We start from the raw sequence: 66,787 nt of genomic DNA on the forward strand, positions 1-66,787 counted from the left end.
CAGAGTGGAAGAATCCAGGGCTCAAGTTTAAAGCCTTTTCTAGCTGATCCTGTTGTTTGCTTCCCTTGCAGCCTGCACACCTGTGCCAGTCTCTTAAATACTCCCCCACCTGGGCACACATAGGGTCAAGTTCAGTGTGGACTTACTGTCCATCAGGGATTATTTAATTTTATGTTTTCACTTTTGTTAATAGTTTTCTTCATTCCTTCCATAAGATTTCCGTGGTTACTTCTGTGTACAAAAACAGCAGACCGTGTCTCATTGTGGTCTCAGCTACTCTGAATGTGGTACTAAATCTGTAAAGGAGTTACAGAAAATTGACAGTCTTACAATATTTGTTCTTCATGAATATACATAACATACTATTCTGTTCAAGCCTTCTTTTTCCTAAGACTCTCAGGAAATTCTTCTCGTTGCCTCCATGAAGACTGTATACATTTTTCTAAAGTTTCTTTGTAAGTAAATGTTTTCTATGGTTGCTTTTGTTTATGGTGTATTTTCTGTTACTTGGTGTAAATAACCGTTGATTCTTCCAGACCAACTGGATGATTTTGCTGCCGTGATCTTTTTTTTTATTCCAGATTTTTGAAGTCTCTTACATGTTTGAACATTTCCTGTCCTATTTTCTAAGATTTTTAATTCGAGAATCAAATTGTTATTGTGATCTTTTGCTTTTCATTACTTCTGACTTTTATTCATTTGGCATTGTTGTATATAACTCTAGTGGCTATATGTACTTCTCCAGATTTTTTTTCTAGTTTTTAAATTCATAGATTTTTAACAATTATCTTTAATTAGAAGATAATTAAATGGTGTGTCAGGTTCTCTTGTATGAAACAGCTGTAAGTATACATATATCTCCTCCCTCATGAACCTCCCTCCCATCCCCGACCTCACCCCTCTAGGTCGTCACTGAGCTGATTCCTTGTGTTACCCAGCAGCTTCCCCCTCATGCCTGTTGTCCACATGGTAGTGAATATTTGTCCACGCCACTCTCTCAATTCGTCTCACTGTCAGCTTCCCCCGATGTGTCCACATGCCCATTCTCTACATCTGTGTCTCCATTCTTGCCCTGCAAATAGATTTATAACTACCCTTTCCTGGCTTTTCTTTCTCATTCTCTTATTAGTATGTTTTGCAGATAGAAGTTTTTAATATTAACAAGGTTCGGCTTATTATTTTCTTTCATGGACTGTGCTTTTGGTGTTGTGCCTAAAATCTCATTACCAAACTCAAGTTTTGCCCCCGTGTTATCTTCTAGATTTTCTTGCCTATTCCATATAGCATGTGGAATCCTAGTCCCTGACCAGTGATCAAACCTCTTCCCCCAGCAGTGGAAGTGTTGATTCTTAAACACTGGACTGCCAGGGATGTCCCTGCGATTTTTTTTAAATTGTGCATTTTTCCTTTAGGTCTGTGATTCCCTTTGAGTTAATTATTTTGAAAGATTTAGAGTTTGTATGTGGATTCATTTTTCTTAGATATGGATGTCTAGTTATCCCAGGACTATAAGTTTAAAAGACTGTCCTTTTCCATTGACTTGCCTTTGTGCCTTGGTTAAAGGTCAGTTGAGTGTTTGGGGTGTCCGTTTCTAGATTTTCTGTTCTATGCCATTGATCTGTCTATTATTCTGTTAATAGCATACAGTCTTGGAGAAGGCAATGGCAGACCACTCCCGTACTCTTGTCTGGAAAATCCCATGGATGGAGGAGCCTGGTAGGCTGCAGTCCATGGGGTCACTATGAGTTGGACACGTCTGAGCGACTTCACTTTCACTTTTCACTTTCATGCGTTGGAGAAGGAAATGGCAACCAACTCCAGTGTTCTTGCCTGGAGAATCCCAGGGATTGGGGAGCCTGGTGGGCTGCCGTCTATGGGGTCACACAGAGTCGGACCCGACTGAAGCAACTTAGCAGCAGCAGCAGCAGCAGCATACAGTCTTGAGTATTGTAGCTTTAAAGTAAGTTTTGAAATCCAGTAATATCAATTCTCTGACTTTGATCTTTAATATTCACTTCATTGGGTATTATGGATCATTTCACTTTTGACATAAAATTTAAGTTGTTGGCTGCTATCTACAAGCTAACTTGCTGAAATTTTAAACAGAATTGCATTAAGTACCTAGGTTAAGTTGGCAATAAGTGACGTCTCAACAATATAGCATCTCCCTATCTATGAACATTGAGTGTCTATTTATTTAGATCTTCTTTAATTTTTTTCAGTGCAGTTTATGAGTTTTTATCATGTAAATCTTATACATATTTTTAAAGAATTTTTTCTAATATATTTTGGTGCTAATGTAAATGGTGTTAAGTTTTTAATTGCAAGTTCCATCTCTTTATTGGAAAAGAATTGACTATTATGTATTAACCTTATTAATATATTAATTATATAGTAGTTATATATTGATAATATATTAACCTTATTAACATAGTCTCCTGGCTTATTAATGCCAGGAGTTTTTTTGTTGTTGATGATTATAATTCCATTTTTCCCTTCCAAATATCTGTATCTTTTGCTTCCTTCCCTTATCTCATTGCATTGGCTACAACTTTCAGTACAGTGTTGAATATGCATGGTGAGAAGGGATATCCTCGCCTTGTTCCTCACCTTAATGTGACAACATCTGTCTTCTCACTACAAAGTTTGATGTTTTACCTGTATTTCCAGATGTTGTATATGAAGCTGAGGAAATGCCTGTCTGTATCTAGTTTGCTGAGAATTTTTATCATGAATGGGTGTTGAATTTTATCAGATGATTTTTTCCTTTCATCTGTTGATCTCATCTTGTGATTATCTTCCTTAGACTATTGTTATTAGGATTTATGATTACTGATTTTCAAATGTTGCACATCTGAAATGCATCCTACTTAGATATAGTATGTAATTCCTTCTATGGATTGTTAGGTTTCTTTTCTTATATTTTGTTGGGGATTTTGCTTCTGTGTTCATGAGAGGTATTTGTGTTCAATTTTTTTCTCTTAATTTCTTCATCTGATTTTGATATTCGAGTGTAATACTCACCTCCCAGAAAAGGAATTAGGAGGTGTTCCTTTTGCTTCTATTTTCTGGGAGAGATTGTAGAGAATTGTTATTGTTTCTTCCTTAAATTTTTGTTAGAATTCATCAGTGGAAACATCTCGATCTGTTACTGTCTTTATTGGAAGCTTATTACTTACAGATAAATTTCTTTAATAGATACAGACCTATTCAGAGTATCTATTTTTCTTTGTGAAAGTGGTGCTAAGTTATACCTTCAAGCAGTTTCTCAATGGAACCTTTCCTTTTTGTAGGCACAGAGTTGTTTATAATATTCACTCATTATCCTTTTAATGTCCATGGAATCAGTAGTAATGGCCCCTCCTTCATTTCTACTATTAGTAATTTAATTTGTGTTTTCTCTCTTTGTTCTTGTTTAGCTTGGGGAGAATTTTATGTTCTTTTTATTTTGTATCTTTAAAGAAACTTCTTTGGGTTTTGTTTTTTTCTGCATTACCTTCCTTTTTTTCAGTGTCATTGGTTTCTGCTTTGATTTATTCTTCCTCTGCTTTTTCTTTTCTTTCACAAGTTTACTAATATAGAAGCTTAAGTTATTAATTGTAGGTTTTTTTTGTTATAGGCACTCATTGCTTGTATACCTCTTTACTGATTTTGCTGTTATCACACACCTTCTGATAAGTTGTAATTTTGTTTTCATTTTGTAAAAATATTTTAAAATTTCTCATTAGAATTTCTCTTTGGCCCATGTGTTATTTAGATGTTTATTGTTTAGTCTGCAAATAATCTTTAGTTTTCCTGCTGTCTTTTGTTATCAATTTCTATTTTATTTCCATCACACTCTGAGAGATTTCTCTGTATTATTTGTATGTTTTAAATTTGATGATGTACATATTATGGCTTAGACTATGATCTGTCTTGATGTATGTTCATGTGAACTTGAAAATAATGTGTTTCCTGCTGTCATTCAATATTCTATAAATGTCATTTAGATCTCTTTAATGGTTGTTACTTTTCAGTTCCACTGCACCTTACTGATTTTCTGCCTATCTCCTGTGAGAGTATATTTGCCACATCATTGTTTGCTCTGGGTATTTTAACAAAGCTTCTTTAGGTCCATACACCTTAAAGTTTGCTATGATTTCTTTGAGTGTTGACCACTTAATCTTTAAATAATGCCCATTTTTATTCCTGATTTTCTTGTTCTGAATACTGCTTTAACATAAATAGATTCAGTGAGTACAGTATTTTTTTTTACCACTCATATTAGCATCACATAGTTTTCTCTATCCCTTTATTTTTAATCTATTTATGTCTTTGAATTTAGAGTGGGTTTCTTATAGATCCCATGTGCTTAGTCACTCAGTCATGTCCGACTCTTTATGAGCCCATGGACCGTAGCCTGCCAGACTCCCCAGTCCATGGGGATTCTACAGGCAAAAGTACTGGAGTGGGCTGGCATGCCCTACTCCAGGGACTCTTCCCAACCCAGGTATCGACCCTTGGTGTCCTGCAAGGCATGTGGATTCTGTACCATCTGAGCCTCCAGGGAAGCCCAAAATAAAGATGGACAGCATAGGGTTTGGTATATTTTTGTTGTTTCAATTTCTTTTCATCAATCTCTACCTTTTAAATACCATTCACATTACAAGTGATTATGCAGAGTTTAATTAACATTGACCATATTCATATCTGTTTTCCATTCATTGAATTTATTCTTTGTTGTTGTTTTTGTTTTAATATTCTGCTGTTTTTCTGCCTTGTCTACTTTTGAATAAAGATTTAACATTATTTCATTTTCTCTCCTCTTGGGAGATCAGTTATATGTTTAAAATTTTTTTTTTTACTGTTTTTTGTAGAGTTTGCATGATCCATGTACAACTCATTCAAATCCTCTTTTAAATAACACCATCCTGCTTCACGGTTGGTGCAAGTATCTTGTTTCCCAGTTCCTCCTCTCCTGGCCTTTCAACCATTTCTGCCATTTTTCTTTTATCCATAAGGTATAATCACTAGATGCATTTTTGGTTTATTATTATTTTCAATAAATAGTTATCTTTTTGATCAATTGAGGGTAATACAAGGGTTTATTTTAACTTCATTTATTCTTTCTCTAACTCTGTTCCTTTCTTTACATAGGCCAGTGTTCCTGACCTATATCATTTTCCTTTTCCCAGAAGAATTTCTTTTAGCATTTCTTGCAGAGTAGTTCTGCTAGGTACAAATTTCCATAAGTTTTTGTTTGTTATATAAAGTCTTTGTTTTTCATTATTGTTGAAGGATTTTCCCCCTTGCTACTAAATTCTGGGTTGGTAGTAGTGTTTTGTTTATTCTTTCAATGATTGAAACTTTAGTTCTAGTCTTTTCTTGATAGCATTGTTCACGAAGAGAAATCTTAGGTAATTGTTACTCTTGTTCTTCTATAGCAAGTTATTTTTTTTTTCCTCTAGTGTTCCTCAAGAATTATGTTTTCTTTTGGTTTTCTGAAGTTTGAGTGTGATATGACAAAGTTTAGATTTTTTTTTTCTGTTTATCCTGCTTGATATTCTCTGAGCTTCCTAGATGTCATCCAACCATTTCATCCTCTGTCATCCCCTTCTCTTCATGCCCTCAGTCTTTGTCAGCCTCAGGGTCTTTTCAACAGAGTCAGTTCTTCGCCTCAGGTAGCCAAAGTATTGGAGTTTCAGCTTCAACATCAGTACTTCCAATGAATATTAAGGACTGATTTCCTTTAGGATGGACTGGTTGGACCTCCTTGCAGTCCAAGGGACTCTCAAGAGTCTTCTCCAACGCCACAGTTCAAAAGCATCAATTCTTCGGTGCTCAGCTTTCTTTATAGACCAACTCTCACATCCACACATGACTAGTGGAAAAAGCATAGCCTTGACTAGATGGAAATTTGTTGGCACAGTAACGTCTCTGCTTTTTAATATGCTGTCTAGGTTGATCATACCTTTTCTTCCAAGGAGTAAGCTTCTTTTAATTTCATGGCTGCAGTCACCATCTGCAGTGATTTTGGAGCCCAAAAAAATAAAGTCCATCACTTTTTCCACTGTTTCCCTATCGATTTGCCCAAGTGATGGGACACGATGCCGTGATCTTAGTTTTCTGAATGTTGAGTTTTTAGCCAACTTATTCAGTCTTCTCTTTCACTTTCATCAAGAGGCTCTTTAGTTCTTCTTCACTTTCTGCCATAAGGGTGGTGTCATCTGCATATGTGAAGTTAATGATATTTCTCCCGGCAATCTTGATTCCAGCTTGTGCTTCCTCCAACCCAGCATTCCTCATGATGTACTTTGCATAGAAGTTAAATAAGCAGGGTGACAATATAGAGACTTGATTTTCTCCTTTTCCTATTTGGAGTCAGTCTGTTGTTCCATGTCCGGTTTTAACTGCTGCTTTCTGACCTGCTTACAGATTTCTCAAGAGGCAGGTCAGGTAGTCTGATATTCCCATCTCTTTTAGAATTTTCCACAGTTTATTGTGATCCACACAGTCAAAGGCTTTGGCATAGTCAAAAAAATGGAAATAGATGTTTTTCTGGAACTTTCTTGCTTTTTTGGTGATCCAGCAGATGTTGGCAATTTGATCTCTGGTTCCTCTGCCCTTTTTAAAACCAACTTGAACATCTGGAAGTTCATGTATTGTTGAAGCCTGGCTTGGAATTTTCTCCTCATTCCTAGACCTAGGACATTCTGCTGCTGCTGAGCTGTGATTCCCTGTATTTGCCTAGATCTTCAGTTTGGGGTGACTGTGGTTTTCCCTGTAATTTCAGTTTTCTGGTAAATCCTAGGAAGAGTTTTTGATTTTCTGTTTGTTCAGGTTTTTTCTCATTGTGAGGATGGGAGTGATGGTTTCTGAGATATTCACATGGGAAAGCAGGAAAATTTTTGTCGAATAGCAGAGATGGTACCACGTATCTATGTGTTGTTTCTTCCTTTATTGGGAATTCTTCCTACATTCCATGGGGGCTTCCCCAGTGGCTCAACCATAAAGAATCCACATGCCAATGCAGGAGATACAGGTTTGATCCCTGGGTCTGGAAGTTCCTCTGGAAGAGGAAATGGCAACCTAACTCATTATTCTTGCCTGAGAAGTCCCATGGACAAAGGAGCCTAGTGGAGGACAGTCCATGTGTTCACAAATGAGTCAGACAGGAGATAGTTGAGTTGTTGCAAGTAAACAGCAACAACAAATGACTTAATTAATTATGGCTATGGAAGAAACCTCCAAATGAATCCTAATAAGACGATTTGGAGAGCTTCCAGTTTGCTGAACACATGTAGGAGATGTGAGGGTGGTGGAGCTTGACTGGGTCTGAGAGCTTTGCACCCCTTTCCCACACCTCACTCCAAGCATCTTGTCCATTTGGCTGTTGGGGAGTCAGATGTTTTATGATAAACCAATCATCTAATAAGTCAGCTGTTTTCTTGAGTACTTTGAGCTGATTCAAAAAATTATTCAACCCCAGGAAGGGTTTGTGGTAACCCCCATTTAAAGCCAGTCAGTCAGAATTACAAGAGACCTGGATTTGACTAAGTGTAAGGCACTCTTGTGGGAATGAGCCCTTAACTTGTGAGATAAGTAACTCCAGGTAGATACTGTCAGAAACAAATTGAATCATGGTAGATACTCAGCCGGTGTTAGAGAATTGGTTTTTGTGTGAAAAACAAAGAAAAACTCATACATTTGGTGTCAACAGTATTGAAAATACAACAAAAAAACTGTTCTTTCCCTTTACAAATGCCATTTTTCCTTTTTCTGTAAATGCAGTGGTTTCCAGTTGTCAATTTTTTTCTAATATGATATCTGTGTGTTCCTTGTTGCAGTTTCTGCTCTTTAGGTGCTAGTCGTGTTCCTTAGACACAGCCTATTTCTTCATTTAATCACATGGCTGTGTGAGAGTGATCTTTGCTCAAGTATTCCTTTATTGGGACATTCTTACCTGGACTTTGTGTCAAGGACGGCGACCCTGTTAAAATGGTTGATCCATTTTCTGTCTTTTTGTATGATTTAGAAGAATTCAAGGAAGATGATGATTAGTTTCTCCCTGACCATTTGGTGTAATGGGCCACCAAATCTGGCTTGTCATGGACATTTTGATGGTACTGTGGGTTTGGACTACATTTTCAATTTAGTGATGTATAGGTTTCTAAAAGCTGTCCCATTTTACTGCAGTTTTAAAATTTAAAGTCATGATACTTATAGTAAAAGCAAGCATAAACAACACTTTGGAGAATAAAACAATGAACTTAGTAGACTTGAAACTCAGCATCAATAATCCTCAATAATTACAGGAAACAGCTTGTTAAATTTAAAGTTTATTTATGTATTCATTTGTTTATTGGCTAATCACTCCTGAGACAAAGTTGTGTGCTTCCATTGGAGATATGTAGTGTTTGTTTTCTACTTTGTGGTGGTACTGACACTTGGTGACGATCTTCATTTCACCCTTATCCATTACTTCATTAGGGTCAGTAGAATGCTAATTTTCTAGTTATTCCCTGGTGGCTCAGAGGTGAAGAATCTACCTGCAGTTCAGGAGATTTGCAGGAGATGCAGGTTCCCTCCCTGGGTTGGGAAGATCCCCTGGAGTCAGAAATAGCAACCCACTCCAGTATTCTGGCATGAGAAACCACACGGACAGAGGAGCCTGGTAGGCTATGGTCCAAGGGTTCACAAAGAGTTGGACATGACTGAGCGACTAAACAACAACAGTACACACACCACACACACACACACACAGTGGAATCAATCATTTGATTATATTATGCATTATACAGAATATTATATATTAAAAATATAATTCATATGTATATATATTCAGATACCATTTTAAAGCAAATAATATTGTGCCATTAGTTCATTCACAGTGTTGTACAGTCACCACTTCTGTCTTATTTCAACATATCCTTCATTCCACGAAGTAACTTCTACCAACCGGACAACTATGTTCACCTCTTGGTGAGTGTTGAGCCAAATGACACAGCCCAGTCAAAGAGCAGGAGAAGGAAGGATTTATTTCTTGCAGCAAGTAAGGAGAACAGCGGGGATTGTCCCCAAGGCAGTGTTTCCCTGGACAGCAAAATTGGGAAAATTTTAAGCTAAGGGTACATACATATTCATGAAGGGGCTTGAGCAGCAGAGAGTTCAGCACAGAGTTGACACAAAGGTCAATGGAGTCCAAGCTTTACAGGTGATTGAAGTCACGAAGATCAGAAAAGATAAAATCACCATTCCTTTGGTTCCAGTTGATCTTGAGGTTGTTCACTTGAGGGGGGCTTGAATTCTGCAAAACAGCCAAAGGATGTGCTTCTGGCTAATGTTTACCCTTGAAAGGACTAGGCCTCTTTACAACTGATTTATTACCTTTGCTACTGATACTACTCTTGCCTGATAACAGTCCCTCATTGCTGCATTCTTTTGTTTCCTTAAGTTCATTATTACTGATGGCTGTTCAAGGGCAAACATTGTCCAGAGGCTTTGATCACAAAATGACTTAGGCCAAAAATGGCATCTCTTATGTCAGGAAAGCCATGCCAAGTTCTCTTTCTCCAGGAATACCTACCCTATCTGCTTACTTTACCTCTTAGCCTTCAAAAAATTGCTTCTCATTTACACTACTCCCTAGTCCCTGGGAAGCATCCGTGTGCACTCTGTCACTTTGAATTTGCTTATCCTGGATAATTCATATAAATGGTCTCATATAGTATGTGACCTTTTCATTTAACATAATGTTTCCAAGGCTCATCCATGGTCTCTTAGTTATTAGTACTTCATTCCTCTTTATGACTGAATCCTATTCCATTTTAAGAATATACAACATTTTGTTTATTTGTTGATAGAAATTTTGGATTATTTGCTGTTTGGGGCTTTTATGAAGAATGCATCTTTAAATATTTGTGTACAAATATTTGTTTGATTACAAGTTCTAAATTGTGTAAATTATATACCTGGGAATAGAACTGCTGGGTCCTATGGTAATTTTTTTTCTTTAAATTTGAGGAACTCCCAAACTCTTTTTCCAGAGAGGCTGAACCATTTTGCATTCTTACCAGCCACACAGGAGGGATCCAATGGTATCCCACTGTGTTCTTATATACATTTTCCTAATGATCCTGAGCATCTTTTCATATACTTTTTGGTGACTGGTTTATCTTTTTTGTAGAAATATCTCTTCAAGCCCTTTACTTAATTTTCAAAATTGAACTGTTGGTCTTTCTGTTGTTTGACTTCACATTTCCCACAGAAACTGAAGACAAAGGCTCTACCCTTCCTTCCTGTAAAGACACTCCTAGGTTGTAGGAGATACATACAACTCAAAGGCATAGAAGAAGGATTTGTAATTGTGAGGGTTTTTTTTTTTTTCTTTCTTTTAAATAGACACTCTCAGTAAAGGAAGATGAGGGGCTTATGTCAGATGTTGGCTGGAAATGATTCCTTTGGTAGCCTTGAAATTTTCTAAACAGGAACTCAGGGGTAGACGAGTTGTCCTAGAATGTGGCCTTAGGTTGCTGCTAGAAACCATGCTAGAGGTCAGTCAAGGTTCTTAATGTAGATGTTTGGACAGAGTTGTTCATGCCAATAGTTTTTGCAGTTCTCTGTTCCTAACCTTAGCTTGCAGTTCCATGACACATTGCCCTTTTTATAGGTAGTTCCTAACTTGACAGGTTTCTTATTCAAGGTAGGTAGGGAAGTAAGAACATATCCTCTAGCAAAATAAGGTCTCCTAAAATAATGTCTGTGATCAAAGGAATGCCATCAGGTACTGTAATGTAACCATAGGAGGGGCACCCATTACCTTGCCATATCTATTGTTTAGAAGTAACAGAGCTGAATAGATATTTCTCCAAAGAAGACATACAAAAAGCCAACAGTTCCATGTAAATGTGTTCACCATCACTCAGTTCAGTTCAGTCTCTCAGTCGTGTCCAACTCTTTGCGACCCCATGGACTGTAGCATGCCAGGCTTCTCTGTCCATCACCAACTCCTGGAGCTTACTCAAACTGATGTCCATTGAGTCCATGATGCCATCCAACAAATCTCATCCTCTGTCGTACCCTTCTCCTCCCGCCTTCAATCTTTCCCATAATTGTTTTTACAATTTATGGATCTATTATTTCAAAATAAAGGGATTGAAATGAACAGGGAGGCTGCAACTCATGTCTCAGTTGCTAGTGTCCAGCTTTTCTCTCCTTATAAGACAGCCTTCCTAAGCCCATTGCAGTTGACTGAGTCACCTGATTAGAATATGCTTCTGATAGAGGCAGTGATTTAAAATACAATGCAGGGCTATAGAAAGACAATAGGATATGAGGAAATGCTTATGTAAACACAGAGAGGCAAGAGATAATCTCTGAGTTACAAGAAGTGGAAAAGACTAAAAAAGATAGAGACCATATCTCCTAAAAGGGGAGCATACTAACTTCAGCAACGAAAGGAATACAGGGGATAATTGAAACTGCTGGCAATCTTTGTGGTTAAGTCATCTTACCCTGTTGGCATTTGCCAGCAATGGATGCAACATTCTTAGTATCACAGACATCTTTTCATTCAACAGTAGCATCTCAGACAGTGAAAGGTGATTTATATTTTACTAAAAAGTTCATGAGAAGACTGTGGGAAGGGTTGTTATGTAATAATTAAAATTTTTTTTCAAATCCATAAATCAGAATTATTACAATAACAAAGAGGTAGTTTGTGTGTCCTTTCTCATGGAACAAGATGCAAATTCTCCATCTGTAAAATAAGGAAAATGTTGAATCTAGATCCTTTCCAAAGTGGAAAAACTTTAGAAGCTGTAGGGCAGGAAGGATTCTCTTCTGTCAGACATCAACAAGACCTCTCCCAAAACGTGGGAAAATGGGACAAACACAAGAAGAAGTGGTGGAGGAGAAGAGGTGTTAGGAGCTTGTTGTTGAGTCCTGATTCTTTACAACAATATTGACTGTAGCCAGCCAGGCACCACTGTTCATAGGATTTCTGAAGCCAGAATACTAGAATGAGTTGCCTTTCCTTTCTCCAGGGGCCCTTTGCAACCCAGGGATCAAACCTGGGTGTCCTTCATTGCAGGGAAATTCTTTACCCTCTGAGCCACCAGGGAAGCCCCCTTTCTAAAGATAGCCAGATAATTTTTAGACCATTTTTTTTTCTTTCTTTTTTTTTCCATTCCAACCCTGCAGGCACTGTCGGTTTGAATTTTATAAGCACACAAAGTGGAGATATTCGTGGCATACAATGTCTGGATTTGTACACCCAAAGGGAAAGATACTGGGAGACTAAGTACAGAGAAATCCAGAAGAAAGTGACTTTAGTTCTAGCACTGTGAACCAGTTTAGTAGGCCAAAGTTGAAAAATTTGGACAGGGTGGCATGGAGACCTCCTCTGTTTGAAAATATTCACCTCAGGCTGGGACTTGAGCCCACAAGGCTGGGACTGAAACCCACCTGGCGAGGACTTGAATCCAGCCAAATTCTTGTTTGGGATTTGATGCATGGTATTTTAATTAGAATCACTCTCCTAGTGCCTGGACTTACTGGGAGGCTCAGGTGTTTGTGTCTCAGCACAGAAGGAATTTAGAAAGGTAAAGTGCTAGACAAGAAATAGATGTATTAATACAGGACACTTGTAAGAAATGCAAGCAGGCAGGTAATGGAGCTCTGCCCTGAGGATTAAGTGGGTTGCATTTTATAATCAAAGGAAAGTGAATGAAGGGGAAAGACTGCCTTCTTTGAATAGAGGTCAGGCTTACATAACTCACTCCCGCTTCGTTTGGGGCAGGAGAGTGTATGACCCTATGAGGTCAAGCTCGGATTATCATAGTACTTCTTCAAATCAGTAGAAGGGTGGTGACATTCTTCTTTTACCTGTGGGACTGCAGCATATGGCATGTTCCATTTACGGCTTTATATTTAAGCAAGCCTGCTACCTTTCATGACCTTCTGATACATTTCTTGAGCAATCAGTAACTTATATGGGTCTCCCAAAGGTTCTTAGGTTTCTCTATCTCTAGGATCCTACTAGACTTCTACAGCTACCCGACGCTCTCTCTTTCTGTGCTCAGGCCCTGCACCCCATGAACTTCAGCACTCCAGGCTCTCTGTCCGTGGGATTCTCCAGGCAGGAATACTGGAATGGGTAGCCATTTCCTCCTCCAGGGGATGTTCCACACCCAGGGATTGAACCTTTGTCTACTTCATTGCAGGTGCATACTTTTCCACCGAGTCACCTGGGACAGCTAACTGTATCCTATGCTATTCTATCCCTGTCATATAGAGGCAGGCTCCCCAGCCAAGAGCAGTCATTTTTCTTGCTGGGTGTCTTCTCCATGAGGGTCTCCAGCTTGGACTCTTGTGTGGAATTTCGTGAGCAAGTTTCTTCCCAAGAAGAGGAGGGGGCAGTCATACATGATCAGAAACTGATGATCAAAGGTAAATTTTCCTAGCAAGGACTTGAGGGGAGGGGCAGGTCACTTGGTTTGGGACCTTCCTTCCATCCCCATTATCATGGAGGATTGGAGGGCTGAGGGCCAATGGAAATCAGCACTGGGTAGCTGCCCCACATATAAAATAACTGTCCTTCCTGCCACATCAAGGGTTACCTGAGGCTCCTTTGGGGAAATGCGCAGATGTCCTTTGGGAGCCATGGAGGTTCCCAGGCTCCATCAGTCTTCAGTCCCCTCGGCTAGCTTGGTTTGGCAGCCTCAAGTCTCCTATAGGACTGGAGGGACTGCGGTCATGCTTCTGGAGGCCCTCTCATTTGTACATCTATCGGGTAGGGTACTGGTGGACTTTTCCCAAACAGGGAGCATTCGTCCCCCTGGCTGTAGGAAGATCCATCCTTTGTGCACAAGACAGTGGCTCTGATCCAGGCTTCCTGGATTCTGTCCCTGCCGTTGGTTTTGTTAAGGGAGAATAACCCTAAGGTGGTGCAGGGGTTTGAGCTGTCACTTTGTGTAATTATGCTTTTTGCTGTTTTCCTTGAATCTTTTTTGCCTCCTCAACCCTACCTCTATCATTAAGTATGCCAAAGGCAGAATCCATGAGTTGATTTGTGGGGGCCTTGGGTCTCCAGCTGCCTAGATGGTACATTAGAGGAGGATGGTCTGGCAGACTGTCCCCGCCTCAGAACTGGGGAGGTAGCAGTTCCTGGTTGTGGTTCTTGGGGAAGTGGACTAATAAGCTGATCATATAAAACATCGGTCTCCTGTTGGAGAAGGAGGCACTTTGAAAGGGGTGTGAGCACTTTCACAGGAGTTAAAAGGAGTTCTTTAGACATGGATTTTGGAATAGGGTCATGAACATTTGGATGCATGGGACTTCCGCCCTCGCCTCCCATTTTGGGGTTAGGATGTCACAAGACAGGGACCAATGGGAGTTATTTGTTCTGGTGCACTCCCAGTGTCAACATTGGGTTCCCTGTGAGTACCTGAAATCTACCTGATTGGTGAGCCTGAGGAGGCCCCTTGGGTTAGTCTTGAAAAGGAACAGAAGCCAGTGGGAGTAAAATTGACCAGCATCCAAGGGCCTAAAGACTTCAGAGAGGGAGGGATGAGACCTAGGCTCTGAGCCCACTAAAATGTTTACGGTTATCACTGAAGTAAAAGAAAAAGACTCAGAGCCGAAAGGTAGGACTGGAGTATCACAAGGCAGTGATAACAATACTAGGCAAAAGTTCCCCTCAGGGTATTGTCATTATGATATTGAAGAGGGCTCCTTGTTGGACTCCTGAAGTGGCTCCTTGCTAAGAATCCGCCTGCAATGCAGGAGATGTGGGTTCAATCACAGGATTGGGAAGGTACCCTAAAGAAGGCAATGGTAATCCACTCAAGTATTGTTGCCTGGGAAATCCCGTGGACAGAGGATCCAGGTGGGCTTCAGTCCAAGGGGCCACAAAGGGTTGGACATGCCTTAGCGACTGACCACATTACTTTATAGAAGTGAAAGAAGCAACACCTAACCAGCAAGGAGGCTCAAGGATCAAGAGACAGTCTGAGAAATCTGGAGATCAGGATAGAAGAGAAATCAAGGACACAAGGGAAGGTGTAGAGCTATGACGTGGGGGAGGTTGGAGTTTCTGATGGTGGATCTTGGGAGAAGTGGGCTGTCTCCTAGGCAGAGAGTCCTAAGCCTGCTGAGAAAGGTGCTCGCTTACTGCCTCTGCTCTGGGGTTGATAAAGTCTGCTTGAGACCCCCAGAAGGGAGAGGATCACCCACAGTGTAACATCAGGGTATAGCGAGATAGGCCAAAAATCTATAGAGAAGGCTGCAGAGTCCCCCAGTTTTGGCCCCTGATGCAGTTATGGTCCCAGACCACACTGGGATTAAGAACGTGTAGGGAGGGAATTGGGCTCAAGGACTTACAGAGAAGAAACTCACCCAATGAAGTCCCTGATTATTTGTTCGGTCTTAATTTGTACATCATGCAGTCTTCTCGGTTAAACTTCTCACCTCAAAATGGGTAGAGCCATAGAGGAAATGACAAAGACTGAGAGGAGAAAAGTCTTGGCCTCAGTAGGTGCCTTCACCATTGGAAATTCTGTGTCTACCAGGCCCAAGGACAGTGTCAACTGCCACCCAAGTGTTCTTTGGGTATGCACAGCCTGGGCGTACTCCTTGCAGCTCTTAATTGAGGGGAGCCATGACACAGTGAGCTGACCCAGAACTTGCCCTATGGGTCATGGAAAGAGAACAAAGCAGGGAGTGACAGCAAGCAAATTTTCATGGGAGAGATAGACCAAAAGTCAGGGGTCTCCAGCCAGCAGTTTGGGCAAGACCACTGGAGTTCACCCTGGCAGCAGTCCTAGTCACGGTACCAAATATGTCACTGGTGAAAAGAGATTTCCTCAGTGCTTGCCCTTGCAAAGAAAGGGAAGGACTCTGGGCTAGTGCACATCAGGGGACTTGTCTGATGAAGGTCACTTTATCAGTCTTGTGAACTTGAGACAATTGCAATTTATCCATCTATAAATGTAATCTGCTAAATCCTATCCTGCATGAATGCTGGAATTCATGTATACATATAAAGCAGAGTCATACTGATTAAGAAACACTGGTCTTTAATTTAATGGTAGTTATGATTATTATGAACCTCCAAAATATCCCCTTCCTATCTGAGGTTATTTTTATGCAGTAGATAGCAGAGACTATGCAGTGCATTGGGACAAAAGAAATAAATACTCTTAAATGAGCTAAATTAAGGCAAAGTATATTTTATTTTTACCAAAAAACAAATGGTTAGAGGAAATAAGGCAAACTACAAATTGAAAGCTTTTTCCTTTATATTTGCTTAATTGTTTTTTAGTTTCTCAATATTTTCTGTGGTCGTGTTTCACATTACCATGAAAATCTCTCTTTCAGTGACATATTACCTACTTCAAGATCATAAAGACAGTACAGATGGTTCATGATCTCTTTTACATCTACCAAAACTGTAACTTTAAATATCCTAAAACTGCAATAAATCATTACCAAATCAATATTCTGGAGAAAAAGAATCTGTTAGAAGTAAAAATATTTGATAAAAATGAAATAAACAATATGCAGAAGTTGCTTGTTTAAATCAGGAAGAAAATAGAGATCTAAACCTGGTTTGCTCGACCCCTACTAACCTGCACTATCTAGGAGCTTGACTACTCTTTGAGAAAATTCTGTTCCAGTGTCATCTTACCTTGTTTAGACGGTGAACAACATATTCAATACATTCAATGTGTTTTACATATACCCAACGTGTGGCTTTCAAAATTTTAAAACAGCAAACAATGTGATTTATATGATTAATATATTTGTTTTCTGAAGAACAATAAACCTTATGAAAAGTAATTAACATTTGAAAATACTAAACTCCTCCCTCCTTTCCTTAATTTAAATCAACTTTCAGTAGATATTTCTCCTATACATAAAGGAAAAAAGATATATATTTTGTTAAAATGAATTGTACCTAAACTCCCTTACTACATAAAACTGTAAAAAACATACAAGTTTTGTTCCCTCCACCCTATTACTCTCTACTATTTAGAAGCTTGACAGCTCTGTTCCAACTCAAAAGGGAAGAAAGTGTCTGGGCCTCCCTCCCTAGATGTGGGAGGAGCTGTAGGACTTGTCCCTGGAAGGGGCACTGGCTTCAGCCATGGCTGGAGCCCTGGCTGCGCCTCTCAGCCCGGCTCTCTCTGCCTGATCTCTCAGAGCCTCGTCATAGAATTCTGGGAAGGAAGTCAAGACCTGTCGTGGATCTTGGCCAGCACCTCCAACATGTTCATCTTATTGGCCTCAACACAACCTCTACAATCCCCACAGGAACTTGTAGTGCGGAGGATCGCCATTGGGCACCTGTCGGTACTTCAGGTACTTCTTCTGCACTAGATCTTTGGTGATGAGCCTTCTGGGTTCCCCAAAGATCCAGTGCCTCCTCCCAGTATAGACCCCCAACACACTGAGGAATTCCCAGACCTCCTCCCTGGTGGCACGGTTACCTTTCATGAAGATAATGCCCAGGAGCACCATGAGGAAACCAGACTTGGGTAGACACCCACCCATCACTCAGACCTTCATTGCCCCCGAGGTTGAGCTTGTTGATGAGGGCGTAGATGTTCCTACTATGGTCAGCTTCCGTCAGCTCCAGGCCAAATACCAGCTCCATGTGCTTAGAGGCTCTCCTGAGGATCTCAGGGATGTGCTGCCTATACTTTCTGCCAACGACCTTCAGCAGGGCATGCTTCAAGATGGGCTCCTTCTTGGTGGACTTCTCCAGCAGGAACTCCAGCAGCATGCTGGTCTTCCTGGTCAGAGAATCTATTCGAGGGCTCTGAGTGCCAGGGGCTGCTTACAAGGCACCTGCACTTTCCACCTCTGGGCCCTGGGCACCTTCATCAGATCCTGCACAGGAAGGCCTTGCATCAGGAGAGCTAGGGGCCATGGTTTCCTGAAGCTCCTGGTGATCTCCAGTAGCAGGGGAGCTCGGGGGAGAACCCTGAGGGACAGACAAGGGGGAGGAGGGGCACTCCTCTTTGGGGGCTGCAGCAGCACTGGTCTGGGCCTCTTGGGGACACTGAGTGTCCCCCTGGATCTGGTGGCATTTCACACGGGCATGGTACTTGTTCTTGTGCATCCGAGGCATGGTAACAAAGGTTATGAATCACAGGCCCATGTGGGCAGGGTGGCAGGCAAGGAGGGCACCTAGAGGAAGGACAAGCAGATGTTGTGAGCAACTGCAGTGAGGAGATTCCTCCCTGGCTTGAACCAAAGCCGCCTCTGAGCAGTCCTTGAGGCCAGTGGTCTAGGACCCACAAGTCTTGTGTTCTCCTGGTGAGCCCCTCCCTTGAGACCACTGAGTAGGAAGTGAGAGTGATCGCCTGGGCACAGCCAGACAGCCCTGCCTTGGTGTTAAGAGGAAGGCCTGTGGGAGCTGGCAGGGGAGGCAGGTCCTTTCAGTTCACATTTCAGAGTCATGATGAAAACTGGGGCAAGACTCCCTCATATCTCCGCCGCCCCCAAACTCACCCACCCTGTTCCCTCTCTTGCTTTGAAGTTGACGCTGCCACTTTCCCTGTCACCCCAGATGATGAGAGGAGGGAATGTTCAGGCCCCCAATGAAGGGAGCCAGGACCCGCCCTTCTGCTGTCTCGAAGCTGCCCCTTCACAACCAAGCTGCAACCTCCCCTAACAGACTACCACCCCCGTCCCCGTGTTTGGCTGGGAGGAAGTGCTGGCCACAGGGGAGGGTCCTGAGTCGGCCGTGTGATGTGGAGGATGGTCATTACCCGACTCTCCCCGAGCCCTGACATCCTCCCTCTGCTGACCGGTTGCCAGCCCTTCTGAACGAGGTCCCCTGTTCCCTGAGCGTCCCGTGTAGGCGATCGCAGTCAGGGAGACCCCAGCCTTTAGAACTGCCCAGATGTTTACTGGTTGCTTTCTGGCCAAGTCATGCTTGGTAAGGGGTTAGGCGTGGCCGCCAATCGGGGGTGTGGAGACACTCAGTACCCCCACGGGTCCCTCCTTCACTTCACAGGATCCCAGAGTTCCCTCTACTGAACGGAGCCAGGGTCCAGCAACCCCACACCAAGATCCTACACCCCTGGACCCAGGTTATGTCCCGAGGACCCGCGTGCGTAATCGATGGACATTGGACCTAAGATCCTGGTCTGAGCGTCCAGGCGTAGAGCAGGTGCAGGGTTGCTGGGGGCTGTGAAGTCCTCTCTATTCAGAAGGAAAAGGTGTTGGGAGTGCCAGGGCATATCTTTGTAACTATCCATTGCACTTGTAACTCATGTCACCTCCGACTTGGACCCCTGATGAGACCTCGGACTCCTCCCTCTGGTCACAACTACAGCAGCTCTCAAAGATAGCAGCCCTCTCAAAGATGGCATCGCACCCCAGTTTGGATAGGCGGCCTTCACTTCCTATCATGCCCATCTGGGCTCCAGGAAGTCAGCAGTGGCGGGGCCTGGGTGGGCGGGGTTCTGGGGGAGTTTGAGGCAAGAGGGGGAATGTGGTCCCTTCGACTCAGTGGCTCCTGGGACGTCCCTGCTGATCTCAGTCAACTGGCCTCACTCCTTGCCTCTCACTTCTCTCAGTAAACCCAGCAGGAAGAATTTGAGAGCCCGAGCCTGACAGCCTTTCTGGAGCTGCTGAGACAGACAGTGAGGGCACTCTGGGGCTCCTTCCTGTGTGCTGAGTGATGCTCTCTGTCCTCTATCCCTGTCTTCCTTCGACCGTAATGGTGCATTACGTCCCGTCTGCTGACCTAAGGGCAAGACCTCACCTGGAAGATGTCAAATCCACAGACTCCTGGTGAGAAGTGCACCCGCATCTCATCTGGAGGCTTTTGCCTAAGGCTTCCTGGAAATGGCTGCTGCAGGTAAGATAAGCGAGAGGGAAGGATGGGAGAATGCCTTCTGTGGTGTGGAACCCCTCACATCTCACTCAGGATCTTCAGTGAGGTCTGTTAGGGGTGCATCCTGCAGCTTAATTGGCTTAAAATGTTCTCTCCTTTGGTGTGGTCTCTTTGGGGACCAATTGGGAGAAAAAAAACCAATAGTGTAACTGTTTTGATACTGAAAATTGATAAATGTCTTTTTGAAATAACCAGTCCCTCCAAAATAAATAAATCCAATATGTCCATCCCTCAAAACCTCACTTGGAAGCCCTGACACCTACTGAACTTTGCACTCTTTCTAAAGGTTTGCATTTTCCAGAATGTAATATTGACGGCAACATACAGTGTGTAGGCTTTTTATGTTGGCTCCTTCAGCTAATCAATATGCATTGAATTGTCTCTATATCTTTTTATGGTTTGAAATGTTTTCTTCCAGGACTGAATAGCATTCCATGTAGCTTACCATAGTTTGTTTACGCACTCATCTACTGAAGGTCATCTTTGGTGATTTCAGTTTTTGGCAGCTATGAATTTGTCTGCTATTAACATTTGTTTGAAGGTTTTTGGATTTGCATAGGTTTTTGGCTCTTTTGAGTAAATACCTTAGTGTTCATTTGCTAGCTCATATGATAAGACTATGTTTAGCTTAAAAGAAATTGCCAGACAGTTTCCAAATTATTTGCATCACTGCATTGTCTATTTTTTTAATTTAAATTTATTTATTTTAATTGGAGGCTAATTACTTTACAATATTGTATTGGTTTTGCCATACATCAACATGAATCCGCCATGGGTGTACACGTGTTCCCCATCCTGAACCCCCTCCCACCTCCCTTCCCTTACCATCCCTCTGGGTCATCCCAGTGCAGCAATGAGTTAGAGTTCCTATTCGTCCACATCCTTGCCAGCATTTAGTATCGAGAGGTGTTTGCTTTTGTGTTAGCCCTATTAATAGGTATCTCGTTGTTGTTTTCATCTGAAATTCCCTGAAGACATGGGAAATAGATCATCTTTTCATATGCTGTTTACCATCTGTTTATATTCTTCGGTGAGATGTCAATTCAACACTTTTAAGCATTTTTAAATTGACTTCATTATTTTCTTATTGTTGAGTTTTAAGCGTTCGTTGTGTATTTTTGCTACATGTTTATTATCAGATATATGTCTTACAATTCTTTCTTCACAGTTTGCGACTTAGCTTTTCATTCTCATAATAATATCTTGGTGTGAAATTTTTTTTCTCTTAATTTCTTTTTCTGGTTTTGAAATTAAAATGTAATTCTGGTCTCATGGAAGAAATGAGGAAGGGTGCCCTTTGTTTGTTGTTTCTGGAAGACATTTTAGAGAATTGTTATCACTTATTCCTTAAATTTTTGTTAGATTTCATCAGTGGAATCATCTGGGCCTGTTGCTGTCTTAATTGTAAGCTTATTACTTACAGATTAAATTTATATAATAGATGCAGAGCTTATCAATTTATCAGTCTTACTTGCAAAATTTTGATAAATTATATCCCCCAGCAATTTCACAATTTAATCTTTATATTTGTAGGCATAGAGTTGTTTATAATATTCATTTATTATCCTTTTAATGTCTGTGATATCAGTAGTCATGGCCCTGCTTTCATTTCCACTGTTTGCAATTTAATTTGTGTGTTCTTGGTTTTCTTGATTAGTTTGCTGAGAATTTCATCCTTTCTTGTTTCAGAGAAACAGCTTCTGGTTTTGTTGTTTTTGTCTATTGTCTTCCTTTTTCCAGTGCTGTAGATTGCTCCTTTATTTCTTTTTCATTTGCTTCTTTCTTTTTTGCACAAGTTTACTAAGAATATTGATTATGAATTTTAAGGTTTCTATACAGGTGTTCAATGCTGTATATATATCTCTACAGATTTTGCTATATGCCACAGCTTCTGATAAATTGTAATTTTGTTTTCATTTAGTTGAAAATATTTTAAAATTTCTCATTAGATTTTCTCTTTGACCCGAGTGTTATTTAGAAATATATTGTTTAATCTCCAAGTACTGTGAATTTTACTGCTTTTTATTGTCAGTATCTAGTTTCTTTCCATCACAGTGTGATAACATTCTTTGTACGATTTCTGTTCTTTCAAGTTTGATGATGTGAGTTTTATGGCACAGAATGTGATCTACCTTGATGTATGTTCCATGTGAATTTGAAAACAGTGTGTTTTCTGCTGTTGTTAAGTATTCTATAAACGTCGTTTAGATCTAGTTAATTATTGGTGCTTTTCAGTTCAGCTACACCTTACTGATTTCCTGCCTACTAAGTCTGTCAATTCCTAAAGGACATATGTTTGCATCTCCTGGTATAATAGTATTTCTGCATCATCAATGTTTGCCTTGTGTATTTTAGGGTAGGTTTTTTTTTTTTTTGGTCCATACACATTATGGGTTGCTATAATTTCTTTGAGAATTGACCACTTAATCATTAAGTAATGCCAATCTTTGCTCCTGACTTTCTTGTTCTGAGTACTGCTTTCTCTGAAGTAAATTTAGGTGGTCCAACTTTTTTTTCACTTATAGTAGCACAGTATCAGAGAAGGCAATGGCACCCCACTCCAGTACTCTTGCCTGGAAAATCCCATGGACAGAGGAGCCTGGTAGGCTGCAGTTCATGGGGTCGCGAAGAGTCGGACACCACTGAGCGACTTCACTTTCACTTTTCACTTCCATGCATTGGAGAAGGAAATGGCAATCCGCTCCACTGTTCTTGCCTGGAGAATCCCAGGGAGGGGGGAGCCTGGTGGACTGCCGTCTATGAGGTCGCAGAGTAGGACACGACTGAAGTGACTTAGCAGCAGCAGCAACAGCTTTGGTTATAGTGATTCTTCCTAAGGCCCGCTTTGCATTCCAGTGTGTTTGGCTCTAGGTGAGTGATAACATCATGATTATCTGGGTCATTTAGATTTTTTGGTATAGTTCTTCTGTGTATTTTTGCCACCTATTCTTGGTATCTTCTGCTTGTGTTAGGTCCATACCATTTCTGTCCTTCATTGTGCCCTTCTTTGCTTGAAATGTTTCCTTGGTATCTCTAATTTCCTTGAACAGATCTCTAGTCTTTCTCATTGTGTTGTTTTCTGCTATTTCTTTGCATCCATCACTGAGGAAAGATTTCTCATCTCGCCTTGCTCTTCTTTGGAACTCTGCATTCAAATGGGTTTATGTTTCCTTTTCTCCTTTGCTTTTCACTTCTCTTCTTTTCACAGCTAAGTGTAAGGTCTTCTCAGATTCTCAGACAGCCATTCTCCTTTTTTGTATTTCTTTTTCTTGGGGATGGTCTTGCTCCCTCTGTCCTGTACAATGTCATGAACCTCTGTCCATAGTTCTTGAGGCACCCTGTCTATTAGATCTAATCCCTTAAGTCTATTTCTCACTTCCACTGTATAATTGTAAGGGATTTAATTTAGGTCATACCTGTATGGTCTAGTGCTTTCCCCTACTTTCTTTCAAGTAGGGTAAATTGGTAAATTTACCATTGCTAAATTGGTTTCAGAGTAAATTGAAAATGGTCAAACAGGAGATTTTTTGGGGCTCCAAAATCACTGCAGATGGTGATTGCAGCCATGAAATTAAAAGACGCTTACTCCTTGGAGGAAAGTTATGACCAAGCTAGATAGCAAATTCAAAAGCAGAGACATTACTTTGCCAACAAAGGTCCGTCTAGTCAAGGCTATGGTTTTTCCTGTGGTCATGTATGGATATGAGAGTTGGACTGTGAAGAAGGCTGAGCACTGAAGAATTGATGCTTTTTTGAACTGTGGTGTTGGAGACGACTCTTGAGAGTCCCTTGGACTGCAAGGACATCCAACCAGTCCATTCTGAAGGAGATCAGCCCTGGAATTTCTGTGGAAGGAATGATGCTAAAGCTGAAACTCCAGTACTTTGGCCACCTCATGTGAAGAGTTGACTCATTGGAAAAGACTCTGATGCTGGGAGGGATTGGGGGCAGGAGGAGAAGGGGACGACAGAGCATGAGATGGCTGGATGGCATCACTGACTAGATGGATGTGAGTCTGAGTGAACTCCAGGAGTTGGTGATGGACAGGGAGGCCTGGCATGCTGCGATTCATGGGGTCGCAAAGAGTCGGATACGACTGAGTGACTGAACTGAACTGAAACAGGAGATGGCAAGAGTGAACACTGACATTTTTGGAATCAGTGAACTAAAATGGTCTAGAATGGGTGGATTTAATTCAGATGACCATTATATCTACTACTGTGGGCAAGAATCTTTTAGAAGAAATGGAGTAGCCATCATAGTCAACAAGAGTCTGAAATGCAGTACTTGGGTCCAATCTCAAAAATTACAGAATGATCTCCATTCATTTTCAAGGAAAACCATTCAATATCACAGTAATCCAAGTCCATGCCCCAACCATTAATGCTTAAGAAGCTGATGTTGAACAGTTCTCTGAAGACCTACAAGACCTAGAACTAACACCCCAAAAAGATGTCCTCTTCATCACAGGGGACTGGAATGCAAAATTACAAGTCAAGAGATACCTAGTGTTACAGGCAAATTTGGCTTTGGATTACCAAACTGAAGCAGGGCACAGGCTAACAGACTTTTGCCAAGAGAATACACTAGTCAGAGGAAACACCTTCCAAGAACACAAGAGAAGGCTGTACACATGGACATTACCAGATAGTCAATACGGAAATCAGATTGACTATATTCTTTGTAGCCAAAGATGGAGAAGCTATATACAGTCAGCAAAAATAAGACCAGAAGCTGACTGTGGCTAAGATCATGAACTTATTATTGCAAAATTCAGACCTAAATTGAAGGAAGCAGGGAAAACCACTAGACCATTCAGCTATGACCTAAATCAAATCCATTATGATTATACAGTGAAAGTGACAAATAGTTTCAAGGGATTATATCTGATAGACAGAGTGCCTGAACTACTATGGACAGAGGTTCATGACATTGTACAGGAGGCAGTGATCAAGATCATCCCCAAGAAAAAGAAATGCAAAAAGGCAAAATGGCTGTCTGACGATGCCTTTAAAATATCTGAGAAAAGACGAGAAGTAAAAGGCAAAGGAGAAAAGGAAAGATATACCCATTTGAATGCAGAGTTCCAAAGAATAGCAAGCAGAGATAAGAAAGCCTTCCTCAGTGATCAGTGCAAAGAAATAGAGGAACACAACAGAATGGGAAAGACTAGAGATCTCTTCAAGAAAATTAGAGATACCAGGAGAATATTTCATGCAAAGATGGGCACAATAAAGGAAGAAATGGTATGGACCTAAGAGAAGTAGAAGATGTTAAGCAGTGGTGGCAAGAAAACTTTAAAAGAACTATACAAAAAAGATCTTCATGACCCAGATAATCATGATGATGTGATCACTCACCTAGAGCCAAACATTCTGGAATGCGAAGTCAAATGGGCCTTAGGAAGCATCACTATGGATAAAGCTAGTGGAGGTGATGGAATTCCAGTTGAACTATTTCAAATCCTAAAAGATGATGCTGTGAAAGTGCACACTCAATATGATGTCAGCAAATTTGGAAAACTCAGCCGTGGCCACAGGACTGGAAGAGGCGAGTTTTTATTCCAATCCCAAAGAGAGGCAATGTCAAAGAATGCTCAAACTACCACACAATTGCACTCATCTCACACGCTAGTAAATTAATGCTCAAAATTTTCCAAGCCAGGCTTCAATAGTATGGGAACCATGAACTTCCACATGTTCCAGGTGAATTGAGAAAACGCAGAGGAACCAGAGATCAAATTGCAAAAGTTTAGTGGATCATAGAAAAGCACGAGAGTTTGTGAAAAACATCTGCTTCTGCTTTATTGACTATGACAAAGCCTTTGACAGTGTGGATCACAGTGAACTGTGGAAAATTCTTAAAGAGATGGGAATACCAGACCACCTTACCTGCCTCCTGAGAAACCATATGCAGGTTAAGAAGCAACAGTTAGAACTGGACATGGAACAACAGACTGGTTCCAAATTGGGAAAGGAGTACGCCAAAGCTGTACTTATTTGTCCCCCTGCTTATTGAGCTTCTATGGATCATACATCATGCAAAATTGTAGGCTGGATGAAGCACTAGTTGGAATCAAGATTGCTGGGCGAAATATCAGTAACATTAGACACACATATGACACCACCCTTATGGAAGAAAATGAAGAAGAACTAAAGAGCCTCTTGATAAAAGTGAAAGAGGAGAGTTAAAAAGTTGGCTTAAAATTCAAGATTAAAAAAAGTAATATCATGGATGGTACCAGGTCAGATCACTTCATGGCAAATAAATGGGGAAATAATGGAAACAGTGACAGACTTTTTTTGGGGGGGGGGCTCCAAAATCACTGTAGATGGTGACTACAGCCATCAAATTTTAAAAGACGCTTGTTCCCTGGAAGAAATGCCATGACTAACCTAGACAGCATGTTAGACAGCAGAGACATTTCCTTGCCAAACTCAAAGCTATGGTTTTTCCAGTAGTCATAAGTTGAACTATAAAGTAAGATGAAAGCTGAAGAATTGATGCTTTTGAACTGTGGTGTTGAAGAAGTCTCTTCTGAGTCCTTGAACTGCAAGGAGATTAAACCAGTCAATCCTAAAGGAAATCAATCCTCAATAGCTGAAGCTGAAACTCCAATACTTTGGCCACCTGATGTGAAGAACTGACTCAGTGGAAAAGACCCTGATGGTGGGAAATATAGAAGGCAGGACGAGATGGGGCCAACAGAGAATGAGATGTTTGGATGGCATTACTGATTAAATGGATGTGAGTTTGAGAAAGTCCAGGAGTGAGTGGGTGATGGACAGGGAAGCCTGGCATGCTGCAGTCCATGGGGTCGCAAAGAGACAGGCACAACTGAGCAATTGAACTGAACTGATGGCTAGATCCACCAGTTCTCACTCAGGCTCCTCGCTTGACTCCTGGGAAGACCTATATATCCTCCCTGTCTTCACTATTACTGTCCTCACTTTTCTGTCACCCTGAGGGGGATTGACAGTTGCCTCCGCTCAGCCTGACATCTATCCAAGTGTCTGCCAGTACTGACAGCAGGGACAGACTGTGGTTGCCCCATTGTTATGGTTTTCATGTTTCCCTGCATCCTCTGGTCCTCTCCCTCATTACTAGACCACCCGGAAATTTCCCCTATGCCATGTCAGCCAACCCTATACGTAAGCCCATAGCACCCTCAGTCCTGAGGTATAGAAGTCCGAGTAGGCCATGTTTACCCACATGTGTTTTGGGGGGCTTCTGAGAACTAACAGCAGAGGGCAGGATGCTCTGGCCTCCCTTGCTCTGGGGACAGTGACCTCGAGAGTACTGTCTCTCAGGGTCTGGGCCTCTTCCCCATATCGACTGGAGTCCTCCCAAGCTGGAAGCAAGTGGGTGACACATCTGGCTACCTCTGCCTGGGGCTCCCAGAGCTTAAACGGTGCTGGGGCTGTGTGTCCCTTTCTCCTTTGGGTTGAGGTTCCCCTCGGTCCTCTCTCCAGGTCCTCACACTGATTTCCCATGGCCTAGGGAGGCCTGTTTTCTCATGCTACAGCCTTGAATTCCCTGAAACCACCTCAGAGGATGTGAAGGCTCCCTCGTGGACATGCCTGCCTGTGGTCACTCATGGCTGACCCTAGGGGAGGGATTCTGTGGTGTCCCCACTTTTATAATGTGAGTGGGTCCCTTAGTCCTCATGGTCCTCTGCTTGACTCTTGGCCTGACCTGGAATTTCTCCTGAGGCTGCCCCCTGAGCCCAAGTTCCTCACCTCCTGAGATGGTCTAAATGTGTGGGGTGCATCATGCTGGCATTCCCAAATTTGCCAATGGGAGGTGTCGAGTGGTAGGGCTGTGTTCTAGGTGCAGTCCCTATATCCTCATTTGGAGTCACTAGTTTTCTATTCTGTACTGAGTGAGGCTTCTCCCAGTAGACCAAGTCTCTCACCTCCCTGACACCACTCCCAGTGGAAAGGGGCACTTCAGCCAGAAAGCTTTGTCCTGGACCATGTATGGCTGACATCAGGGCTGGGTCTCCAAAGTCTGTTCTGTTCTGAGCTTAAGTAATCCTCTAGCCCCTCGTTCAGGGACCTCATCCTAACTCCTGACTGGACTCAGACTGCACCCTCCAGTCATCCGAGGCTGTGTTCCTCAGAACAAAGACATTACTTTCTTGGAAGTTCTGGGTTGGAAGACAGAATGTGCCAGATGTGTGCAAAGCTATTGGGGTCTTCTGAGGAGCAGAACATTATATAGGGCTCCACTCTTCTGGAGTCAGTGGTCCTCAGTCATAGCTCAGGTTTCTTACCTTAACTTCCAGTAGCATAGGGTTAAGGTAAATCCTATCCTGCATGAATGCTGGAATGCATGTAATACATGCATATGTATAATATAAAACAGTGGCGTATTTTTAATAAGCATTGGTCTGTAATAACTGCAAGTTATGATTATTATAAACCCCTGAAATACCACCTACCCATCTGAGTTTATTATTAATCTGTGAAGATAGCAGAGAATATGCAGTGAATTAGGACAAAAGAAACAAATATTCTTAAATTAGTTAAATAAGTCAAAGTTGTTTTTTATTTTTACTAATAGAAAGTTTAAAAGAAATAAGGTAAACAACAACTTAAAGAGGTTTTTCCTCCACTTCTTTTTGTTTCTCAGTATTTTCTGTGGTCGTCTATTGCATTACCATGAAAATCTCTCCTTCAGTGCCCTGTTACCTACTTCCAGATCACGGAGACAATAAAGATGGTTTGTGAATCTCTTTTACATCTACCGAAACTGTAACTTTAAAACTCTTAAAACAGCAATAAATGTAACAGCAATATCATTACCAAATTAATATTCTGAACAAAAACAAACTTAGAAGTTAAAACATTTGGAGGAAAGGAAATAATGTGTAGAAGTTAGTCATGTAAAACAGTAATGAGATCTAAACTTGGTTTGCTTCACCCCTACTACCTTTCACTCTTTAGAAGCTTGACTACTCTTCAACAAAATTCTGTTCCAAAGTCATGTTACCTCGTTTGGATTGTGAACAATATATTCAGTACTTCCAATGTGTTTTACAAATACCCAGACTGTGGCTTTCAAAAGTTTAAAACAGCAAAGACCTATGATTTATATGATCCATACATTTGTATTCTGAAGCACAATAAACCTTATCAAAAGTAGTAACATTACAAAATACTTAACACCTCCCTCATCTCTTTACCTATCTACTTTAAATCATCTTTCACTAGATATTTCTGCTATGGATAAAGGGGGAAAGATACATATTTTGTTAAAATGAACTGCAGGTAAACTCCCTTACTACTTAAAACTGTAGGAACACATAGGTATTGTTCCCTCCACCCCTACTACTCTGCACTATTTAGGAGCTAGATTGCTCTGTTCCAACACAAAGGGAACAAAGTGCCCTGGCCTCCCTCCTTAGATGTGGGAGGAGCTGCAGGACTTGGCCCTGGAAGGGGCACTGGCCTCAGCCATAGCTGGATCCTGCATCGCAACTCTCAGCCCTGCTCTCTCCGCCTGATGTCTCAGAGCCTCATCATAGAGATCTCGGAAGTAACTAGGGACCGTATCATGGATCTTGGCCAGAAACTCTAGCACTTTCATCTTACTGGTCTCAGCACAAGCTCTTGGGCCCCACAGGAACTCATAGTGTGGATGATCACTATTGGGCACCTGGAGGTACTTCAGGTACTTCTTCTGCACCAGCTCTTTGGTGATGAGCCTTATGGGCTCCCCAAAGATTGGGTGCTTCCTCCCAGCATAGACCCCCAACACACTGAGGAATTCCCAGACCTCCTCCTCAGTGGCCTGGTTCCCCTTCATGAAGATGAACCCCTGGGAGGCACCTGCACTTTCGTCCTCTGGGCCCTGGGCTCCTTCATCAGATCCTGCACAGGAAGCCCCTGCATCAGGAGAGCTAGTGGCCAAGGCTCCCTGAAGCTTCTGGCTTTCGCCAGCAGCAGGGGAGCTCGGGGGAGAACCCTGAGGGCCAGAAGAGGGAGAAGAGGGGTCCTCCTCTTCTGCGGCTGCAGCAGCACTGGTCTTGGCCTCCTGGGGACACTGAGTGTCCCTCCAGACTTGGTGGTGTTTCACACGAGCATGGTACTTATTGTCGTGCCTCCAAGGCATGACGACACAGGTCTCGGACTGCAGGTGGGCATGCAGGCAGGAAGGCTGGCACCAAGGGCACCTAGAGTAAGGACAAGAAGATTCCATGAGCACCTTCACCCGGGAGAGTCCTCCCTGGCTTGAAACAAGGCTGCCTCTGAGGGGTCTTTCAGGCCAGTGCTCTAGGACCCACAGGGCTCCCGTTCTCCTCGTGAACCTATCCCCTAAGACCCCTGACGAGGATATGAGAGTGAGCACTGGGGCACAGCCAGACAGCCCTGCTTGGGTGTTAGAGGGGGGCCTGTCAGGGCTGGCAGGGGAGGCAGGTTCTCTCAGTTCACATTTAGAGTCAGGATGAAAATTGGGACAAGACTCCCCCATATCCGAACCCCACCCCCGCCACTCCGCACACATCCTGTTCCCTCTCCTGCTCTGAAGGTGACACTGCCTCCTTTCTTGTCACCCCAGAGGAAGAGAGGAGGGAGTACTCAGCCCTCCACCAAAGGGTCCCGGGATCTGCCCCTCTGCTGTCCGGCGGCTGCCCCTTTATGATCACACTCTAACTTCCCTTCTCAGACCGCAGCCCCCCTTCCCTCTGTTTGGCCGGAAGGAAATGCTGAGCACAGGGGAGGGTCCTGAGTGGTCCATGTGATGGGAAGGATGGTCGTCATCCTGACTCCTCCCGAGCCCTGACATCCCCCCTCTGCTGACTAGCTGCCAGCTCCTCGGACCGTGGTCCCCTCCTCGCTGTGTCCCGTGTCCTCGATCACAGTAAGGGAGCCCCTCATTCTTTAGCACTGCCTGGGTGCTGCCCGGATGGTCCACGTCTGAGTCGCAGTGATTGGGGTGTTATGTGCAGCCCCCGTTCTGGGGCATGGAGACCCTCAGTCCCCCAGAATGTCCCACCTTCACTCCACAGGGCTCGTGGCTCTCACTCTATTGAGGACAGCCAGAGTCCAGCAGAGCCTGACTGAGGCATTCTTCCCCGACACCCACTAGGGGTTAGCGGATGGTCTTGTGGCCTAAGAACTTGGCTGGATCCTCTGGTCTGAGAGCAGGGGCAGGGTGGCCTGAGGTTGTACAGTCCCCTTTTTTTGGCCGGAAAAGGGGTTGGGGGTGCAGAGATGTGTCCCTGCGCTAGTAACTCACGTCACCTCCAACTTTGACAACTGATGAGACTTGAGACTTCTCTGTCTGTTCACCGTCAACAGCAGCTCTAAAAGATAAGGCACTCTCAAAGATGGTGTCTCACTCCAGCGTGTTTAGGAAGATGTCACTTCCTGTCATGCACATCTGAGCTCCAGGAGGACACCAGGGGCGGGGCCTGGGTGGGTGGGGTTCCAGGGGAGTTTGTTGCAGCATTGGCATGGGAGTTTTCCTTGACTCTTAGGAGGTCCTGGGACATCACTGTGATGAGGTGAGTCAACTGGCCTCACTCCATGCCTCTCACTTCTGTCAGCAACCCCGGGAGAGAGTATTTAGGAGTCCGAGCCTACAAGCCTTCGTGGAGCTCTGGAGACTGACAGCGAGGGCTCTCTGGGGGCCCTTCTGTGCTGAGTGATGCTCTCTGTTCTTTGTGTCTTCCCTTGACCACTGTAGGTGCTGGGCTAGGGCCCATCTGCTGACCTGAGGACAAAGCCTCACATGGAAGACATCAAATCCCCAGAGTCCTGGTGTGACGTGCACGTACTGCTCATCTGGACACTTCTGCCTGATGCTTATCTGGACACTTCTGCCTGAGGCTTCCTGGAAATGGCTGAAGCAGGTAAGACGAGCTGAGAGTGAAAGATGGGAGACTGTCTTCTGTGGTGTGGAACCCCTCACATGTCACTCAGGATCTTCATATTGACTGCTAGCAAGGCCTGGAAATCCTTCCCTTTCTGGCGTGAATCCACCCCTGTCCCCAACCATGGCCCACACAATCCCAGAAGAGTAAGTGAAGGAAGGGGATCCTTCGCCTGACAGTTCTCACTGTGGGCTCTTAGTTGACCACAGGGGCATTGCTCTTAAGTTCTGAGATGAATTTCTGTCCTTTTGTATAATTACTGTAATACTAGTCTTTCTCTTTTGGTCCCTGTGCAATAGTCTATTAAGGTGACCGTTGAAAAGGCACAGTTGTAATCCACTAACATTCCCTGGTGACTCAGGTGGTGAAGAATCCGCCTGCAATGTGGGAGACCTGGGTTCGATACCAGAGTTGGAAAGATCCCCAGGAGGAAGGCATGGAAATCCAATCCGGTATTCTTGCCTGGAGAATCAAAATGGCCACAGGAGCCTGTCAGGCTATAGTCCATGGGGTTGCAAAGTGTTGGACACAGCTGAGCAACTCAGCAAACACACAACAAAGTTTGTGCTGGTTTTTTAATGACCTCTGGGCCATACTGCTACATCCAACCCAAGCTTTGGTGCCCCATGGTCCTGGCATGGGGCTCTGAGATGCTGCCTCAGATACCCTCAGTGAAGCAGTAGAGATTCATGGTCCAAGGGCATACTTGAAGAATCAGGGGCTCAACTTTCAAGCCTCTTCCAGCTTATCTTGTTGTCTGCTTCCCTTGGAGGCTGCACACCTATGTCAGCCTCAGAGTACTCCCCAACCTGGGCACTCATATGGCCTAGTTCAATGGAGACCTATTGTCCATCAGGGATTATGTAATTTTGTGTTTTTGCTTTTGTTAATAGTTTTCTTTATTCCTTGTGTAAGTTTTCCATGTTTTTTTTTCTGGATCCAGGAAATAGCAGCCCATGGTTGATCGGGGTCTTAGCTGCTCTGGATATGGTATTAAATCTGTAAAGGAGTTAAGGAAAAGTGAGCCTTACAATATCTGCTCCTCCTGAATACACATAACATAGTATTTTGTTTGACACCTCTTTTTCCTAAGGCTCTCAGGGAATTCTTGTTGCTTCCATGTGGGCTGTATACATTGTTCTAAGGTTTCTTTGTAGGTATGTTTTTTATATGGTTGCTTTTGTTTATGTTGTATTTTCTATTACATGATCTGAGCAATTGTTGATTCTTCCAGAGCAGTCTCTTGACTTTGCTGTGTTGATCTTTTTATACCAGATGTCTGAAGTTCCTTATATTTGTCAATATTTTCTATGCCTGTTCCCTAAGCATTTTAATCTGAGGATCAAGTTTTTACCATCGTCTTTTGCTTTTCATTTTCCTGAATCTTATTTATTTGGCATTTTTGTATGTAACTTGGTACTGGCTATGTGTTCTTATCCATAGATTTTTTTCTATTTTTCACATTAGTAGAGCTTTAAAAAATTGTTTTAATTGGAGGATAATTGCTTTATAATGTTGTGTTAGTTTCTGTTTTACAACAGAATGAATCAGCTATAGGTATACATAGATCTTCTGCCTCATGAGCCTTTCTCCCACCCACTCATCTCACCCCTCTACGCTGTCACACAGCACCAGGCTGAGCTCCCTGTATTATATACAATTTTGCACTTGCTATCTGTGGTACACATGGTACTCTATATTTGTCAGTGCCACTCTCAATTCATTCCACCTCTCCTTCCCTTGCTGCATCCACATAACCATTCTCTACATCTGTGTCTGTATTCCTGCCCTGCAAATAGGTTCACAAGTACCATTTTCTATATTCCATGTTTATGCATGAATATACACTCTTTTTCTTTTTCTGACTTACTTCACTCTGTGTAAAAGGCTCTAGGTGCATCCACCTCACTACAAGTAACTTAAATTCATTCCTTTTTATGGCTAATATTCAGTTGTATACATCTACCACAACTTCTTTATCCATTCATCTCTCAGTTGAAATCTAGGTTGTTTCCATGTCCTGGCTACTGTAAATAGTGCTGCAATGAACTTTGGATACAGGTGTCTTTACAGTTATTCCTTTCTCAGTGTATATGCACAGTATTTCTATTGCTGGGTTATATGATAGCTTTAATCCTAGTTTTTAAAGGAATCTCCCTACTGTTCTGCATTTTGGCTATATCAGTTTCCATTTCTGCCAACAGTGGAAGACAGTTCCCTTTTCTCTAAGCTCTCTGTAGCATTTACTGCTTGTACAATTTTTGATGATGGCCATTCTGACCATTATGAGATGACACCTTAGTGTAAGTTTGATTTGCATTTCTTTCATGATGAGTGTTGTGCATCTTTCCATGTGGTTGTTGACCCTTTTTATTTTCTTTTTTTAATAGAACACACTGAGGATTAGAAAAACTTCAGCAGATAGTATAGACAATTCCCATCCAGCCACTCTTCCTCCACTTGGTATCGTCTGTTATTAACATCTTGTATTGGTTCAATGGATAGGAGTTCATTTGTCACAATTGATCTACGAATATCAATACCTTATTATTAACTATTGTCCATTGTTTACAATGTATTTTACTTTATGTGTTTTACAGTTCTTTAGTGTTTGACAAATGCGTATTTTGTACTCAGCCAACACGGTGTCATGCAGAGGAGTTTGAATCCCCCATGGATCTCACATGCTCCACCTGTCCATCCCTCAAAACCTCACTTGGAACTACTGACAACTACTGAACTTTTTACTCTTTTAAAGGTTTGCATTTTACAGAATATAATATTGATGGCATCATACAGTATGTCAGCTTTTTATACTGGCTCTTTCTGCTAATCAATATATGTTGAAGTTTCTCTATATCTGTTTATGGTTTGAAACTTTTTTTTCAGGGCTGAATAGCTTTCCATAATGTAGAGTACCATAGTTTCTTTACCCACTCATCTGCTGAAGGTCATCTTTGGTGATTTTTAGTTTTTGGCAACCATGAATTAGTCTGCTATTAAAATTTTTTTGAAGGTGTTTGGATGGGCATAAGGTTTTGACACTTTTGAGTAAATACCCTAGCGTTCATTTGCTAGATCATGTGATAAGACTATGTTTAGCTTAAAATAAATTACCAGACAGTTTCCAAAGTATTTGTATCACTGCATTCCCTTTAGCAATGAGAGTTCCTATTTGTCCACATTTTTGCCATATTTGATATTGTGAGGTGTTTTTTTTTTTTTTTTTTTTTTTGCATTAGCCCTATTATTAGTTGTTTTTATATTGTTGTTTTGATCTGAAATTCCCTGAAGACATATGATGTAGATCATCTTTTCATATACTCTTTACCATCTGTTTATATTCTTTAGTGAGAGGTCTATTCAGCACTTTTAAGCATTTTTACATTGACTTCCTTGTTTTCTTATTGTTGAGTTGTAAGTGTTCTTCGTATGTTTTTGCTACATATTTAATTTCTGATATGTGTCCTACAATTCTTTCTTCCCAGTTTGTGACTTAGCTTTTCATTCTCTGAATACAATCCTTGTGTGATTTTTTTTCTATTAATTTCTTTTTCTGGTTTTGAAATTAAAATGTAAAGCTGGCCTCATGGAAGGAATGAAGAAGTGTTCCCTTTGCTTCTATTCTCTGAAATAGATTGTAGAGAACTGTTATCATCTCTTCTTTAAATTTTTGTTATATTTCATCAGTGGAATCATCTGGGCTTGTTGCTGTCTTTATTGGAAGCTTATTACCTATAGATTAAATTTCTTTAATAGAGGCAGACCTATTCAAACTATGTATTTTTCCTTTCAAAATTTTGGTTAGTTATATCCTCAAGCAATTTCTTAATTTAACTTTTATATTTGAAGGTACAAAGTTGTTTATGATATTCATTTATTATCCTTTTAATGTCCATCATATCAATCATCATGACTCTTCTTTCATTTCTACTATTCATAATTTAATTTGTGTTTTCTCTTTTTTTTCTTGATTAGGGTGCTGAGACTTTTATCGTTTTTTTTTTTTTTTTTTTTCTTTAGAGTTACAGCTTCTGGTTTTGTTGTTTTTCTCTAGTCTTCTTTTTTCCAGTGTCATTAATTTCTGCTTTATTTCTTTTTCCTCTTTTTCCTTTCACAAGTTTACTAAGATGGAAGGGTAAAGTATTAATTTTAGGTTTTTCTAATATAGGCATTCAATGCCATATATAGCTCTTTACAGATTTTACTATATCCCACAACTTCTGATAAATTGTAATTTTGTTTTCAGTTAGTTGAAAATACTTCAAGACTTATTATTAGATTTTCTCTTTGGCCCACATGTTATTTAGAAGTATATTTTTTAATCTCCAGATACTCTCAATGTTACTGCTATCATTTTGTTGTCAACTTCTAGTTTATTTTGATCCCAGTGTGAGAGCACTCTTTATATTATTTCTATTCTTTTAAGTTTGATAAACTGAGTTTTATGGCATAGAATGTGATCTGCCTTGCAGTATGTTCCATGTGAATTTGAAAACAGTGTGTTTTCTGCTGTTGTTAAGTATTCTATAAATGTCATTTAGATCTAGTTCAACTACACCTTACTGATTTTCTGCCTACTGAGTCTGACAATTCCTAAAAGACATATGTTGACATCTCTAGGTGTAAGAGTATTTCTGCATCATCAATATTTGCCTTGTGTATTTTAACACAGTTTTTTTGGTCCAAACACATTGAGGGTTGTTATGATTTCTTTGAGAATTGACCACTTAATCATTACATAATGCCTATCTTTACTCCTGACTTTCTTGTTCTAAATACTGCTTTCTTTTAAGTAAATTTAGGTAGTCCACCTTTTTTTTCCCACTCATATTAACATGGTATAGTTTTCTCCATCACATTATTTTTAATCTATTTTATCTTCAAATTTACAGTGGATTTCTTATACACAGCATAAGGTTAGTTATATTTTTGTTACTTCAATTCTTTTCATCAATATCTTCCTTTTAGTTGGTATATTTAGACTATTAGCATGAAAAGTGATTATGCATAGTATTGGATTAACAGTATTTGTAACTGTTTTCTATTTATTGAACTTATATTTTGTTCCTTTTAAAATATTTTTTCTGCATTCTCTAGTTTTAAATCAAGATTTAACTGTATTTTGTTTTCTGTTCTTTTTAGCATGTCAGTTATACTTCTTAACATTTTTTAATGGTTTCTGTAGAGTTTGCATCATACAATTGCAACTTATTCAAATCCTCTTAGAGTAACACGATCCTGCCTGAAGGTTGGTCCGTGTATCTCGTAGCAGATATTCCTAGTTCTTCCTCTTCTGTCCTTTGTATCATTTCTGCCATTTATTCCTTTTATTCAGAATATATAATCACTGGATATATTGTAGTTATATTATTATTTTGGAAAAACAGCTATGTTTTTGCTGAACTGAACATAATAAAAAGCTTTATGAGATCTTCATTTATTTTTTCTCTAACTCTGTTACATTCCTTGTGTAGGCAAAGTTTGTGACCTGTATCATTTTCCTTTTCCCAGAAGAATTTGTTTCAACAATTCTTGCAGAGTAGATCTACTGGTGACAACTTTCCATCAGTTTTTGTTTGTTCATTTAAGGATCTGTTTCTCATTACCATTGAAGGATTTGTTTTTCCCCTGGTTACAGAATTCTAGGTTGGTTTTAGTGTTTCTTTTTTTTTTTTTCTCTCTCTTTCAATGATTTAAAAAGTTAACTCTAGTCTTTTCATGATAGCATGGTTTCTGAAGAAATGGTCGTGGTGGTTTAGTAGCTAAGTCATGTCTGACTCTTGTGACCCATGGACTGTAGCCTGCCAGGCTTCTCTGTCCATGGGATATTCCAAGCAAGAATACTGGAGTGGTTTGCCATTTCCTTCTCCAGGGGATCTTCCTTACCCAGGGATTAAACCCAGGTCTCCTGCATGGCAGGCAGTTTCTTTAGCAACTGTGCTACCAGGGAAGCCCTTTCTGAAGAAAAACCTTAGGTAATTGTTACTCTTTTTCGTCTCTAGTTTTTTTTTTTTTTTTCTCTACTATTTCTCAAGAATTCTCTTTTTCATGGTTTTCTGCAGTTTGGGTATGATATGCTTAGGTGTAGATTTTATTTTATTTTTTCTGTTTGTCCTGCTTCATGTTCTCTGAGTTTTCTAAATCAGGGGTTTACTGGCTCTCATTAATTTGGGGAAATTCTCAGTCATTATTAATTTATATATTCTGCTTCTTTCTCTATTGCTTCTTATATTATTCCCATTCTGCATTGTTTTTTGGTTGCTAAGTCTTTTCTGAGGCTTTTGTGATGTCATGCACTGTGGCCCACCAGGCTCCTCTAGTTGTATACATTCCTTGTTCCTTGTAATTCTTCCACAATCCTTGATTACTGTTCTTTAAAATTATTATTTGGTTGACACTTTTGTGACCGCAGGCACTATAGCCCACCAGGTTCTTCTCTCCTTGGGATTTCCCAGCCAAGAATACAGGAGTGAGTTGCCGTTACCTTTTCCAGGGTATCTTCCCCACCCAGGGATCAAACCTGCCTCTCCTGCATTGGCAGGTGGATTTTTTACTGCTGAGCAACGAGGGATGGTATAAGCTATATGAATTATGGCTATTCTAAAATCCTAATCTGATATTGAAAATGGTATCCTATATCTGAGTGTGATTAATTTCTTTCATTGTTTCATCAGACTAGACATTCCTGCTTTTTAACATAGTTTACAATTTTTGGTTGAAGGCTGAATATAAGTTATTGGATAATATGAACTGATTTAAGTGGGCTTTTAGCATGAGAGTTTATATTTATCTCAATAACAGGTATGTTGTGTTTGTGTGTTTGTATGGGTGTGTGTGTTCACACTGTGTTTACTGTTTGCCATTACTGGAGGTGCCTGACATTTCAATTTCTCTGTTGCTTTTCTTCAGTTGCTAACTCCTGTCTGACTCCTAGTGATCCCATGGACTACAGCATGCCAGACTTCCCTGTCCTTCACTCTCTCTTAAAGTTTGCTCAGACTCACATCCATTCAGTTGGTGAAGCCATCCAACCATCCCATCCTCTGTTGCCCTGTTTGCCTGCACTCAATCTTTCACAGCATCAGATTGACAGAGTATTGGAGCTCAGCTTCAGCATGAGTCCTTCCACTGAATATTCAGGGTGATTTCCTTTAACATTGACTGGTTTGATCTCCTTGCTGTCCAAGGGACTTTCAAGAGTCTTCTCCTGTACTAGAGTTTGAAAGCATTAATTCTTCAGCATTCAGTCTTCCTTATGGCCCAGCTCTCACATTTGTTCATGACTACTTGGAAAAGTCATAGGTTAGGCGATAGGTACCTTTTTTGACAAATTGACATTTCTGTTTTAAATATGCTAAGTTTCACATAGCTTTCCTTTGAAGGAGCCAGCATCTTTTAGTTTCATGCCTGAAGTCAGTATCCACAAAGATACCGGGGCCCAAGAAAATAAAGCCTGCCACTGTTTCCACTTTTCCGCATCTATTTTACATGAGATGATAAGAACAGATGCCATGATCTTAGTTTTTTGGGTGTTGACTGTGAAGCAGGCATTTTTCACTGTCTTCTTTAAAACTCATCGAAATGTTCTTTAGTTCCTCTTTGATTTCTTCCTTTAGAGAGGTATCATCTACATATCTGAGGTTGTTCATATTTCTTACAACAATGTTGATTCCAGCTTGTGATTTATTAGGCCAGCATTTTGCATTATATAATCTGCATAGATGTTGAATAAGCAGGGTGACAATATACAGCTTTGATATACACCTTTCCCACTTTTGAACCAGACCACTGTTCCATGTGCTGTTCTGTTACTTCTTAAACTTCATACATGTTAATTTGGCAACAGGTATGGTGCTCTAGTATTCCTGTCTCTTTTAGAATTTTCCACAGTTTGTTGTGATCCCCACAGTCAAAGGCTTTCAGTTCAATCACTCAATTGTGTCCAACTCTTTGCGACTCTTTGGACTGCAGCACGCCAGGCTTCTGTGTCCTTTACCAACTCCTGGATCTTGCTCAAACTCATGTCCATCAAGTCAGTGATGCCATCCAACCATCTCATCCTCTGTCATCCCCTTCTCCTCCTGCCTTCAATCTTTCCCAGCATCAGGGTCTTTTCCAATGAGTCAGTTCTTCACATCAGGTGGCCAAAGTATTAGAGTTTTAGCTTCAGCATCAGTCCTTCCAATGAATATTCAGGACTGATTTCCTAAAGGATAGACTGGTTTTATGTCCTTGCAGTTCAAGGGACTCTCAAGAGTCTTCTCCAGCACCACAGTTCAAAAGCATCAATTCTTTGGTGCTCACCTTTCTTTATAGTCCAACTCACACATCCATACATGACTACTGGGAAAACCATAGCTTTGACGAGATGGACCGTTGAAGGCAAAGTAATGTCTCTGCATTTTAATATGCTGTCTAACTTGGTCATAGCTTTTCTTCCAAGGAGCAAGTGTCTTTTAATTTCATGGCTGCAGTCACCATGTCTAGTGATTTTGGAGCCCCAAAATATAAAGTCTCTTACTGTTTCCATAGTTTCCCCATCTATTTGCCATGAAGTGATGGGACCAGATGCCATGATCTTAGTTTTCTGAATGTTGAGTTTCAAGAAAACTTTTTCATTCTCCTCTTTCACTTTCATCAAGGGGCTCTTCAGTTCTTCTTCATTTTCTGCCATAAGGGTGGTATCATCTGCGTATTTGAGGTTATTGATATTTCTCCCGGCAGTCTTGATTCCAGCTTGTGCTTCATCAAGCCCGGCATTTCACATGATGTACTCTGCATATAAGTTAAATAAGCAGGGTGGCAATATACAGCCTTGACATACTGCTTTCCTGATTTGGAACAAGTTTGTTGTTCCATGTCCAGTTCTAACTGTTGCTTTTTCACCTGCACACTGATTTCTCAGGAGGCATGTAAGGTCATCTGGTATTCCCATCTCTTTAAGAATTTTCCACAGTTTGTTGTGATCCACACAGTCAAAGGCTTTGGTGTAGTCAATAAAGCAGAAGTAGATGTTTTTCTAGAACTCTCTTGCTTTTTCAATGATCCAATAGATGTGGGCAATTTGATGTCTGGTGCCTCTGCCTTTTCTAAATCCAGCTTGAACATCTGAAAGTCCACGGTTCTTGTATTGTTGAAGCCTGGCTTGGAGATTTTTGAGGATCACTTTGCTAGCATGTGAGATGATCTTCCTTCAGCTCCAGGCCAAACACCAGCTCCACGTGCTCAGAGGCTCTCCTGAGGGTCTCGGGCAAGGGCTGCCTGTACTTCCTGCTCACGACCTTCAGCAGGGCGTTCTGAGTGATGGTCTCCTTCTTGGTGTACTTGTCCTGCAGGAACTCCACCAGCGTGCTAGCCTTCCTGGCCAGAGGATCTTTGCATGTGCTCTGAGTGGCAGGGGCTGCCTGGGAGCCACCTGCACTTTCCTCCTCTGTGTCCTGGGCTCCTTCATCACATACTGCGCAGGAAGGTCCTGCATTAGGAGAGCTAGCAGCCATGGCTCCCTGAAGCTCCTGGTGATCGCCAGCAGCAGGGGAGCTTGGGGGAGAACCCTGAGGGACAGACGAGGGGGAGGAAGGGCACTCTTTTCCTGGGGCTGCAGCAGCACTGATCTGGGCCCCCTGAGTGTCCTCCTGGACCTGGTGGCATTTGCCGTGGGCATGGTACTTATTGTTGTGCCTTCGAGGCATAATGACACAGATCAGAAACAGCAGGCCAGAATTCTGGCAGGAAAGCAGGTAAGGATGGCACCTGGAAGAAGGATAAGGAGATATTGTGAGCACCTTCAGTGGGGAGAGTCCTCCACGGGTTTAACCAAGGGCGCTTCTGCAGGGTCCTTGAGACCACAGCTCTGGAACATACAGGGCTCCTGTTTTCCTGGTGAGCCTGTCCCCTGAGACCACTGAACTGGAAGTGAGAGTGAGCCCTGGGACCCAGCCAGACACCCCTGCCTGGGTGTTAGAGGGGGGGCTGTGGGGGCTGGCAGGGGAGGCAGTTTCTCTGAGTTCACATTCAGAGTCAGGATGAAAATTGGGGCAAGACCCCCATATCCACCCCCTCCCCCCGACCCTGTTCCCTCTCCTGCTCTGAAGTTGACACTGATACCTTCCCTGTCACCCGGGAGGAGGAGAGGAGGGAGTGCTCAGCCCCTGACGAAGGGTCACGTGACCTGATGGTCTGCTGCCTGCAGGGTCCCCCTTCAAAACTAAGCTCTAACTTCCCCTCTCAGACTGAAGCCCCCCTTCCCATGCTTGGCAGTAAGTGCCGGCCACAGGGGAGGGTCCTGAGTCGGCCGTGTGATGCGGAGGATGGTCATTACCCTGACTCCTCCCGAGCCCTGACATCCTCCCTCTGCTGACCGGCTGCCAGCCCTTTGGAATGAGGTCCCCTCTTCCCCTAGTGTCTCCTGTCGGTGATCACAATCAGGGAGCCCCTCAGCCTTTAGAACCGCCCAGAAGCTGACCAGTTGTTCTCCGGCCAAGTCACGCTGGGTAAGGGGTTAGGCGTGGTCACCAATCGGGGGTGTGGAGAGACTCAGTCCCCCCGCGGGTCCCTCCTTCACTCCACAGAATCCCAGACTTCCCTCTACTGAACAGAGCCAGGGTCCAGCAACCCCACACCCAGATCCACCACCCCTCGACCCAGGTTATGTCCCGAGAACCCGCGTGCATAGCTGATGGACATTGCACCTAAGAGCCAGGTCCGAGCCTCCAGGTGTAGAGCAGGTGCGAGGTTGCCAAGGGGCTGGGAAGTCCCCTCTTTACAGATGGAAAAGGTGTTGGGAGTGCCAGGGCATATCTTTGTAACTATCCAGAGCACTTGTAACTCATGTCACCTCCGACTTGGACCCCTGATGAGCCCTAGGACTCCTCCCTCTGGTCACAGCTACAGCAGCTCTCAAAGATAGCAGTTCTCTCAAAGATGGCATGGTACCCAGCATGGATAGGGGGCCAACACTTCCTATCATGCACATCTGGGCTCCAGGAGGACAACAGGGGTGGGGCCTGGGTAGGCGGGGTTCCAGGGGAGTTTCTGTCAAGAAGGGGCATGAGGTCCCTTCTTCGACTCATAGTGGGTCCTGGGATGTCCCTGCTGATCTCAGTCAACTGGCCTCACGCCTTGCTTCTCACTTCTGTCAGTAAACCAAGCAGGAAGAATTTGGGAGCCCGAGCCTGAAAGCTTTCCTGGAGCTGCTCAGACAGACAGTGAGGACACTCTGGGGCTCCTTCTTGTGTGCTGAGTGATCCTCTCTGTTGGGGATTTTCTCCCTGGGACTTGGAAGCGACGAACCTGAATGACATTCGGACAGTCTCTTGCAAGGACTGACAAGCTTATTTGTGCAGTCAAGCTTTTTTATAGAAGTGGGAACAAAGAGCTTAAAGTATACGGCCAGCAGAGCACATACGGAGTTAACACATAATCAGTAAAAACATTTCAAGGACAGCACGCTCTAAATGACTCATGGGCTTATCCCATAACCCGCTCTCACAAGTAACATCCCTATTTATTATTAACTCTTGGCACCGAGCATAACCAAAGGCAGGAGATGTTTTTCTGTCCGCAGTGCAAAGCCGAGTACTTCTGGCCCTTCGCCATTTTCACAAGGACTTTCTCCTTTACAGCTATTTTGCACTACACTTCCCAACACTCTCTGTCATCTATCCCTGTCTTCCTCCGACTGTAATGCTGCATTACGTACCGTCTGCTGACCTGAGGGCAAGACCTCACCTGGAAGATGTCAAATCCCCAGACTCCTGGTGAGAAGTGTACCTGCATCTCATCTGGACACTTCTGCCTAAGGCTTCCTGGAACTGGCTGCTGCAGGTAAGAGAAGCAACAGGGAAGGATGGGAGAATGCCTTCTGTGGTGCGGAACCCCTCACATCTCACTCAGGATCTTCATATTGACTGCAGGCAGAGCCTGGAAACCCTTCCCTTTCTGGTATAAAACCACCCCTGTCCCCAACCATTCTCCACACAATCCCAGCAGAGAAAGTGAAGGGGCTCCTCAGCCTCACTGTTCTCACTGTGGGTTCTTAGTCGACTGCAGGGGCATTGCTTGAAAGTTCTGAGATGAATTTCTGTCCTTTTGTACAATTACTGTGATACAAGCTTTTCTCTTTTAGTCCATGTGTGACAGTCTCTTAAGCTGATTATTTACAAGGGCCAGTTTTCATCCACTATCAAAGTTTGTGCTGGTTATTGCATGAGCTCTGGGTCATACTGCCATGTCCATCCCAAAATTTGGTGCCCCATGATCCTGGCATGGGGCTCTGAGATGCTGCCTCAGGTTCCTTCAGTAAAGCAGTAGAGTTTCATGGTCCCACGGCCCAGTGGAAGAATCCACTGCTCCAGTTTAAAGCCTTTTCCAATTGATCCTGTTGTCTGTTTCCTTTGTGGCCTGCACACTTGTGTCAGCCTCAGAGTACTCCCTGATCTGGGCACTCACAGGGTTAAGTTCAAGGGAGACTTATTGTTCCTCAGGGATTATTTAGTTTTGTGTTCTTGCTTTTGTTAGTAGTTGTCTTTATTCCTTGTATAAGTTTTCCATGGTTTGTTCTGGGTACAGGAAACAGCCGCCCAGGTGTGACTGTGGTCTCAGCTACTCTGGATGTGGTACTCAATCTGTAAAGGATTTAAGGAAAATCGACAGTCTTACAATATGTCCTCATGAATACACATAACATACTATTCTGTTTGAGACTTCTTTTTCCTTAGGCGCTCAGGAAATTCTTCTTGTTGCCTTCGTGTAGACTGCATACATTTTTCTAAGGTTTCTTTGTAACTACATTTTTCATATTGTTGCTTTTGTTTATGGTGTATTTTCTATTACATGGTTTGAGTATTGTCGATTCTTCCAGATCAGTCTCTTGAATTTGCCATGTTGATCATTTTATGCCAGATTTCTGAAGCTAGTTATATGTCAATATTTTCTGTGCCTGTTTCCTAAGAATTTTAATTTGAGCATCAAATTCTTACTGTGATATTTTGTTTTTCATTATTGCTGACTTTTATTCATTTTGCATTGGTGCATGTAACTCTGTACTGGCTATGTGTTATTATCCATATTTTTTTCTAGTTTTTAAATTAGTAGACTTTTAAAAGGTTTTTTTAATCAACAGATCCTTGCTTTATAATGTTGTGTTGTTTCTGCTATACAACAGGATAAATGAGCTCTATGTATACATATTCCTCCTGTCTGATGAGACTTCCTCCCATCCCCTCATCTCACCCCTCTAGGCTGTCACACAGCACCAGGCTGAGCTCCCTGTACTATTTAGCAATTTCCCACCAGTTGTCTTTTGTACACATGGGACTCTATATTAGTCAGTGGCTCGCTCTCAATTCGTCCTACGCACACCTTCCCTTGCTGTGTCCACAGGTTCATTGTCCACATCTGTGCCACTATTCCTGCCCTTCAAATAGGTTCGTGAGTACCATTCATACTTTCCATGTATATTCGTTAATGTACATTACTTTTCTGTTTCTAAGTTACTTCGCTCTGTAAACAGGCTCTAGGTGCATCCACCTCACTACAAGTGACTTAAATTAGTTCCTTTTTTATGGCTAATATTCCATTGTATGTGGCTACCTCAACTTCGTTATCCTGTCATCTGTCAGTTGAAGTCTGCTTTGCTTCAACGTCTTGTCTATTGTAACCAGTGCTGCAATGAACATTGGATACAGGTACCTTTTCAATTATTCTTTTCTCAGTGTATATACCCAGTATTTCTATTGCTGGGTCATATGGTAGTTTTAATTCTAGTTTTAAAGGAATCTCCTCAGTGTTCTCCATAGTGGCTATATCAATTTCCATTCCCACCTTTTCTCTAAACTCTCCGCAGCATTTACTGCTTGTACAGTTTTTGATGATGGCCATTCTGACCTGTATGAGGTGCCACCTCATTGTAATTTTGATGTTCATTTCTCTCATGATGAGGGATGTAGCTCCTCTTTTCATGTGGTTATGAGTTTGTTGCCCCTCTGTATTTCTTTTTTAAAAGAACAGATTTAGGATTGGAGACAATTCAGCAGATAGAATAGAGAGGTCCCATACAGCCACTCTCTTCCTCCACTTGGTATCTTCTATTATTAACATCTTGTATTGGTTCAATAGATACAAGTTCGTTTTTTACAGTTGATCAGCTAATGCCAATATGTTATTATTAACTATTGTCCATTGTTTACAATACTTTTTACTTTTTGTGTTTTGCAGTTCTTTAGTGTTTGACAGATGCATGATAGTATCAACTCAGCCAACACGGTGTTGTGCAGAGGAGTGTGAATGCCCTATGGATCTCCCATGCTCCACCTGTCCATCCCTCAAAACCTCACTTGGAACCCCTGACAACTACTAAACGTTTTACTGTTTCTCAAGATTTGCATGTTCCAGACTGTAACATTGATGGAATCATACAGTATATAGGCTTTTTATACTGGCTCCTTCTGCTAATCAATATACATTGAATTTTCTCTATAACTTGTTATGGTTTGAAATGTTTGCTTCCAGGACTGAATAGCATTACATGTAGCTACCAGAGTTTGTTTACCCACTCATCTACTGAAGGTCATCTTTGGTGATTTCGGTTTTTGGCAGCTATGACTTATTCTGCTATTAAAATTTGGTTGAAGGTTTTTGGATGGGCTTAAGGTTTTGGCTCTTTTGAGTAAATACCTTAACGTTCATTTGCTAGATCATATGATAGGACTATATTTAGCTTAAAAGAATTTGCCAGACACTTTCCAAAGTATCAGTATCGCTGCATTCCCTTAAGCAATGAATTCATTTTCAGGTAGTTTGCCTGTTTTCTTTTCATTGATTTGGACTTCTGTGTTTCTGGTTTGTTCGTTTATTTGTGTAGTATTTATCTGCCTTTTCCATTATTATTATTATAATTTTAATTATCATGTTTGAGGTCTCTTTTTCCCAGGCTTCAAGGTTGAATTCCTTCTTGCTTTTTGTTTCTGCCCTCTAAGGTTGGTCCAGTGGTTTGTGTAAGCTTCTTATAGGGTGAGATTTGTGCCTAGTTTTTATTTGTTTGCTTGCTTTTTCCTCTGAGGGGCAAGGCTGAGTAAGGTGGTCATTCTGTCTGCTGATGATCGGGTTTGCATTTTTGTTTTCTTTGCGGTTTAGATGAGGCTTCTTGCACAGGGTGCTATCAGTGGATTGGTGATGCCGGATCTTGTATTCCAGTGGTTTCCTTTGTATCAGTTCTCACTATTTGATATCCTAGGATTAGTTCTATGGTAGTCTAGGATCTTGGAGCCAGTGGACCCACTCTAAAGGCTCAGGGCTTGACCTTGAATTTTGCGTGGGTCTATACATTCTTTTCTGCTGGTCATGTACTCCTGTCCACTCTCAGCTGGTATTCTGCATGCACTTCTGTGTCTGAAGATGTATTCCTGATGTATCCGTGGAGAGAGATGTATTCCACATCCAGCAACTCCTCTTGCCATCTTGTTCCTCCTGGGCAAGATTCGTGAGAGTCCCTTGGACTGCAAGGAGATCTAACCAGTCAATTCTAAAGCATATCACTCCTGCATATTCATTGGAAGGACTGATGCTGAGGCTGAAGCTCCAGTATTTTGGCGACCTAATGTGAAGAACTGACTCATTGGAAAAGAGACCAATGCTGGGAAAGATTGAAGGCAGGAAGAGAAGGGGACAACAGAGGATGAAAAGATTGGTTGGCGTCACCTACTCAATGGACATGAGTTTGAGCAAGCTCTGGGAATTGGTGATGCACGGGGAAGCCTGGTGTGCTGCAGTCCATGGGGTTTCAAAGAATCAGACACGACCGAGAGACTGAACAGAACAGATGAGTCATCAAAATATTCTTGTCATTCCTATTTTTTCTGAATTAGTTGAAGCCTTCCCTTGCTGATTCCCTTACATTGGCAAAGAAAGTGTGAGAAAATGTGTTCTCTGCTTGGTTTATCAAGTGTGATCCAGGCACACATTTCCCTGGGCAAATTATACAAGCTTTAACCAAAACCTTGCAGGCGTCTTGAAATTATCATTGTCCCTATGAGCCACAAACTTAAGGGAGGATCAACAGAAACAGTACAAAAACTGGACTCTGGCAATATTAGAATTAGGAACATGGGGCTTAATGAATTACAAATATGATGATAATTTTCCTGATTTTTTGGAAAGATTACTGTCTTTTAAAAATCTTTCATTTTCTAGACATAAGGAAATTTTTTAACACAGCAATTTGATAAATTGTACCTTTGTCATTAGGATTGAAACATTAATTTTTCTCTCCCTACCATATCACTCCAGAAATTAGAAAGTGCAGTGTTCTTATTTTCTTAGGAAAATAGTTATTTTTCAAAAGTTCAGTGAGAATCAGTTCTTGTAGCGGGACACAAGTGGAAACAGTGATTACACTACTGAGACTTTGACTGGACTGTCATATTTGACAGACACAGGTAGACTTGGATATGACCAGATAACTTGAGGAAACCAAGGTTAACCATAGGGAGCCATAAAAACCCGTTGGAAAAACAGCCTGGGACCTTGCTGACAGAATTCCCATCAGCCTTACCAGGTGAGTAAGGAAGATCACTTCTGGCAGGCACAGGAACTTTAGGATGTTTTGGGGACTTCAGGAAGAGAGGAATTCATCCAGATCTCTAAGTTTGACAACAAGTCTTTGCTGTGGCTTCCTAGCCTCAAGAGGCTATTAAAATTTCCTTCTGGAGACTCCTTATGAACCATTTCAGCAAAGCAGATTTAAAAGCGCCTATATGGCAAATCGTTATTCTTACTGTACTTAGAATAATCAGGCCAAGTTTATTCAATTTAGACTTCTTTTGCAAACAAATTAGGTCTTAGTTTTCCTGTCTTCGGGAGAAATGAGAGAGATGATAGACAGAAAAGAATGGTTCAATACAAAGTGTACTACACATGTGTGGGTATTAGGTTCTAGTGGTTTTCTGTTCTCATGAAGTTTTATTATTTACCTGCAAACTGGGTTGGATCCTGAATTTTTCTAGTGTCCACCTGTATCTAGCTGCAACTTTCTTACTAAAATTCCCAATTTCTCCCATCCATTTGATGTGTCTGTGGGGAGATGGTTAGCCCCGAGTGATACACTTCTGCCATCTTAATCCACTCACTCTCCCATTCTTTTGACTTGAATCACTGAGAACTAACATTGCCATTTTCCTGAAGTCCTGCAACGTGAAGCTAGAAGACTTGATGCAAGATGAGAGCGATTGTCACAGCAGCTCATGTTCAAATAGACTTCCCAATCCCTCCCAGAATCAGAGTCTTTTCCAATGAGTCAACTCTTTGCATGAGGTGGCCAAAATACTGGAGTTTCAGCTTTAGCATCATTCCTTCCAAAGAAATTCCAGTGCTGATCTCTTAGGGTGGGCCATAAGCCAATGTGACTGTAAGAAGAAATTGAGACACAAAAAGAGGCACCAGGGATATATGCCTTCAATAGGAATGCCAAGTGAAGAGGGTGGCCACCTGGCAGCCAAGGGGAGAGGCCTCAGGGTAAACCAGCCCTCATCTTGGACTTGCAGCCTCTAGAACTCTGAGAAAATAAATTTCCATTGTTTGAGCCACTCATTCTGTGGGGTTTTGTTGTGGAAAGCGTAACAAATCAGTATGTTATCCCAGGTAGAGATTTCTTCCTGGATAGTCTTTTTACTTTCCTGTCATTCCTAAAGGCTATCTTAAGATCTTGATTATGTGATTGCAGCTCCTTGTTTCTAAAGTTGTTTGGGCATTGGCTAGGTTTTGATCTTAGCCTCACCAGAACTAACATAGAGCCTTTCAAAGAGCAGATGCTGAAAAAATAAATGAAGACAGTAAGAGGTCTAATTTGTTAAGGTTTAATACCTCCTGCATTTTTCAAGAAGCATATCAAAGCATAAATTATTTAATTTTACAAAACAGAAGACACAAAAGATGGAGAACAATCAAGGTTCATCATGTTTTGAAATTTTTTTCATTTTATTTTTTCATTCCATTGTCCCAGCAGTATTATTGCGGGATTGCTTCCCATTTCAGCAGAAGTCCCTATTTTGATGTCAAATTTTTTTATCTGGATGATTTTTTAAAGTCTTGGTCTTCAGTAGGGGTGGGAGAAGCTGCTGGACGTGGCTGTGGAACATGCTTGGAAGTGACAGTGGTGCCACGCCTGGCTGGAACTGTGGCTCGACCTCTCTCCTCATCTCGCAAAGCTTCTTCATAATGTGATGAGAAGGCACTGGGGACAGTATCATTGACTTTTGCCAAAAACTTCAAGACTTTCATTTTGCTGGTTTCAACATGGGCTCGTGGGCTCCACAAGAACTCGTAACGTGGAGGATCGCCATTGGCAACCTGGTGGTACTCCAGGTACTTCATCATCACAAAGTCTTTGGTGATGAGCTTCCTGGACTCTCCGTAGATGAAGTGTTTTCTCCCGGCATATACTCGCATCATATTCAAGAATTTCCAGATGTCTTCCTCAGCGGCACAGTTGCCCTTCATGAAGATCACACCCAGAACTGTCATCAAGAGACCGGTCTTAGGTAAGCCCCTACCATCCCACACTCTCCCATTGTTGGGCAGGTTCAGTTTGCTGACAAGGTCATAGAAGTGGATGGTTGAATCAACTTCCTTCAAGCCAACTGCAAAGACAGCCTCAATGTGTTCAGAGGCTCTTTTGAGAATCTCCACAAATCGCTTATGGTATCTTGGGTGGATAATCTTCAGCATGTCTTCTTCATGATGGGCTGCTTTATTTTATATTTATGCAGAAGGAACTGTTCCAACAAACTTGTCATGCTGTTCAGAGTATCCCTGTAGGTGTTCTTGGTAGAAGATGAGACATTGGAGGAACCTGAATCTTCCTCATCTTGACTGGTATCTTCTACATCAGATGTTGTGTCAGAAGTAGTTGAAAAAGTGCTGGTAGTAGATGGAGCCTCCAAAGACCCCTGGGAAGTGCTATTTGACCCAGTAGCTGATGAGCTCTGTGAATTATCTTCTAAAAGAGAAGAGGTAGAGGGAAACTCTTCCATTACTGCAGTGGGCTGAACTCTCTTGTGACTCTGGAGCTCATATCGGGCCTGGTGGTGTTTCTCATGGATGCAGAGCTTATGATTCTGACCCCGAGGCATGATGCCTGTGCTGGGGTCAATGATTAGAAGTGTGAGTAGGAGGGCAGGTGATAAGGGCTCACAGGAAGACGAAGGTTGAGTGTGCAGACGCAGCACGGAAATACCACCTTGGTTATCAGGAAAGCTACATTTGTGCTTTACTTGAGGGCACTGTTCTGAAAAACCGCAGGGTTCCTATTCTCTTATCGGTCCTTTGGGAAACATATTGAAGGAAATTAGAGTGATCTTTAGGCTTCATCCTGCTACCCCTGCCTCAGGCACACTGGGGTGACAGAAGGGGCTTGTAGTCTCCTACACAGAGGCATCTGTTATTTCACATTCAAGACCACCACCCAACTAGTGCCCAGTCTTAGGACCCATTCCCTCTGCTGTCCTGTAGTTGTCATTACAAATTTCCCTGGGATTTCGGAGAAATGAAGAGGGCCTCAGCTTATCACCCCAGTTAGTAGTTATCACCCAGTGCTGAGTGCTCAGTGGGAAGTTTTCTGTCTTGCATTTGGAGTCCTCAACATGAATTAAGAGGGCTTCCTTTAGTTCCCCATAGAGCCTGGTGTCCCCACCCCTTTCTTGGAATAGTATCTGCACCTTCATACTAAGGGGTTCACCTCCTACACACCTGATGTAAATAAATGTTGATGGAACTTGAGTTGATAGCTCTGCCCTGGTTTTTCAAGGGCTATAAGAACAGGGCTGGTTTGATTATCACTTCTTTTCATTGGTAGATGATCCCTCAGTCCTTGCTTTGACCTCTGTTGTGGCCTGAAATACTACCCTCCCTTCCACTTAGGTCCACCCCTTCTACTACTATACTTTCTTATAGTAGGGCAAGCATCTCTGTGAGAACCCTAGGAGAAAGTAAGATTCTCCTCATCCTTCCATACCTGTCCTTGGTCTTCTGCGGTGCAGAGGATGAGATGCATCATATGGTTATGGGATGTGCAGTTCCCTTCGTCTTCAGGGTATTCAGTTGGTTTCTGGAAAACCTGGAAATAATCCCACTGCTGGCCCTAGGCTATACCCCTTGGACCATGTCCTGATCCCTCTTGTGACATCATAGAAGGAAATGGGCATGTAATGCCAACAATGAGCAGGTATTCCAGGGATGCCACCAGGAAGGGCATAGTTCTGTGTGGTTTCCTGAGTTCTGAGGTCAGGGGTTTTGTAAGTCCAAAGCTGGACTCCTGGCAGCATCCGGGGCTCCTTTCTCTGTTTACATAAGGGAGATCTCCTCTGACTAAGGTCCTCACTCCCTGTGGTGCCAGAGAGGGAAAGTCTGGGAATGCCACACGAGGCTACTCCTACCTGTGCCTTCAGGGACCACATCAGGATTCAGGTTTCTTGGGGCCCTCTGTGTTCAGTGTAGGGGTATGCCGTCACTCAGGTGCCTCACCTTGACTCCTGGGAGAGTCTGGATTTCCTCTTTCTTCCAACCTAAAATGACCTATGTAAACCAAAGGCCATGTCCTTGCAAGCCCTGAAAAGAAGTGAGGGAATGCGCAGCCTGGCAGCCCTGTCTTGGGCTTCTGAGAGCTGACGCAGGCCAGTCTCTCTGTGACTTCAGTTCCTCATTCATCTGTCTTTACCTTAAGTCCTGTCTCTTCTATGAGAGCCTTCTTGGGAAAAGCCACGTCTTTGAAAAGTCTTAGTCTGCCTGCAACAAATCTCACAGAGAATGGGCTGAGTCCCAGGAGTGGTAGGGTAGCTGCAGTCCGGGAGGGGGCCCCAGCATAGGTGGTGTGCCATCAGAGAAAACACGCTGATCTCTTCCTTCTTTTCACTGACCAGACACAGCCTCTTGTAGAACCTTCACTCTTAACAGATTTATTCTCTGAAAGGAAGGGGCTGAATTAAATGATTTTCTGCATCCCTGATCTACTGCCATTTACTGACATTTCCTTTGTAGATAAATTGTCACTGAATGCTGTCTCCTTCCTTTTCGTACTTCACTTTTGTTTTCATTTTTTGTTACTTACTTCTGGGGCTTTTTATTCCAAAACCGTGTTTGGGGTATGAAATTCTGCTATTTCACATGTGAAATACCTTTTGGACTCATGTTCAGAAAGAGGAAATGACCCAAGGTTAGCCTCATCCTGGAGGAGTGGCACAGTATGGGCTCTGGAGGAATTCAGTGCCAGGGTTCAGTCCAGCTCCTATCATTTATGAGCTTTGAATTTCAGCTTCTTTATTCCAGCTTCTTTATCTGCAAATTGTGTTTGAAAGAGTCTATAGTGTAGGACCACAGACATGTGTGATGTATGTAAATCACCTGGCACAGTATGAGACAAGCTTTGGTACTTTGAATGAATGGCAGTTATTACAAATGTGATTTTGACCCCAAATGGTAACAAACTTCCATCACATAATTTTATTTCCAGCCTATATTAGAGAATATGCAACTCCAAACAATAATCAAATCCACATCAGCACTAATGCTCTCCAGCAAGTAAAACTAAGCAGTATTTCCCTATTTGAGCACCTGTTTTAATAGGTGTTTGGGGTTATCTTCTCCACATGGATGCAAGGACAAGTTCATTTGTCTCAAGGACCAGCAACTTCCCTCTCAGGTGCTTTTTTTGTCCAAACCACCCCTAATTTAATCCACTGACAGCAAAAATTGAGCCCTCCCTTAAAGTTTGCCAAATTACACTAAACATAACCTAATTAAACTGCCTGTTTAACACAGCAAGTTCTGTTGCTTCCATCCCAGAAAAAGAGAGACAGTCCAGTGACGTCTTGGCATCTCGCTTCAATGGGTATCACCCTTATTTCTCAGAAACTCTGGACAGCTTTTGATGAAAATGTGTATTTTGAGTGTTCACTTGCCCTGGCTCAAGTGCACAGGGCCCCTTCCATTCCCTATGGATTTTGGATATCCCCAAATAATGGTGAATATATGGTTTAGATATATTCCAGGTTTACAGCCTCACCTCTGAGAACCATCATATGAGTGTCTGGCATCACTCCCAGAGCTTCATCTAGCCCATCATGCATCTGGACTGAACATGACCTCCCACCGAGGAACTAGACTTTTCCCAAGACCCAATGCCACCTTAATCAGGTAACTTTGCCTTCCTTGCTCTCATCTGGAACCTCCTCTTCCACACCTCCCCCATTTAAATTTATGATTTGTTTATAAAGGTATCACCACCTTCCTTATATGGTCCCTGCTGCTAGACTCAAAATTCCATGGGCAGTGGCTTGGGCTTCATTTTCTTACCAACCCAGTACTACAAGAAATCCTTCTAATCAGAATATGGTCAATGAATTTGGGAGAAAAAGGAAATAATGAGCAAAGACTCTCTTTTATTATGATATAAGTATCATACAGTTTGAATAAGCTAAACAAATCTCAGTCCATGTTATTAACTTTTACAAGGAAAGAGGACAGATAAGAAGACAAACAGAATAAACCAGCATTTACTCTGAAAGCTTTGTGATCCCAAATACTTATCTCTAGGATTCTTACACATTTCCAAGTAAAATTCTATTCCAATGTTATGTTATCTTGTTCTGGACCATAAGGAAAATACTGAAGTCTTTTCAACTTGTTTACATATAATGAGCTCTTAGTCTTAAACCTAACAGTAGTAAACATGACATCCATGACATTAATAAACCTAGATTCTGAAGCAAGATAAACCTTACGAATAGTAGTGAAATTTAAAAATAAAAAAATCCTTTACCTCCCTACCTAAACCATCTATTTTTGACTAAATATTATTCATATGGATAAAAGGAAAACATGTATATTTTTTTAACCTGCACCTAAACTCCCTTACTACTTAAAACTGTGAGGAACATATGGGTTTTCTTCCCCACACCCCTACTACCCTGCGCTATTTAAGAGGTGGAGTGTTCTTTTCCAACACAAAGGGAACAAAGTGCCCTGACCCCTCCCTAGATGTGGGAAGAGCTGTAGGACTTGGCCCTGGTAGGGGCACTGGCTTCAGCCACTGTTGGAACCCAGGCCACGCCTCTCAGCCCTGCTCTCTCCACCTGATCTCTCAGAGCCTCGTCATAAGAGGTCTGGGAAGGAACTCGGGACCGTATCCTGGATCTTGGCCAGAACTTCCAACACCTTCATCTTAGTGGTCTCAGCATAAGCTCTCGGGCCCCACAGGAACTCATAGCCTGGAGGATCACTATTGGGCACCTGGTGGTAGTTGAGGTACCCCTTCTGCACCAGATCTTTGGTGATGAGCTTTCTGGGCTCCCCAAAGATTAAGTGCTTCTTCCCAGCATGGATCCCCAACACATTGAGGAAATGCCAGACCTCCTCCTCACTGGCGCGATTACCCTTCATAAAGATGATGCCCAGGAGTGCCATGAGGAGACCAGACTTGGGCAGCTCCTCCTCATCACTTGAACCTTCCTCAACCCCAAGACTGAACTTGTTGACGAGGGTGTAGATGTTCCTGCTGCAGTCGACTTCCTTCAGCTCCAGGCCAAACACCAGCTCCACTCGCTCAGAGGCTCTGCTCGGGATCTCAGCGAAGTGCTGCTCGTACTTCCTGCCAATGACATTCAGCATGGCATTCTGTGTGATGGACTCCTTCTTGGTGTACCTCTCCAGCAGGAAATCCATCACCATGCTGGCCTTCCTCATCAGAGGATCTTTGCGAATGCTCCGAGTTACCAGGTCTGCCTGGGCAGCATCTGCACTTTCCTTCTTGGGGCCCTGGGCACCTTCCTCAGTTCCTGCACAGGAAGCCTCTGCAACAGGAGAGCTAGGGGCCATGGCTCCCTGAAGCTCCTGGCAATCGCCAGCAGCAAGGGAGCTCGGAGGAGAACCCTGAGGGACAGAAGAGGGGGAGGAGGGGCACTCCTCTCCTGGGGCTCCAGGAGCACTGGCCTGGGCCTCCTGAGTGTCCCCCTGGACCTGGTGGCATTTCCCATGGGCATGATGCTTGTTTTTGTGCTTCCGAGGCATGATGATACAGGTCAGGGACTGCAGTTAGGAAGGCAGGCAACAAGAGCACCTGGAAAAGGGTAAGGAAATGTGAGCACCTTCGCAGGGAGAGTTGTCCCTGGTTTAAACCAAGTCTGCTTCATAAGGGGCCTTCAGTCCACTACTCTAGGACCCACAAGTCTCCTGTTCGCCTAGTCAGCGTGTCCCCTAAGACCTCTGAGGAGGAAGTGAGAGTGAGCCCTGGGGCGCAGCCATACAGCCCTGCCTGGGCGTTAGAGGGGGACCTGTGGGGGCCAGCAGGGGAGGCATGTCCTTTCAGGTCACATTCAGAGTTAGGATGAAAAATGGGGAATGACCCCCTAGCACCCGCCCCGATTCCTCTTCTGCTCTGAAGCTGATGCTGCCACCTTCCCTGTGACTCTGGAAATGGAGAGGAGGGAGCGCTCAGCCTCCCACCTAAGGGTCCCGGGACCTGCCCTTCCGTACGCAAGCTCTAACCTCCCCACTCAACCGCAGCCTCCCCTCCCTGTGTTTGGCCGGTAGGAACTACTGACCACAGGGGAGTGTCCAGATTCACCCGTGTGTCCGGGAAGATGGTCCTCACCCTGGCTCCTCCTGAGCCCTGACATCCTCCCTGTACTGACCAGCTACCAACCCCTCCGACCGAGGTGCCCTCCTCCCTCAGTGTCCCACATCCGAGATCACAGCAAGGCTGACCCCCAGTTATTAGAGCTGCCCGGATCCTACACAGATGCTGTGAGGCCAAGTCGCGGGGGGGTGGGGGTTTTGCATAGCCACCATTCTGGGGTGTGGAGACCCTCAGTCCCCCCCGATGGTCCCTCCTTTAGCTACAGGCTCGGGGCTTTCCCTCTACTGAGCAGAACTGGAGTCCACCAGCCCAAGACTGAAGCCGTCCTATCGGAGACCACCTGGGTGAAGTGGATGGACCTGGGGCTTAAGATGCAGGCCCGAATCTTACAGGGGACAGCAGGGGCAGGGTGGCCGGGGGTTGTCTGGCCCCCTCTTTTCAGAGGGAAACGTTTGGTCGTGCCGGACATGGGTTCCACACTTGTAACTTACATCACCTCACACTTGGACACCTGATGAGACATGGGAGTCCTCCATCTGGGCACCCTACACGGCAGTTCTCTAAGACGGCAGCAGCTCTCAAAGATGGCTTCAAAGCCCCAGCGTGTGTGCATGGTTGTCACTTCCTGTCATGTGGTTCTGTGATCCAGGCGGACAGCAGAGGCGGGGCCAGGGCAGGCGGGGTTCCGGGGGAGCTTCCCGGAGGATTGGCATGTGCACTTTTCCTTGAATCGTTGAATCATGAGACCTTCCCTGTACTGAGCAGACTCTAAGGGCCTCCCTCCCTCCCAGGCTCTAGCTTCTGTCAGCACCCCAGCAGGAATTGTTTCTGGCCTGTCCAAACAGGCTTCTTGGAGCTCCTGAGAATGACAGTGAGGGCACTTTCGGGCCCCGTCTTCTGGGCTGTGTGATGCTCCGTCCACTCTCCATATCTTCCCTTGACCCCTTTAGGTGGTGGGCTACGTCCCATCTGCTGACCTGAGGCCAAGGCCTCCCATCGAAGACATCAAGTCCCGAGACTCCTGGTGAGAAGTGCACATACATCTCCTCTGGACCCTTCTGCCTGAGGCTTCCAGGAAATGGCTGCTGCAGGTAAGATGAGCTGAGAGGAAAGGATGGGAGACTGCCTTCTGTGGTGTGGAACCCCTCACATCTCACTCAGGGTCTTCATGCTGACTGCTGGCAGGGCCTGGAAATCCTTCCCTTTCTGAATGAATCCACCCCTGTCCCCCACTATGCCCCACACCATCCCAGCAGAGTAAGTGAAGGGGCTCCTTAGCCTGACGGTTCTCACTATAGGCTCTTAGTCGACTGCAGGGGCATTGCTCGAAAGTTCTGAGGTGAATTTCTGTCCTTTGGTACAATTTTGGGGGTACTAAGTTTTCTCTTTTAGTCCCTGCATGATAGTCTATTAAGGTGATCACTTTAAAGGGCCAGTTGTCTTCCACTAACAAAGTTTATGCTGGTTATTTCATGACGTCTGGGCCATGCTGCCACGTCCAACTCAAATTTGTTCCCTATGGTCTTGGCATGGGAGCTGTGAGATGCTACCTCAGATTCCTTCAGTGAGGCTGTAGCGATTCATGGCCCCAGGGCACAGTGGAAGACACAAGGGCTGCACTTTAAAGCCTTTTCCAGCTGATCCTGTTGTCTTCTTCCCTTGTAGCCTGCACAGCCCTTGTCAGTCTCTTAGGACTCCCTCACCTTGACACTCATAGGGTCAAGGTCATTAGAGACTTATTTTGCCTCGGGGATTATTTAGTTTTGTGCTTTTGCTTCTGTTAATAGTTGTCTTTATTCCTTGTATAAGTTTTCCATGGTTTATTCTGGGTACAGGAAACAGCAGCCCATGTTTGATTGTGGTCTCAGCTGGTCTGACTGGAGTAGATATGTAAAGGAGTTAAGGAACATTGACAGTCTTACAATATGTGCTCCTCAGGAATACACATAACATACTATTCTGTTTGAGACTTCTTTGTCCTAAGGCTGTCAGGAAATTCTTCTTGTTGCCACTATGTGGATCCTATACATTGTTCTGAGGTTTCTTTGTAGGTACACTTTTTTGGTATGGTTGCTTTTATTTGTGATGGATTTTCTATTACATGATCTAAGTAATTGTTGATTCTTCCAGGCCAGACTCTTGGTTTTGCTATGGTGATCTATTTTATATGAGATAGCTGAAGTTATTTATATGTTTGAATACTTTCTGTGTGTGTTTCCTCAGATTTTTAATTCGAGGATAATTTCCTACGTTATCTTTTGTTCTTCATTGTTCCTGTCACTTATTCATTTGGCATTGTTGTATATAACTCTGTACTGGCTATGTGTTCTTGCCCAGATTGTTTCTACATTTAAATCAGTAGAGCGTTTATGAAAAATTTTAATTGGAGGAGAATTGCTTTATAGTGTGTTACTTTCTGTTGTACAACAGTATGAAGCAGCTCTAAGTATACATATATTCCCTCCATGAGCGTCCCTCACGCCACCCCCATCTCAGTCCTCCAGGTTATCACGGAACAGCAGTCTGAGCTCCCTCTGTTGTAGAGCACCTCCCCACTAGCTCTCTCTTGTATACATGATAGTGCATATATGTCATAGCCACTCTCAGTTTGTCTCTCTCTCTCCATCCCTTGTTGTGTCCACATCTTTTCTCTACATGTGTCTCTGTTCCTACCCTGCAAATAGATTCATCACTGCCATTTTCTAGATTCCATATGAATGTGTTAATACACAATACTTTTTGTTCTCTTTCTGACTTACTTCACTCTGTGAAACAGACTCTAGGTGCATCCACCTCACTGCCACTGACTTAAATTTGTTACTTTTATGGTTGAGTAATATTCCATTGTATATATCTACCACAACTTCTGTATCTATTCAACTGGCAGTGGAAGTTGAGGTGGTTGCTTCCATGTCCTAGCTATTGTAAATAGTGCTGCAATAAACAGTGTGGTCCGTGAATCTTTTCACACACGGCTTTCTCAGTGTGTATGCCCAGTAGTGGGATTGCTGAGTCACTGGGTAGTTTTATTTCTAGTTTTTAAAGGACTCTCCATACTGTTCTCCATAGTGGCTATATCAATTTACATTCCGCCTCAAAGTGCAAGAGGGTTCTCTTTTCTCCATGCCACTTTAGCACTGATTGTTTCTAGATTTTTTTTATGATAGCCATTCTGGCAAGTGTGAGATGATGCATCATTGTAGATTTGGTTTGCATTTATTTCATAATGAGTGGTGAACATCTTGTCTTTTGAGCCTCTGTATTTTTTTAAGAACAGATTTAGGATTACAGAAAATTTAGCAGATAGTGTACAGAGTCCTATAGTGCCAGTCTCTTCCTATAGAGCCAGTCTCTTCCTCCACTTAGCATCTTCTGTAATTAACATCTTGGATTGGTTCAACTGACACAAGTTCATTTGTTAAAACTGAGCAACTAATATCAATATGGTGTTATTACCTATTGTCCATTGCTTACAATATATTTTACTTTTGTTGTTTTGCAGTTCTGTGTTGTTGCTTTTGTTCAGTTGCTCAGTCATCTCTGACTGTGACCCCATGATCCGTAGCACGCCAGGCTCCCTATTCTTCACAAACTCTTGGAGTTGGCTCAGACTCATGTCCATCCAATCAGTGATGCCATCCAACCAACTCATCCTCTGCTGCCTCCTTTTCTTTTTCCCTTCAACGTTTACCAACATCAGGGTCCTTACCATTGAGTCGGCTCTTCCCATCAGGTGGCCAAAAGTTTGAAGCTTCAACTGCAGCATCAGATATTCCCGAGAATATTCAGTGTTGATTCCCTTCAGAAATGACTGGTTTGGTCCCCTTTCTGTCCAGGGGACTCTCAAGAGTCTTCTCCAGATCACAATTCAACAGCATCAATTTTTCAGCTCTCAGCCTTCTTTATGGTCCAGCACTCACATCCACACATGACTCCTGGGAAAATCATAGCTTTGACTAGACACACCTCTTTTACTAATGTAATGTCTCTGCTTTCTGTTACGTGATCTACATTTGTCATAGCTTCTCTTTCAAGGAAACAGCGTCTTTTAATTTCATGGCATCTTTTAATTTGGGGATTCCCTCATAGCTCAGTTGGTAAAGAATCTGCCAGCAGTACAGGAGATCTGGGGTCAATTCCTAGCTCAGGTAGATCCCCTGGAGAAGGAAACGGCAACCCACTTCAGTATTCATGCCTAGAGAATCTCATGAACAGAGGAACCTGGGAGGCTACAGCCCATGGTGTCACAAGAGTCAGACACGACTTAGTCACTAAACCACCACCACCACCGTCATGGCTGCATACACCATCCACAGTGATTTTGGAGAAGAAAATTAAATCTTCCATTGTTTCTACTTTTTCCTCATCTTTTTGCCATGAAGTGTTGGGACCAGATGCCATGATCTTAGTTTCTTGAATGTTGAGTTTTAAGCCAGCTTTTTCATTCTTTTCTTTCACTCTCATCGAGGGTGTTCCACTTAATTTTCTGCCATAAGGGTGGTATCATATGCATATCTCAAAGTATTGATATTTCTGCCGGCAATTTGATTCCAGCTTCTGTTCCTCCATCCGGGAATTTTCATGATATACTGTGCATATAACTTAAATAATCAGGGTGACAATATGCAGCCTTAATGTACTTGTGTCCCAATTTTGAACCTGTCTGTTGTTCTGTGTCCACTTCTAACTGTTGCTTCTTGACCTGTATACTGATTTCTCAGAAGGCAGGTAAGGTGGACTGGTATTCCCATCTCTTTAATAATTTTGCAGTTTCCTGTGATGCACACAGGCAAAGGCTTTTACATAGTCAAACAAGTAGAAGTTTTTCTGGAGTTCTCTTGCTTTGCCTATGACCCAGTGGAGATTACCAATTTGATATCCGAGTCCTCTGCCTTTTCTGAATCCAGCTTGTACATATTGAAGTTCTCTTTTCAGATACTTTTGCAGTGTACCTTGAAGGATTTTGAGCATTCCCTTGCTTGCATGTGAAATGAGCGCAATTATATGATACTTTGAACATTCGTTGGCATTGCACTTTTTCGGATTGGAAAGAAAGCTTACCTTTTCCAGTCCTGTGTCCTCTGCTGAGTGGTCCAAATTTGCTGGCATATTGAGTGCAGTACTTTAACAACATCATCATTTAGGGTTTGAAATAGCTCAGCTGAAATTCCATCACCTCCACTAGCTTTATTCTTAGGAATGCTTCCTAAGGCCCACTTGACTTCACAGTGCTGGATGTCTGGCTCTAAGTGAGTGATCACAACATCGCTGCTATCTGGGTCATAAAGACCTTTGTTGAACAGTTATTCTGTATATCCTTGCCACCTCTTCTTAAAATCCTTTGCTTCTGTTGTGTCCCTATAGTTTCTGTCCTTTATTGTGCCCATCTTTGCATGAAATGTTCCCTTGGTATCTCTAATTTTCTTAAAGAGAACTCTAGTGTTTCCCATTCTATTTTTCCCCTCTATTTCTTTGCATTTTTCACTTGAAAATGCTTTCTTATTACTCCTTACTGCTCTTTGGAAATCTGCATTCAGATTCATACACCTTTCCTTTGCCTTTTGCTTCCCTTTGTTCTCAGGTAATTGTAAGGCCTCCTCAGACGACCATTTAGCCTTTTTCATTTCTTTTTCTTGTGGATGGTGTTGGTTACTACCTCCTATACCTTGTTCTGAACCTTCATCTTCAGTTTTTCAGGCAGTCTTCCTACAACATCATATCCCTTGAAACTATTCCTCACCTCCACTGTATAACCATAAGGAACTTGATTTATGTCATATTTGAATGGCCTAGTGGTTTTCTGTACTTTCTTCAACTTAAGTCTGTATTTTGCAGTAAGGAGCTTATGATCTGAGCCAGAGTGAGCTCCGGGTCATGTTTATGCAGACTATGTAGAGCTTCTCCATCTTCAGCTGCAAGTTATTCCTTTACTTCCTACTTTTCCTTTCCAGTCCCCTATTATGAAAAGGACATTTTTTGGGGATGTTGGTTCTAGGCTGTGATGTACATCTTCATAGCACCACTGGACTCTAGCTTCTTTGGCATCAGTGGTTGGAGCATAGACTTGGATTACTGTGATGCTGAATACTTTGCCCTGGAAATGAACCAAGATCATTCTGTCCTTGTGGACACTGCACCCAGTACCTGCAGTTCGCAGTCTTTTTTTGACTATGAGACTGGTCCATTTCTTCTAATGGATTTTTGCCCACAGATACAATGGTAATCTTAATTAAATTCACCCATTCCTGTCCATGTTAGTTGTCTGATTTCTCAAATGTTGACGGTCACTCTTGCCATCTCCTGCTTGACCAATTTCCATTGATTCATGGACCTAACATTCAAGGTTCCTATGTATTACTGTTCTTTACAGCATCGGACTTTACTTTTACCACCAGACATCCACAACTAAGCATGGTTTTGACTTTGGTCAAGTCTCTTCATTCTTTCTGGAGCTATTTCTGGGCTCTTCCCCAGTAGCATATTAGACACCTACTGACCTGGGGGGCGCAGGTATCTCCCCCTGGTATGATCTCCTGGTATCATATCTTTTTGCCTTTTCATGATGTTCATGGGGTTCGTGAGGCAAGGATACTGAAGTGGTTTGCTATTCTCCTCTCCAGTGGACCACATTTTGTTAAAATTCTCCACCATGACCCTTCCACCTTGGGTGGCCCTACAAAGCCTGGCCCGTAGCTTTTGAGTTACACAAAGGTGTGATCCACGTGATTAATATAGGTTAGCTTTGTGTGATTGTAGTTTTTGTTCTAGAGAGCAGGGCTTGGAATTCTTCTGTCTGCCCTCTGAAGAGTGAGTTAAGAGGCTTGTGGAAGCTTGCTGATGGGAGGGACTGGCTATGAGGAAACCTGGCTCTTGCTCTATTGGGCAGGGTAATGGTCAGTAAATAAATAAATAAAAATCAGAAAAGCATAAAGAAATATGTAATTATATCAATATGAGTAAAATCCTTAATGACATTCGTAGCCATTAGTTTGTTATTGAATACCTCATTAAGAATTTTGAACAAGAGAGAAATATGTGAGATGAAGCTAATATGGAGGAAGATGATACTTCCCTCTGCCCTTCTAGGTTTTTGTGGGTGGTCGAAGAATTAAACTGAAGTGAGACAGATTAATAGGATAAAATAAAAGTATAATAACACATAGACATGAGAGAGACCCAGGAAAACTGTATAGCTCATCAAGATGGCCAAAGCCCAGAGCCAAAGAGAAAAGAAAATTTTAATGGTAGTTCTTTGGGACCTGAAAGGATAGGAATACAGTTCACATGGAGATGGGAAAGGGAATGTTGGTAAACGTATGTTTTCTGTGCCAGGCAGAGACCCCGGGCCACAGAGTGGACTCTCATCTCTAGGCCCTGCCATGATTTCATCACCACACCTTGCCCATAATCTTTGTAGCTATCTCTGGTCATAGTTCTCTTCAGGGAACAGGACCTTTGCCTAAGTTCTTTCAGGCAGTTAGGCCAGAGGTCAAGTTCCTTTCTGAGTCTTTTGGCCTTGATTGTTTTCAGTTAGAATAATCTGTGTATCAAAAGAGACATTTTTAGATGGCATGTTTTGCTCTCCCATACTAACTAGGAAAGTAAAAACAATTACATTAAAGAAGAGAAAGTTAAAAAGTTATTAATCCTAGTTTCCTTTGTATGACATTTACATTTTGAAAGATACATGTTAACATATAAAAACATTGTGTGAAATAACAGCCTATGAAGGAAAAATCTGATTTACTTTGCATTGTTCTTTGGAACATCAAGGAATGTTTAAATAAAAGTACATTTATAGTCACTGTTTAGAGTCAATGGCAGCAAATATTACTTGCAGTATGTTGCTTTACAATGTTGTGTTAGCTTCTATTCCATACTAAAAGTAATCAGACATACATATACATATATCCTCTCACTTTGGATTTCCCTCGCATTTAGGACATCCCAGTGAATTAAGGAGAGTTCCCTGTGCTATACAGTATATTCCCAACAGTTGTCTATTTTATACATAGTATCAATAGTGTGTATGTGTCAATCCCAATATTCTAATTCCTCTTACCCTAACCTTTCCCCCTTGGTACCATACATTAGTTCTCTATATCACTGTCTTTATTTCTGCTTTGCAAATAGGGTCACCTGTGCCATTCTTCTCGATCCCACATATATACGTTAATTTTCAATCTTTGTTTTTCTCTTTCTGACTTCCATCTCTGTATAACACTCTCTAGGTACACCCACCTCTCTAAAAATGACACAATTTTGTTCATTTTTATGACTGAGTAATATTCCACTGGGTTACCCTCGTGGGTCAATGGTAAATAATCCACCTGCCAATGCAGGAACCGTGATTTCAATTTCTGGGTCAGGAAGATTCCCTGAAGAAGGAAATGGCAACATACCCCAGTATTTTTACCTGGGAATTCCCAAGGATAGAAGATTCCGGTGAGCTACAGTCCTTGGTGTCTCAGAAGAATCACATACAACTTAGCGACAAAATAACAAGAATAATATTCCATCGCATATACCTTCCACAGTTTCTTTGTACTTGCATCTGTTGTTGTACATCTACGTTTCTTCCATGTGCTGGTTGTTGTAAACAGTCCTGCAGTGAACATTAGAGTGCTTGTCTGTTTTTGAATTATGGGTCTGTGGTCTCTGTGGCAGAGTTAATGCTGACCTCTAAGAAGGCTTATGCCAAGGAGAATCTCTAGGACTGCTTCTGCCAGTGCCCCCATCCCTGTAGTGAGCCCCAGCTGACCCATGCCTCCACAGGAGACTGTCGAACACTTGGAGGTAGGTCTGATTCAGTCTCCTGTGGAGTAGTGCTCCTTTTGTCTGTGTCTTGGTGCACGCGAGACTTTGTTTGTGCCCTCCAAGAGTGGTGTGTCTGTTTCCCTTACTTGTCTGGCAGTCCTATAATCAAATCCCACTGCCCTTCAAGGTCAGATGAACAGGGAATTACAATTCCCTTTGTCAGAACCGCAGGCTGGGTTCCTTGATGTGAGGTGCAGAGCTTTCACAATCGTGGGAGAACTTCTTTGGTATTTTTGTTCTCCAGTTACCTACTCAGTGGGTATGGGATTTGAATTCATTGTGATTGTACCCCTCCTATTATCTTGTTGCGACTTCCACTTTTTTTTTGAATGTGACGTATGATTTTCGGTGTGTTCCAGCATCCTGTTGATAGTTGTTCAACAGCTAGTTGCAGTTATGGTGCAGGAGGAGACAAACAGACATCCTTCTACACTGCCGTCTTGAAACAGAAGCCTCTGAAATACAGTTTGGAGTAATGAGATGACAGGAGAACTGAAGGACACTAGGTCTGCCTCAGGCTGGGAGGAGTGGAACAGTGTGGCCTCTCGACAGATGCAGACCAAATGTCTATTTCCAGCTCTGTCACAAGTCTTGTGAATTTGAGAATATTACCAAATTCATAATCTGCAAAGTGAGTCTTCTAAACCCTATTTTGTAGAACTATTGTAATATATGTGATATTTATAAAGCTCTTGCAATAATGCATTTCAAAGAATGACATTTATTCCTCTGACAATGACTACAGACCATAGTTTGTGAATTTTTTTTTAGTTGCATGAGATATCAGAAATATGTTGCACTTTCAGAATGAACACAGTTCTGCTTAGTAAAACTAAATAAAATTTCCACATTTGTAAATATGCCATTTGAATGTAGAGGAATCTCCCCTGCCTGGATGCTACTCAGAACTTTTAGAATTTGTGTCAAGGACAAAGATCTTCCCTTCCAGTTGCCTTTTCATCCATACCACCACCCCCCCGTTTTCATTAATTTCATCAGCACCAAAAGTGTAGCCTTCATTTGAAGTTCCCCAAATTATGCTTAAAATAGGTAGTAGAACATTTCTGTAACATAGTGGCCTCTGACCCCAGTGTGGAGACTGCTGTTACTGTGGGTATAAGATATCTCAGTTCAAGGAAATACCATCCTTCTTTCCGGCAAACACCCTGGAGGAGTGGGGTTAAATCCCGAGTTGTGCACTGTGTTTCCCTATTCTGGGGCAGGAGCACAGAACCCATTTTATTCCTGTCTCAGGTGGAGATTCTCTCTGTTTTACCCACAGTCTCAAAGTAAAAATCAAGGGTAATCTTCCATTTCGTTCTTCAGGTTCTCAACTTAAACCCCCCATTTCAGGGTCATCCCCCGCCCTCAATTCACTCAGCCTCATTTAGCCTAGCAATCCACCTAACTTCAAATTACCTCCTCAAGGGAACTGCAGTGTTCCAAAGTGCCCACATTCGTTGCCTCTAAGCATTTACTTTTGAATGCTCTAATGTGTAACCTCCTCTCCTTCCCATCCCTTGTTTCAACTTGTCACATGTTCAGGTCTCAAAGGGTATCTCCCCATCTGCTTGAT

General features: G+C 42.6%; 1 protein-coding gene, 1 long non-coding RNA gene and 1 pseudogene across 2 annotated transcripts; 1 reads left to right on the forward strand and 2 right to left on the reverse strand.

Annotated features, from left to right (window-relative positions):
* Positions 1-31,474: 31,474 nt before the first annotated feature.
* On the forward strand, positions 31,475-57,563 carry LOC133241952 (uncharacterized). The gene is made up of 3 exons (XR_009734727.1): positions 31,475-31,748; positions 53,799-53,954; positions 57,345-57,563. It is a non-coding gene; the product is annotated as an uncharacterized LOC133241952 (long non-coding RNA).
* LOC133242230 (melanoma-associated antigen B5-like) lies at positions 49,830-50,896 on the reverse strand (annotated as a pseudogene).
* On the reverse strand, positions 54,750-55,826 carry LOC133242231 (melanoma-associated antigen B4-like). The gene has a single exon (XM_061408341.1). It carries the CDS (start codon positions 55,824-55,826, stop codon positions 54,912-54,914), a length of 915 nt encoding a protein of 304 aa, XP_061264325.1. The 3' UTR covers positions 54,750-54,911.
* Positions 57,564-66,787: the final 9,224 nt, after the last annotated feature.

The sequence above is a fragment of the Bos javanicus genome, chromosome X (assembly GCF_032452875.1).
Source record: "Bos javanicus breed banteng chromosome X, ARS-OSU_banteng_1.0, whole genome shotgun sequence".
NCBI lineage: Eukaryota > Metazoa > Chordata > Mammalia > Artiodactyla > Bovidae > Bos > Bos javanicus.

Coding starts and splice junctions, on each gene's coding strand:
- LOC133242231 (XM_061408341.1), bottom strand. CDS start 55,826: ATGCCTCGGAAGCACAAAAACAAGCATCATGCCCATGGGAAATGCCAC.